At 45.3% G+C, this 56,179-nt stretch overlaps 1 long non-coding RNA gene and 2 pseudogenes across 2 annotated transcripts; 2 read left to right on the top strand and 1 right to left on the bottom strand.

Moving 5' to 3' along the window:
- Window positions 1-7,313: 7,313 nt before the first annotated feature.
- LOC149332855 (uncharacterized) lies at window positions 7,314-20,564 on the bottom strand. 2 transcript variants are annotated; one of them, XR_016284906.1, is made up of 4 exons: window positions 20,034-20,564; window positions 18,851-18,924; window positions 16,835-16,908; window positions 7,314-7,461 (listed from the first exon to the last, which is right to left on the bottom strand). It is a non-coding gene; the product is annotated as an uncharacterized LOC149332855 (long non-coding RNA). The 2 variants fall into 2 exon arrangements; XR_016284907.1 differs by lacking the exons at window positions 18,851-18,924; window positions 20,034-20,564 and adding an exon at window positions 17,665-18,243.
- Window positions 20,565-23,175: 2,611 nt separating this feature from the next.
- On the top strand, window positions 23,176-42,324 carry LOC149332854 (solute carrier family 2, facilitated glucose transporter member 8-like; annotated as a pseudogene).
- Window positions 42,325-42,841: 517 nt separating this feature from the next.
- Window positions 42,842-55,552, top strand: LOC149332853 (endothelin-converting enzyme 2-like; annotated as a pseudogene).
- Window positions 55,553-56,179: the final 627 nt, after the last annotated feature.

Here is a 56,179-nt window from a genome sequence, read left to right as displayed (position 1 = left end):
ACACGATAGACCATTCCGCGTGCTCCATCATACGACTAAGACCTTCACACTGGACATTAATGGTCGTGAAGACGTTGTCTCTGTTGACAGACGCATCATCATCAACCTGAACAGGCCCACTGCAGGGCTAAGGCCTCTCTCATGTCTCAAAATTTAACCCTGCCCTTTCCCAGCTGCGGCCACCACATCCCCGCAAACATCTTAATCTCATTCGCCCATCTAACTTTCTGCCTGCCGCCCCCTGCTACGCTTCCCTTCTCTTTGAATCCACTCCGTTACCTTTAACGACCAGCGGTTATGTTGTTGTCGCATTACATTCTACATATCATTAAATCACCAAGTTCTACAATCACAGTCTCATTACATTGCCATAAGCTCACAGTACCTTGTCGCCATTATCCACCGCCACATGGCGACGATTACAGAAGGGCTGCTTCATTTCGCCCTGCCGTCTCTCATGCTTTCATCTCAGCTCCACCCCCCTCCCCTCATTGTAACATCTGTGGTGCGCCCAAATCCACACTTTTCAGGTACCTCTCGGAATGGGCTTCCCCACAGGCAGTACCTCCAACCCCCAACCCCACTCATTCTTGCTGGGAGGCTGCTGGATTCTGGAAGGCACCAGAAACGGCTGGTAGATCCGGCTTTATGTGATGCTCAAGCCCGTGAACGCCTGGACCAGTATTGGACCACTCTGGAAAATTTCTCATTTTTTATTGTCCAATAAAGTGGTTTCCACTCATCCATGCTCTGCCCAAGCCTATTTCTTCTTCTCGATTTCGACTAGGATGTCATTAACCCGCATTTGTTCCCTCATCCACTCTGATCATTTCTGGGCAGTACCTCCCACCCCCAACCCCACTCATTCTTGCTGGGAGGCAGCTGGATCCTGTAAGGCACCAGAAATGGCTGGTAGATCCGGCTTTATGTGATGCTCAAGCCCGTGAACGCCTGGACCAGTATTGGACCACTCTGGAAAATTGCTCATTTTTTATTCTCCAATAACGTTGTTTCCACTCATCCATGCTCTACTCAAGCTTATTTCTTCCCCTTGACTTCGACTAGGATGTCATTAACCCGCGCTGGTTCCGTCACCCACCCTGCTAACTTCTGGTTTCTTTACGTTACACCCATCATTTTTTTCCATACGCGCTGCGTTGTCCTTAAGCTGAGCGCTTTTCGTTAGCCTCCCCGCTTCGACCCCATAGGTGAGTAACGGTAAGATACAGCAGTTGTGTACTGATCTCCTGAGGGACATTGCTAAACTGAGAGACTCAAACTCGCCTATATTACAGCTCCTCCCACCGTGGTCCCTTCAGTCACTCTAGCTTCGATTCTTTCACCCAATATTCTGTACGGCCTTATCCAGAAATATCCGCTGGGCAGATCCTGTGGCTTCCACTCTACGGGGGGGGGGGGGGGGGGGGGGGGGGCGTGTAGCATCCCTCGCACCACGCTCTGTTTGCTGGCCATAAATCGCGCCGTACAAGGAGAAAGCACTTGGCTGCAGGAGCGCAATTAAAACCACTTCAAAGCCCAGCTGAACATCACCTCCTGATGCTTCCCAGGTCCCACCTAAGATCACTGTTCCTAGCGTTGCAGATGAGGAAATGTCGTCCCTTACGCAGAAGCGTCGTGCATCCTCGTCACCACCTAAATCTAGTTCTTCCCAGATGATAGCTACAAAAGGACCACCCAAACGTCTTCCCCACGTTGATATCCTCAAAGAGGCGGTTTCTGCCTCTTCAATTGGTCAATAATCATGGCAGGTATCAAAGTTTTACAATGGAACAGCCGCTCCGTGCTGTCTTCTCTTCTAGATCTAGAACTTCGTATTCACAAGCATAAACGTGATTTCATGCTTTTACAAGAAACATAGTTATCACGTTATAAATCATTTCTAACGAGAAACTTTCGCGCTTGCGGATCAGATCGAAATGCTGGTAGGGTTGGTGGATTGGTAACTATGTCATCTAAACATATATGTCATGAGACATCTACTGTATATCTAGAAATATTCTTCACCCTGACTGTGAGCTTTTTGTGATCAAAAATTTATTTACGCAGTGTGCTAATGCTTATTTTCCTTTAGGAGTACACAGGACAGACTGTTTAGACAGCATGGTGGCTGGCGCAAGCAGTGAGGAGATTTTAATTCCCACCATAGTGTTTGGGAAAGTCGTACCAATTCCTGCGGCCAGGTTGTCTGGTCGTGGCTGTCTGCAAATGTCGTACGCTGCTGCAATTGCAGAGAAATAACATTTGTGCAATGGTTGCTTGCTCAGCCATTCACTCAAAATAATCAGCAGGAAGGCTAGAGGTGACTGATTGGTCGACAGAGCATTCCGGAACATCTAGTGAACACTTTCTCATAACTTGCACTATCCGGTTATCTCCGAAAAAAAATTGTGTAACACATCCATTATTCAACCACAATATTTATAGAAATTTGATGTCCACCTCACTTGCCTCTATAGTTAGTACAAGCCGCGATGACAGAGCTCAGCAGACGGTTTCATTTTTGCAAAATGCAGTAGACCACTCAATGTTCACTCTACCCATAGCAGCCTCTGATACACAGGCGTCTCCCTGGTGGACAGAAGAATGTGAGAAAACATATCGTCGCAGAAAAGCGGCCTGGAAGAGGCTATCCTGCAACCACAGTCCAGCAAATTGGTGAAATTCGAAAATTTTCTCTGCATCTTTCAAAAGAACAACTACAAAAGCAAAGCAGGAGTACAACCAAAATTTAAACACTTATCTTTAATATCCTCGCAATCGGAAGGCCCTGCATATATTCGTGGAACGTAACAAGAGTTGTCCAGTCCCTCACCTCACTTCTTCAACAGTGTTATCACCACAAAAAGGCTCGGGAAACCCTGGAGATTGTTGCTCTTGCTCAGGGACAGGCGTTAGGTTTCCAAGCGCAGAGAAACATCCCTTTGCGCACAATCTCACCCTCTAATAATATTTGGTCAATTGAGCTAACACAAATTTAGTCACATTAATAGAAAGAATAGTACATAGTTGTACCACAAGACATATTCAAGATGTTAACGGCCTTAGCTCAGCACTGATTGCGTTTCGTCGCGGATGCTCTATACGGTCCGCGCATGTGGATCTAGAGAGTAGAATCCGGCTCTCGATACGAAGAAGGGAATTTTCAACTTTGTTGGCTCTTGATGTAGCAAAGGCTTATGATAGTGCAGAACATACTGTTTTACTTTAACAGACTTGCGCAGTTACATACTCCGGCGAACATTTATTAGTGTGGACCTGAATTTCTGAAGGGCAGATAGGTTTGCTGCACAGAGAGAACTGTATGTTCTTATACTTATCAATCAAGACGGGCGCCGCAAGGAACGGTGCTATCACCGCAGATTTTTAATATTTTGGTCAATGACATCCGCATTCGTCCTGATATCACAGTTTGTGTGTATGCAGATGATATCGCCTTTTTTTCTTCGGCCAGGGATATCCATTGCCTCTATCAGAATCTGCAAGGATATTTCGATGCTCTTAAAGTTTGGTTGCACCGCATTAATTTATCCCTGAGTGTTAACAAATGCGGCATACTGGTATTCCTCCAGACACGCCTTCGAAAATTTCATCAGTTCATCGCTCTAACCAGATTCCACAAGTGGAATACGTTAAATACCTAGCTGTTACTGATCGCACAGCATTATATTGGAGCCTTCATGTAAAGAACAATGCTTTTGAAGGAGAACACGCTCTAGGCTCGCTGACACGAATCGCCAATGAAACGTTTCGGATGCGCCCCGACACATTATTTTTAATGTACAAAGCCCATAGAAGACCTATGCTTGGATTTGGTTGCATTCTGTTCTCTGGTAGCACAAAGTACATGATTCAGCCCTTAATCTTACTGTCAAGGCGTGCTCTACGTCTCTACCTTGGTCTTCCATAATCAATTTCAAACGCCCTGCTTGATCTCCAAGCCCGTATCCCTGACCTAATTTTCCATTTCAAACACTCACGGTGCGAACTTTCCTCAGGTCGCTGGACCCGATGACGGATGTCAGCACTCCTATTTTTGTGTCTCAGCAGGCCTTAATCTTTTCTCATGATTAACCACGGTATCAAATGCGACAAATTACGTTAACGCAGAACCTTTTAACACCGATTGTAGTTGATCTCAGTTCTTCGCGCTGGGTTGACGACACGCCGGCAGCAGTGGAATTCCATTTTGACCACATCTTCTCATCTCATGACCAACACATTCCCACAAACATTTTAAACGGTATTCTTTCTGATCGCATAGCGGAATACCCCCATCATGTGGTGCTTTCTACCGATGCCTTAGTCAGCTAGCAAAAAGCGGCAGTTTCCATATTTTCGCAGGGTTTGGAAAGGAGCTATTCTGTCCGCATCCCACATTATATTCCTATATTCTTTACGAAATTTTGGCTTTTCGAAGGGCCCTGCACAAAATTCCATCTGATGTATCGCACATAATCATCATGGCTAATTGTTTATAACTTTAAGTCTCCCTTAAAACTTCACAAAAGGATTTTTTGGTCCGTTTCCTGCGATTTTTTGTTCCATCCACTTTAAAGGAGGTCCGCTTTGCCTGCGTTCTTGGCCATACAGGCATTCATTCAAACGAGGTGGCTGATTAGAGCCAGTTTGGGTGATCCGTTGCATAATACCGTGAATTTTCAACCTTTAAAGTTCCCATGGAATGTCCGATCGTGTAAGTCAAGGCTGTTTGAAGTGTCCATGACGCTTTTACGATGCAGAATCCCCCCCCCCCCCCTCCCCCCTCATCTTGTACTTATGCAGATGCGGGTTCGCTACGGCAAACCTTTGTACCTCATGCGGCGAAGTTGAAGCAGTAGACCATTTTCTCCTCTCTTGCCGGCGGTTCGCATTTCAAAGAAACCACTATTTGGAGGTCCCTCTGTCGAGGTTAGGACTCCCTTTGTCTCTACCAGTTCTGCTCTCGTTCTGTGCGAGCGCCACGGTATTCTCGTTAAGCACTATTTCGGCTACCTTCATGATTATATTCTTGCAACTGGTGGCTTACCCTGTTAACTCCATATAAATTTCACCGCATGTCCAAAAAGCATATTTTATTTTATTTCTGGTATATCTCATTTGTTTAATTTACTTAAAAATTCCAACAATTAATATATTTTCTATTTTTAGTCATTCTACTATTCTACATTGTTTTTTGATTGTTTGTTTTCTCCGCACATATCCCTCTTTTGAATTCACCATCGTACATCGGCCAACCCCCCCCCCCCCCCCCCCCCCCCCGCGTGGGTATGTGCCATGTTTACTGTGGAGAAGAAGAAGAAGACAGGTAGCCATGGAATCGCCTTCTCCTCGTAAGATTCAGATCGCGGCACCCTCACTGAAGCGCTCCGTCGGCCAGTCGCCCTCCGGGAGGCGCAGCACAAGCCGTCCAACGTCGCCCCCAAGTTCGGTCTCGCCTAGATGATCCGTGGCGTCGCCCTCGGCTGGGTACTTCGACATCCCGTCCCCGGATCGGCGCCCGCACGTAGAGACAAAGAGCAGGCTGTTCAGCTCGCTCGCAGCCGGGTGGGCGGGATCGCTGAGCATGGGCGTCGCCATCGGGTACTCGCTGCCCGCCAGTCGCAGCCTCGGTCGAGCTACAAACACTTTTCCAACGGAGAAGGCAGCGGACAGGCAGTGTTTTGGAACGATACTAGAAGACTCTGTTTTACTTTATCTCATTCAATTCCCTTGTTAGCGGAGCATTCTGGCCCGTTGTTTCATGTCTAGCGTTTAACCCAAGGAGCAAAAGTACGGAAAAACAGCTAGCGCTCTAATTATTGGCATTATATTATCTAAATTCTATTTCATTAAACACGTCTATCTAGGGGGTGTACCTAACGTCTTTAGTTATGGACAAGAAAATGCTGTACCAGGCAGCACCAATCAATAGATCTTAAACCGCTCATGCATGCAAAAATGATGGTTGGTAGCAGGCGTATGTAGACTAACGAAGTGCATTCTATTCAGATATTTGTTCAATAATGGACGACGCTGAGAAGGTTGAAGGAAAAGGTAGCTATCTTCGAAATTTGAAGCAATACTTTCACCGTCAGGAGGGAGCAGTAATGCTAGCGCATACTGTCTCGCATGAATCCCACTTATAAACTGTAACTTTTTTTAGGCTTCTGATCTGCAATTTTTTCTTTTTAAAAATTTTGTCCCCATTTTGCCACCCTGCATGCGTACCTGCAGAAGGAATAAAAAAGGCGGTTCTCGTTTTGGTTCCTATGTGGTGGCCGCATCCCCATGAAGGCGAAATATAGCAACGCCTATCTCCTGTTCAATGTCAGTGCACTTTACAGAACCCAAGAACTAAAACCACTCTAAGCCCTCCAGAACAGCCCTCTTCTCCCCTTTCTCCGTACACTTCATCGTCGAGAAAGCGCGGTTCAGGTGTCCACCTCCAGTGAGACAGATTCCTGTGCAATTAGTTTCCTATGCGTCACGAACAAACACTGAGCCGACAAAAGCAGGAAAGATATGCTTCCGCAGGTTCGACTCTGTGCTTCCATTCGGGGCTCTGATTGGAGCACTCAGCAGTTCCCTTGTGGCGTTCATACTGGGTCGCCGTTGTACGCTTGCGCTGGGCTCCGTGGGTTCGCTTGCTGCGTGGCTGGCCATCTCCTGGGCCTCCGCCGTCTCATGGTACCTTCTGACTGCAAGAGGTGCGCTAGGAGTCTGCACAGGCGTCGTCTCACTGGTGGCTCCTGCGTACATCAGCGAAATCGCCATGGCCAAGGACAGGGGCAAGCAGGTGAGCTGTGGGGATCGCCTCTCTCCCCGTGTCAATTTGTTTCCCATGCATTCCGGTTAAAAACTAAGAATAAATCTGAACCATTTTAGGTGCGGTGGTGAACCAGCTCTCAGGAAAAGCGTTGAGAGTGGACCTTGGGTGCCCCAGTGTCACCTTAGTGTGGTGAAGTCGCAAATCATCGGCCATATGAGCAGGACCCTATTGGAAAAAAAGGCAATGATGTAAATATTGGAAACCAACACTGGAAACCTTGGTGGATTATGGTAATGGAAAATGCGTTGGAATGACTGGGCATGTTGGAATGCTGGGCATGTTGGAATGACTGGGCATGTTGGAATGACTGGGCATGTTGGAATGACTGGGCATGTTGGAATGCTGGGCAGGTTGGAATGACTGGGCATGTTGGAATGACTGGTAATGTTGGAATGACTGGGCATGTTGGAATGACTGGGAGATGTTGGGGCAGGGGCCATGCAGCAATGTTATGTCTGTCGCAATGAGACAGCAAATTTCAAAATAGATGAAGCTCCTACAGCCAGTTTTATTTTGTGTTCATGCTCCTCTTGCTCTTCTTTAGCCACTTGTCAATGCAGCTGGGCCCCATGAAACAGCCTTGTTGATGTACCACCGGTGCATGAGGGCTTGGGAAAACTGGGCGATGCACTCTGCAGAAAAGATTGAAATGAAAGAATTAGGATCCACAAGTTTTTATTCTTGCCAGTATTAGAGAGCTAAAAAAGTAAACTCCGTATTGTGGCCACAGGAATAAAGTGAGCCTAAATCAAGAACCACTGAAGCTATTCGCACTCAAAAAGAAAAATAATTTGAGGTTCTTATTCAATATATCATATGCTCGTCATTAAGTACCATCATCAGCAGCATAACTAGCACCACTGCAAGACAAAGGCCTCTCCTATATCCCTAAACATAAGCCTGACGTGTGCCATAATGAGCAAAATAAAAAAGCCATCGTTTTTTGTCCTCTGAAGGCTTTTAGTGGGGTATTAATAAGAGGGACAATATAAAGGTAACATCAGAAGGGTGACTGCAGTAGCACAGCTGAGATGTCGCAGACGATACACTACGAAAAGAGGCATACAATCCATTGATACATCAGTTGCAAAAAATAAAAACAGCAGCAAAGAAAAGGTAAAACAAACCAGTGTCAATGCTCCAAGCGATATCACTTATTTCCATAATTTTGAGGGACCACATGCAATTAAAATGTGGTGAGGTAGAGTCACAAGCGAAGGCCATTCTATTCTCGATTTAATTATTACTAACTCTATGCAGCTGAATGCTTTTTCTGGTGTTTTATCTTGTTGTGTTAGTGACCATCTTCCTGTGTTTGCTTGCATTGAGAACGCTAGTACAATAGGAAGTAAGTCCACATCAATCACATACCAAGCTATTACAGAATCATCATTGAAATCCTTTAGGGATGCGCTCATGAAAGTATATTGGAGTAAGATAGCTGAACTTCATGATGCAAATGTTGCCTATAATACGTTTGTCGATTGCTTTAAACAGATATATCACGACTGCTTTTCTCTTGTAACACGCGTGAAAAGTCGCAGAATCCGCAAGCCATGGGTAACGCCAGAGCTTCGCGGAGAAATACAAATGAAAGACAAGCTGTACAGAAAATTTTTGAGCAGCCGGAAGGTTGAGGACCTTGCGGTATTTAAGAAATATAGGAACAAATTGACTAAAAAACTGCGGTCTACACGAACAGCCTATCACATGTCACTTCTAGATGTTAAGAATGTTCGAAATGGTGTACTATGGTCGAGATTAAATACACTTCTGCAGCGGGACAGTTCACGCACTGCATTAACAAAATTAAATATTGATGGAAAGGAAGTTTCTGGCGTCGAACTGGCTAATGTATTCAATACTTTTTTAACGAGCTTGGCTACCCGTGCTATAACACGTGCTGCCGAATCTGACGCTTGCAAATATGTTCGAATTCAGAATGATGAAACAATTTTTCTGCAACCAGTCACGGTAGACGAAGTAGTGTCGGTGATAACAAATCTTAACAATAGCAGTAGCTGTGACATTGATGATATCCAAATACGGCCAGTCAAGCATGTAGTTGACATAATTGCTCCCATACTTGCTCACATCTTTAACATCTGTTTAGAAACTGCAGTTTTTACGGAAAAAATGCAATTAGCAAAAGTTGTTGTTCTTTACAAAAAAGGAGATCGCAACGCCCTCACCAACTACAGACCAATCTCTATTTTGCCAGTGTTTTCGAAAGCATTTGAGAAAATGCTGCATCTAAGAATGTCAAATTTCATCCATAAATTTAACTTGCTAACACCATTTCCGTTTGGCTTCTGCAAAAGCAAATCCACTGAACTTGCATTACTCCAACAAAAGGAATATATAATAAAGCAACTTGAAAACAAATCTATTGTCATTGGTGTATTTGTGGACTTCTCAAAGGCTTTTGACCTGGTAAATCATAAAATCTTACTAAATAAATTACACTACTATGGTATCCGAGAAAAAGCGCTCTCATTGTTAAGTTCTTATTTGTCGTTTAGACAGCAAGTGGTGTACATAAATGGTATACAGTCTGAACCGAAGCCGCTCTTCTACGGTGTCCCCCAAGGCAGTACGCTAGGGCCTCTACTCTTCAATATTTACCGAAACGATATTGTCAACATTAGCGATAATACAAAGTTTTCCATCTATGCAGACGATACGAGCGTATTTTTTTCGGGTGAAAATGTTCATGAACTTATCAAACAATGTAATGCCACAATGCCTCTTGAGGTCTGGTCTGCAGTTAACCTGATGCAAATAAATGAGAGTAAGACCAAAGCTGTCATATTTAGGCCGAAAAATAAAGTTATCCCACTGCACGAGAATATTATATTAAACTCGCGGGCTGTAGAAATTGTTGAGCAGTTTAAATGCCTTGGGGTCATATTTTCTGCCAGTATGTCATGGGATTATCATGTCAATTATATCTTGAACAAAATAGCTCAAATCACTGGTGTTATAGGCCGTCTAAAATACATACTTCCCACAAAAACTAAGATGCTGGTATACAATTCAATATTCAACTCGCATTTAAACTATTGCCAGTTGGTGTGGGGCACTACAACATTCACTAACCTTGAACGTATTCATTTAATGCAAAAAAGATATCTCCGAAATGCATATAATTTACCGTTCCGACATCCCAGTGCAGCTTTCTTTTGTCATTCCAGAGTTATTAAAGCACATAATCTTTATAAATATCGCCTCAGTGTTACTTTTAAAACAGAAATCAAGAAGAATGTAACAAATCTTAAAAATTTTGCAGAACTAAGGAAAAAAGAATCAGTCTATCCAACAAGACGTGGCGAAGAATGGACAGTGCCAACACCTCGACTAAATCTTGGTAGGGAATGCCTTCAGTACACACTTCCATCTCTTCTAAATAGGTATATCCACATTAACCTCGATTTGTTTTCTTTTTCACGTCATGAACTACATAATTTGTTTTTGCATAACATTGTTTAAGTTTCATTATGTATACATATTGCTGTTTCGTGTATTCTCCGGTGCTTCCTTGATGTGCTTGTTTTTTAAAATTGTATAAACTCTTGTGTTGCCTCCCTGTCAATAATAAGGATTGTAGACTCGTCAAGCTGCCCAAGGGCAGCTTTTTTCTACGATTCCTCCATCTGTAGTGCTAGATGGGAAATAAACTTTGATTTGATTTATTCTTCAATGGGAACAGGAAAAATTTCTTGATCTAGTTGTGATGGCATCCTGGTCTGAAGCGGGGCAGCAACATTTAACATTAAGTTGTGGAAAAGTATTGTAGAGTATATGGAACACACCTAAACGAGCGTTTCCCCTTTTATGCAGTGATGTCTGGTGGTCAAATGAGATGACTGATTACACATATGCTGTACCAAGTGTCGCTGTTGGATTAAAGGGAGTTGGTGGCGTAGCATCAAACAGTTTGGTGCAAAATTGAAAGAGCTAGGGAATACTTCAGTTTGGAATCAATAAAATTTTTATGCATAAACTGCGCAGCATGGCAAGAGCACACAGATCATGACATCTCCTGATAAACCCGAGTGCCCTTGTGGTGCCAGCAGCATGTATCGTGACATGCTCCAAGTATGTGGGGCTGCATTTGGTTAAGGTTTCTCCATACCATTAACCCTAGAGGTGGGAAAGGAGGTCAATACGTTGTGACAAAACAATGCAGACAAGACAAGGACAACGAAGGAATAAATATGATGGCATGAGTGCTGACTATCACCAATGTGTATTGGAAACCACGTCAAAATATATACACTGTGGCCTAAAAAAAACAACGAACAAAGGGCACCTTGTGTCAACCACATTGCATGAGTGTAAAACAAAACAAAAACTGACAAAGAAGCATTTAAGAGCATGAACTCTTCCTTAGGAAGCGTAAAGAAGGTGTGCTAACACAGTGATTACGGTTTTTTTTTTAAATTTCAGTGGCCTCGATTATCTCACGCACAAACTTTTCTGTGTCTGTCAGGCAAAATGCAGAACATGAATTCCGGTTCACAGCGTTTAGGATCTGGCAAACAATTGCAATTGCGACAGTGAATCATCAAAGTTCTCCCGCAAGCTTTGTTCACATCGTCGTGGTGGTCTTTTAAACCTCTCAGTGACACACTTGCCTGTTTTCCCACTGTAAACATAGCCGCATTTCAAGGCGTTCGAACACACTATGTCTTCTGTGCAGTGCACGAAGAGACTCTGATGGATAATCTCGGTTGACTACAGGTACTGAAACTTCATAGGGTTAGAAAAACAATATCGACGCCAACTCGACTGCCTATTTAACCGGTGCGACCAATTGTGGATGTAGAGAAAGGTACGTACAAACTTCCTTTTGGGAGTTACAGTCTCGACGGGGGCACAAAAAGAATGTTTCAACTTCTGCTTAAAGCAATCGGCTAAATACACTGACAAAGGTTCTAAATATCCAGTAAAGGACAAACGGCATATGAGCTGGGCAAAACTGGATGTCATGGCAATCAAACAGGATTTCATTAAGGAATTTTTGAAGCAAAGGTTAGTGACACCTCTTGACCAGCTTAGACTGAACCGAAGAAAATGGTAAAAGTAGCTTGTTTTCCCTTGGCTCGTAAGCCCAACAAGTGTAACCACCCAAGATTGAGATCCAATAAATGTGATGACATATTATCCTCTATAATTTCAGTGGTGATTCAAAGTGGACTGAGGCTTTGACTGAACTCCTCTCTCACCTTAGACAATGCTTCGTCAGGATTGGAGATCCTGCAATAAGCCACGTAACAGCGGCGCTAATAGTTTTTTTTGCAAAAACAAGCTATTCTGAAATGTAATAAAGGTGGACTGAAGGTATGAGCTTAAAAGTGCGACAAAATTATTCACCAAAACGCCTGAGACGTTTGGAATGCCACTGCTCCATTTAGGTTAATGAATTCTTCAACACATTATTGATCCTGATTGAGGGATGGCGTAATATAAATCCTTGATGTCAACATAGCACCCCATGAAACTGGTGCGAGAGTTATTGTGTAGAAACTGCGTTACTTTCTCTGCAGATCTTACACGAGAGGAGTCATCAATGCTCAGCAACTTAATTTTATGTCGCAAAGAGAAGGCGATTTGTTTCTGACAGGTTCCATTCTCTTAAACTACAACCCTCAAGGAGCAGTCACCTTTATGGGTCTTTGCGGTAAAGAAGATAGCTGGACAATTTTTCTTACTGAAGTTGATGGCATTAGCCTGATGGTTAAACTCTAGATTGTTAATGTTTCTTGGCACTGGACTTTGCTTTTAACAAATCAGATAGTAAGTGGCACTCAAATTCAGAATACACTGCATCTGTGGCCTTGGACTGACAGGCGCCTTTCGATACGACCACAAAACCACCGTTTATCAGCAGTTGAAAGCAAGAGGGCCCACCCTCTTAAATACGACACAGTTCGGCCTGTGGGCAAGTTCCTAAAGAGGGTTCAAACCGTGACACTGCATCAAAACATCCCGAAGCACACCTGTCACACTCAGGTCTGTGCGTGGAAAAGGCAACTCGTCAAACCATGGCAAGCATCTCCACAATAGTTCTCTTCGGAGGAACGGAAAATTTTGGTCCATAAGCACTTCAAGGACCAGACGAGGCAGCGACTCCAAGCTGAAGGTGTGCACCTTGTTGTCAAACTCTTGTGCCTGAAAACAAGCCAGGGAGTGGCTGGTTGACGGTGTCACGCACCGTTGACCAGGTGAAAGCCATCTGGAATGCCACTTTGCAGCCACTTTGCGCTCACTAGCCCGGAGCAGAGAAGCCAAGGCACGAGTGTCTGAAAACAAGGTACACAATGTCGACACTGAGTTGCTGCCTCGTCTGCTGCTTGAAGCATATACGGGCCAAAATTTGCCATTGTTCCTTCGAAGAGGACTATTCTGGAGCTGTTTGCCATACTTTGACGTCTTGCCTTCCTGTGCCTGGACCTGAGCGTGACAGGTGTGTTTCAGGGGGCGTTGGTTGATGGGGTGTCGTGGTTTGAACCATGCCAGAAACTTGCCCGCAGGCTGAACTGTAACGGGTTTAAGACGGTGGGCCCTATCGCATTCAACTGCTGATAAAGAAGGTGGTTTTGTGGTCATGTCTAAAGGCGTCTTTCTGTCCAAGGCAACGGAGGCAGTTAATTCTGAGTTCAAGTGTCACACAACAGCTGATTTGTTAATAGCAATGTCCAGAGCCAAGAAACTATGTAATAATCTAAAGTTGAACCATCTGGCTAATGTATCAACTTCAGCAAGAAACTAGCAGAGGTGCCAATGAGAGGTCAAAAGACCACCGTTACGATGTGAACAAAGCTAGCAGGGGGAATCTGATGTTTCATTGTCGCGACTGCGATCGTTTGCCACATCCTTTATGCTGTGAGGCGTAATTTCTTGTGCTGCATTGTGATAGACAGACACAGAAAAGTTTGTGCATGAGATGATCGAGGCCACTGAAATTGTAGAAAAAACGCAATCAATGTGTTAACACACCTTCTTTATCGCTCCCTAAGAAAGAGTTCATGCTCTTAAATGCTTCATATTCAACTTTCGTTTTGTTTTTGACAGATCCAAAGTGAATGTTACAAGGCACCCTTTCTTCATTCTTTTTTTAGGCCACAGTGTATATATTTTGATGTGCTTTCCAATAAACCTTCTTGAAAGTCAGCACTCGCACCGTCGCATTCCTTCCTCATCTTTCTCTTCTTTGCGCTGTTTTGACATAATGAATTACAAACAAGCCCATTCATCCATCTTGCAAAAGTCAATACAGTCAGAGTAGCTGAGATAGTTGGGGCATCCTTCAGAATAATGCAGTCATAAAGACAAGGTTGGGACATAAAGACAAAGACTGTTATTGAATGGCTAATATTAATGTACTTTAGTAATGTGCTTGGTTTCGTTTATGGGGGTTTAACATCCCAAAGTGACTCAGGATGAGGGACGCCTTATGATTTTGCATATTGATATGCTGGGCTTCATAAGAGAAGAAGTACAAGTTTTTTAAGGCCAGCCGTAGAACAGGAAGCAATGAATCTACACTAATATCAAAGAATGAAGGCTCAAGCATGAGAGTGTAGCTAAAAGGTTATAATGACAAACATGAAAAGCTTTGGAGAAATTCAAGTCGATGACACTTGCCTAAAATAAAGAATCTAAATTTGGGTGAAAATCTGTTGTGAATTCAAAAAGTTGGATTGCACATTAGTAAAGAGAATGGGAGCCGTGATGAGTGGTATAGAAATATTAGTTTGAATTATGGTGGCAAGTAATATGCGGACTCATTTCGTGCTCTAACAGTTCATGCAAAATGCACATCAATAAAATAGGAGAACAGTTTGGGGATCAGAACGGTTTCCAGCCTTAATTATTGACAGGTCAGCTTCAGGTTGTCAGGGATAGAACCAAGAGGTTTGGATTGGCTAACAATTATTGGTAAAATCTGTCTTCAGATATCCTCAGTAGTTTAAAGTATGTCAGAAGGCTTCTCACACAGCCCTCAGGTACTCGAAAGCTTGTGCTTATCAATGACTTTTGAGACATGATGAGAAGCAATGGTTAATGCAGTGAAATGGGTAACAAATAACTGATTTTTCTGAAGAAAGTGCCCATGGAATATGCTGTCAAACAAATTCCCAAGGATCCTTCAATTAAGCCCAAAATGACAGTTTATGGGTAGCCACTTTGTTATAACCATCACATACAAAAAAAGAGACACCAGAAGCCCTCCTTATTCACTGAAAACAAGGGAGAATTATGAGACATCATTCCGGCACACAAAATCACACGGATGAAGAGAGTAGACTCCATGGACACCATATTTCAACTGAGGTTTATTCCACAACACAGGCTTTTTATGTGCAAAGGGGTACTAGTGATCCCTGGGGCTGAAAAGTATTTCCGCCACCAGATAACAATTATTCAGGACGGCAAAAACCAAAACACAAAAAAACATAGGGGTAAAGGTATCTTGCCACTCACATTAAACACATCGGCACGCCTATGCATCACCTACCTGGCTGACCCAACAAACATATTTGCCTCCAGATAATCTATTTCTTTTTCTGGAGCGCTGCAGAAGGGCTGCTGACGTAATTCTCTTTTTCAACAGAGATACAAAAGGCTTAAAAAATTTCCCAGCCCTTTCAAGTGCTAAACTTGCACAAGGCATGTGTTTCTTTCAAAAACGCCTTGCATGCTCGCTTGTGCAAGCAAAGGCGAATGTGCTCAGCTAAATGACCTCTGCCACTTAATGAATCAGCTGTCCTGCAATGTTCAAGCAAGCGTTCATTGATGCAAGCCTCGTCTGTCTAATGTAATGTTTGCCACAGGCAAGGAGGATGCTGTACACCATGTCAACCTCATGTTTAACGAGGGGTTTGGTGTGCTTAGTTTTGTAGGCAGGCTTTTTCGTAACGTCATTTATCAGGTGGCACATGCATCCCAGCTTTCCCAAGCTGAAAATACGACATGTACATCGTGTTTGTCACTGGCCTTCTTGAGGCGGTGTGACACCTGATGGCAATAGGGCACAATGACAGGTCACTGTTGCGAATGTGCGTTGTCTTCCGGCTTGCGCTGCCCAGCACACTTCATCTCTCGAACCTGGCTTTCTACCACTAAGGCTACAATTTCTCCTGTGAAAACTGCCTGCTCCAGTCTCCTTACTTGCGCATTGATGCTGTCACAGAGTCGTGACAGCATCAATGCCGAAGTAAGGCAACTGGAGCAGGCAGGCAGAAAAAGAAATAGATTATCTCAACGCAAATGTGTGTTGGGTCAGCCAGGTAGGCAATGTTTAGTCACGCCAATGCATTCAACTTGAGTGACAAGCTAACCTTACGCCTATGTTTTTGTTTTTGCAACATTGAATAATTGTTACCTGGTCGAGGAAACACTTTTCAGCCACAGGGGTCACTAGTACCACCACTTTGCATGTAAAAAGCTCATGTTGTGGAATCAACCTCAGTTGAAGTATGGGGTCTATGGAGTCTACTCTCTTCGTTCATGTGTTTTTGTACACTGGAATGATGTCTCATAATTCTACCCAGAACCAATTAGCTCAGCTCTCCATGCTTAGCAAAAACAAGGCAGCAGTAATGAAACCAGTTCTCATGTGTGCACTTTTTCTTTTACATCTGTGACCTGCGATGAGTGGCATAAAAACACATATTTAGGTTAACACACATGCATCATAATGTTAATATTCGTAGTCAAATAGTATCACATAATGCAGCCAAGAACATGCAGACATTTCGCACTTCATGCATAGAATGCAACGGTTAAAAGACGAGCAATATTGAATGTAAAACTTCAAATGGCCTGCAACCGGCCCATTCTGACAGCCAACTAATATTACTCATATAAACATGTAAACATATCAGGCCAGAGCAATCCAAACTGCTCCAAGCAGTAGCATTAAGGAAAAGAGTAATGAAAGTAAGAGAACATTTCATGGCAACCACAAGAACAAAGCACAATGCAGTAACAACTTACAACACAGCTTTTGACTTCATCTGGTGGCCACAAAATCCATGCCATTGACTCGGACTGGAAGACAGATGTGCCACCTGCAGATACCAATTTTCCATTATCACTATGACAGGAGTACAAAAACAAGCATGCGAACTCGGTCCAACAGTGAATATCACATGAATGTAAAAAGATCACGAAAAATATACTTGCCCAAGTATACGCAAATATACTTGCCCAAGTATACGCCTCAATACAAAGGAAAACTACCCTGTTTAAAATGCATCAGTTCCCCTAGCACTAGTAAAGGAATCTTGCTATGAGCAAAACAAATCTGCGTTCGAAAGCGTAGATAAACATCGTAATAACTGAGACAATTATTGCGTCACTTGTTTTCCTCAGAAACCAATTTTCAAACAGCAGAGTGATCGAAATGCAAGATCCTATACTCTGGGTAGCCAGAAACGCTATCGGTATCATAAAAAAAAAATCTTCACATACTCATTTAAAAATTAGATCCTGACGGCCGGAAATTAACTTTCGTTGGTAACTGCAACCTGAGACAGTGCTTTCTTTATAGTGGGGTTTGAATTCAGATGCGGAAAATGGGCACTGATCGTATTGGAGGGTTCCGGATTAATTTAGACCACCTAGAATTTCTTAACGTGAGCTGACATCGCACAGCACAGGGGCATTCTTTTTTCATTTCACCTAAATCGAAATGCGGCTACTGCCATCAGGATCGACCCCACGACCTAAGGTTCAACAGTCTAGGGCCAAGCAAAAACCGCGGCGAATAAAAAGTGTTTCAATCCCCCTCAAAGTGCTAACGCTATCTTGAAAGACAATCATACATTTTACGCACAGCCAAAGTGCCGGTCCTTGAAACGTGCGCGGTGGTGTGAACAAGCATGGGCTCTGCAGAGCAATCCAAACTGCTCCAAGCAGTAGCATTAAGGAAAAGAGCAATGAAAGTAAGAGAACATTTCATGGCAACCACAAGAACAAAGCACAATGCAGTAACAACTTACAACACAGCTTTTGACTTCATCTGGTGGCCACAAAATCCATGCAATTGACTCGGACTGGAAGACAGATGTGCCACCTGCAGATACCAATTTTCCATTATCACTATGACAGGAGTACAAAAACAAGCATGCGAACTCGGTCCAACAGTGAATATCACATGAATGTAAAAAGATCACGAAAAATATACTTGCCCAAGTATACGCAAATATACTTGCCCAAGTATACGCCTCAATACAAAGGAAAACTACCCTGTTTAAAATGCATCAGTTCCCCTAGCACTAGTAAAGGAATCTTGCTATGAGCAAAACAAATCTGCGTTCGAAAGCGTAGATAAACATCGTAATAACTGAGACAATTATTGCGTCACTTGTTTTCCTCAGAAACCAATTTTCAAACAGCAGAGTGATCGAAATGCAAGATCCTATACTCTGGGTAGCCAGAAAAGCTATCGGTATCATAAAAAAAAAAATCTTCACATACTCATTTAAAAATTAGATCCTGACGGCCGGAAATTAACTTTCGTTGGTAACTGCAACCTGAGACAGTGCTTTCTTTATAGTGGGGTTTGAATTCAGATGCGGAAAATGGGCACTGATCGTATTGGAGGGTTCCGGATTAATTTAGACCACCTAGAATTTCTTAACGTGAGCTGACATCGCACAGCACAGGGGCATTCTTTTTTTCATTTCACCTAAATCGAAATGCGGCTACTGCCATCAGGATCGACCCCACGACCTAAGGTTCAACAGTCTAGGGCCAAGCAAAAACCGCGGCGAATAAAAAGTGTTTCAATCCCCCTCAAAGTGCTAACGCTATCTTGAAAGACAATCATACATTTTACGCACAGCCAAAGTGCCGGTCCTTGAAACGTGCGCGGTGGTGTGAACAAGCATGGGCTCTGCAGAGCAATCCAAACTGCTCCAAGCAGTAGCATTAAGGAAAAGAGCAATGAAAGTAAGAGAACATTTCATGGCAACCACAAGAACAAAGCACAATGCAATAACAACTTACAACACAGCTTTTGACTTCATCTGGTGGCCACAAAATCCATGCCATTGACTCGGACTGGAAGACAGATGTGCCACCTGCAGATACCAATTTTCCATTATCACTATGACAGGAGTACAAAAACAAGCATGCGAACTCGGTCCAACAGTGAATATCACATGAATGTAAAAAGATCACGAAAAATATACTTGCCCAAGTATACGCAAATATACTTGCCCAAGTATACGCCTCAATACAAAGGAAAACTACCCTGTTTAAAATGCATCAGTTCCCCTAGCACTAGTAAAGGAATCTTGCTATGAGCAAAACAAATCTGCGTTCGAAAGCGTAGATAAACATCGTAATAACTGAGACAATTATTGCGTCACTTGTTTTCCTCAGAAACCAATTTTCAAACAGCAGAGTGATCGAAATGCAAGATCCTATACTCTGGGTAGCCAGAAACGCTATCGGTATCATAAAAAAAAAAAAATCTTCACATACTCATTTAAAAATTAGATCCTGACGGCCGGAAATTAACTTTCGTTGGTAACTGCAACCTGAGACAGTGCTTTCTTTATAGTGGGGTTTGAATTCAGATGCGGAAAATGGGCACTGATCGTATTGGAGGGTTCCGGATTAATTTAGACCACCTAGAATTTCTTAACGTGAGCTGACATCGCACAGCACAGGGGCATTCTTTTTTTCATTTCACCTAAATCGAAATGCGGCTACTGACATCAGGATCGACCCCACGACCTAAGGTTCAACAGTCTAGGGCCAAGCAAAAACCGCGGCGAATAAAAAGTGTTTCAATCCCCCTCAAAGTGCTAACGCTATCTTGAAAGACAATCATACATTTTACGCACAGCCAAAGTGCCGGTCCTTGAAACGTGCGCGGTGGTGTGAACAAGCATGGGCAGAAACGCGTAGAACGAGGCATATACGAGGACAAATCTGTGCTCAACAAGAAACAAAACGCGCAAACATGCGCATACCAAAATCATGCAAAGCTAGCGCACGCACGGTCGCATCCCCTTCGCCAAAACAAGTACCGACAGCGACAATTCTTGGCAGAGCAACTCACCGCGGCGACAACAAAAGCGCCTTAAACGCTTTTTATAGCATTGAACACGAATACTGCAGCAGTACGACAGGTCACCGTTCCAGCATTATATGCTTCGGATAATGCACGAGTACTGCTTACCTTTTCAGATGATTGCGTAGTCGTGCAGAACGCTGTTTGCCTTCGTGTCACGGGCACTACACCAACCAGTGAGATTTCAGCACGAGTGCTACGTAGCCGGCACTCTCTACCACGTAGTCACACAGAAGAAAATATTCCGGGCCTTATTTGGAACATTTCCACCGCGACACTGCCCGCGCGTCTTTGTGCCTGGACACCCATCCTGGACTACACAAAGAAGCGCACAGACTGAAAAGTTAGAGAGACCAGAAAAATGACACTTTGCCTCGAATAGGCTACGTCGACAGCACTGCGCGATTGTGCACCCTTGAGCAAGAAGAAACACACGCAAACCACAACACAGTTCACGACGGCTCACAATCCAAGTAGCGAATTGTAGCAAGCGCCGAAGCGCGATGCACGCGACGCAGCACCCGAACCGCCATGAGGGTTATACAGAAAAACAGCTACCGGCAGCCACCTGGCGGTGACAACCAGTTTTTGTTTCGGTTTCGTTGTGAAAAAGCTTGTATCCTACTTTTTATTTTATTTTTGGTATTTTTATTGGGTATTCAGCCGTATCGGCATCCAGAGAAATTGCAGCGATTGCGAGCAATTACCACTGGTAGAAACGCGCGAATTAACGACCTGTTGCTTGCGCTGCGGTTGAAAAATGCCTGAGTTCTCACGGCAGTATGGCTTGCTGCTTTGCTCATTCACGAAATTACATGCCGATTTCTGTTTGTATGGGGAAGTTTTTTTTTATATTGATGGGAGATCAGCAAGGCTAACAAAATACCCAACGTAGCAGTCGTAGAGAGTAGGTTGTCGTAAAAACATGGTGACGCTGTTTGATCGGCAGCACGACGTGAGAGGCGGCAGCGTTGAAACGCGCGTCGAGAGAACAACCTCCACGGTATATGCTTTCTTGAGACTACAGTGAAGGTGTGCATTTTTTATAGTGGAGTTCTCTCATCCAACGTGAAAACCAAATCAATTCTTAGTATGAAATATGCTGTGTAATTTATATCCTCATATTGTATTTATATATATCTGCATTTCTATTTTGAAAAACAGTGTTGTACTGGTAATTGTGTACCGAGGTGCATGTATAAGAGTGCAGCCTTGTCGAAATATTCTGTGTATATATTTGTATTCGTAACCCTTCTACAAAGAAGCTGTGTGGCCAGCTATGTGGTTAACAATTTGTTAATTGAATTAGTATATGTCTTGAAATGCACGCTCAATAAAATTTTCTGAATGAAATTGAGTGTTCAGATTCAGGCATGCAGGGCTCTGCAAACCTGCAATTTATTATTTTGTGAACAATGAAGTTAAACTTTTTCTCAAATATTTTGCTAATGATAATCTAAGCCCAAGTATATAAGTCGTTACTTTTTAAAAAATTTTTCTGAAACTGTCAAGTCAACAAATGCACGTGTAAAAAAAGAGAAATTTGTCTTGCAGTTTTTATTCTAACAGCATAAAGTGCCAAGTGTACGTTTGATGGATTTGACCCACTGAGATTGTTAGTGCATTGATGAGTTTCATTTTGTCAACCATATAGGCACATGCATATGCTGTATCTGCTGCCCAGCATCGGCCATTCAAATACAGACATGGTTTGTGCCATGCCAAACAAGTAGGTACAGTCGTGGGTAAAAAAGATTAGCACACATGACGGAACACCAGAGCGCCGGAATGACAACGCCTGGCACTGCGGGTGGCGGAGAGGCTGATAACGGGAGTGCCGGGCCGTTCCCATTCTACAGTATTAAGGGGGTCTGCCACGGACAGTAAAATTACTGCGGACTGCCACGGACAGCAAATTAGCGGACTGCCACGGACAGCAAAACTGCTGACTAAAAGCAGCGCTATCATCTATTGTTCCCGCGAGTTCCTTTTGACAAACCATCGCGGACATAAAAAAACAGTAATAAAAAGAAGCCATCTGTGCTCATGATAACCGAGCCAAAATAAATTCCGCAAGCACAGTCACGTAGGGTTGGCACTTCAACGCTCGGGCGGTGCACGCTTGATAAAGCTTACTTCCTGCCGCCCCCCCCCCCCCCCCCCCCCTAGGCTGCAAACATGGAAACGGCCCGTTAGGCAGTTCTGCCTACCGCAGCGCCGCGTGGTGAGATATACGAATTCTGATCGCCAGTGATCTGTGCTAATATTTTTTGCTCGCGACTGTACACATCCATAGGCTCCCACCGTGGTTTCCACATAGTCCAGTGTTGCCTGCCAGGCCCACCGAGATAATCACGATGGATACCACCAAGCCCATCCCGTCCCACCGTGTTCACTGAAGTGTCCAGCGTGGTTTCCATTCAGCCCAATATTGTTTACTGAAAGTGCAGGTGCAGCCACCACAATTTCCACTCAATCCAGGGTGGCCCAAAGTCGCCATTAGTGCATCCAACATCTCTCCCATTCGCTCCAACAGCACCCAGCGTGGAAACCAACACTTCCAATCAGCCCACCGTTTTCTCCAACATGGAAACCAACACTTCCATTCGGCCCACCGTTTTCTCCAACATGACTTTTGCTGGAATTTTCAACAGGGGAGGTACTGGTCAAACCCTGGTAGAATTGGAAACTTAGACATTTAATAGCGCACACCGCAATGCGTGTTTGTGGGCGGAGTGACGAGCGATGGCGACCCTGTAAATGCAAGTTTGAGTTGGAAGTGTGAACAGCAGGGGGATGTGAAAGACCAGGCGAGTGGTAGTGCTAGGGGGAGCGGCTGCGATTGAGGTAAGAACAACTCTGGGTCCGAATGTAACATACTGCGATAGCTTCTATGTACTCTTATAATGGCGGCCCTACGGCACCCACCTCCCTGAATCTAGGCGATGAGTCCTCCCACGCAAGCAGCCTGACATCTTCCGCGAATGAGATAGGCGGCACAATACACAGGGTGTGCAGGATATATGGATCAAATATACAACCGGAAGTGGCTGTAAACTGATTATTGGCTAAGTGACTTTATGACAGATCTCGGTCACAAGTGCTGTGCGGCAAACACCATGAGAACTTGTTATGGAGAAACGTGGCGTCTCCGCAACAGAGACGTCACAGAGTTTATCACTATTGCCGAAAGAAGCCGCAAGCGCTGACCTCTTCACCCTTGGCGCAGTGTGGCGCTCACCTGACGGGCATCGCTGCGGGCATAATGTACACGTACGTTCTGGGCCAGTTCATCGAATGGTCGCAGCTGGCCCTGTGCTACATGGTGCCGTCCATCCTGACGGCCGTCCTGCTGCTACGGGCCGTCGAGTCTCCAAGCTGGTTTATGGAGCGGGGGAGGCGTGGCGACGCCCAGGCGGCGCTGAGGCGTCTACGCAGGTTTCCCTCTCTGGCGGACAGCGAGTTCGAGGTAAGCAGCAGCGCAAGTCGGGCAACGGCGATGATGCTGACAAGCATGCGCGGAAGGACCAACAGCTGATATTGGCTTTTGAAACGGAAGCGCTAGAGAAAGGACGGTGAAGATAACGTTTGTACGGTACCCTGAAGACACGTAACAAAGACAGACGGGACAATGCGCACATATTGGTCGTCCGTATTTGTATCGGGCCTTACTGGCGCTGCAACCTCATTATGGGAAAATGAATGACCAGCCGAACAGCCCATTATATATACACAATCACAGGAGTACAGACGACAAGTCATAGCCCACGTCCTCTCTTCTCTAGCGCATGAACCGCTCGACGAGAATATAACTGCGTTTGCAACTGACGTCGAAGGCGCCATGACTTTTTGAAACACGTCCAAGAGTGCGGCCACGTTAGGCTTCAAGGATTAGGAATTCGGGTTTGCATATTGGATGCAAACACAAAATATTTGCAAACACACGCAAATTTTTTTGTGTTTTCATTAAATATCCAAACCCGGCTCCTTAATCCTGATGTCTAACGCGACCGTACTCTTGAACGTGTTTCACAAAGGTATGGCACCTTCGACGTCAGTTTAGGGTAAAGTCACCGCTTGTAGAGAGACGATAGAAAGAAATGCGTACAGCGCGCCTCCTGCGTGCTGCGATTTTCGCTTTTATTTTTATTGCGCTTGTACCTTGGAGTTAACTAAAAGATGCTGGCGTCATCCATGATGCTATCATTTTATTTTCTTACTGTCCAAATACAAGAGCGATGACGAACAGCGGTAGGTGTATGCGCCGCGGTGTTCGCATTTCTATCCATCGCGACTGTACAGCTACCTTCACTGCTCTCCTCCTTGTTTGGACAGTCTGCGATGCAGCAACACGCCCATTACAACTAATTGTTTTAATGACTTTCGACTTCCCTTGGTACTGGCATATGCGCTCTAAAGGTATGCTTGTGCTTTCCTACCGTTTTGCTTTTTGCCCATGTATCCCGGAAAGTGTACAGTTTCTGCTGTCTGCTGTCATCGTCGGTATCGCAGAATTTTGATCTTATGGTGTTTCCATCTGCTTTCGTTCGTCAACTCTATTTTGTGGACTGCAAAGTGTTTTAAAATAATAAAATAAATTGGGTGCGTTTACCTCCAAACGAAAAACATTTCTGTTAAATTTAAGTTTTAGCACTTCTTTATGGTACCTGCAGTGCCAAGAGAAAAGAAACGGGTTCGAGGTGGGAATGAACCCTGACAAGTATTGTTGGCGGTCAAGTATAGAAATTAAGAAAGTTGACCTATTTATAATTCCTAGGCTTCGCATTTAAATCCATTACGGGGCATCGAAATATTTCCTGTTATATTATTATCCCGAAATTGTCGATTATTCTATCTCTCGACAGCAAACTAGTCTCTCATTATCAGGCCATCATGATGAACCTATCTACTCATATTGCAGAAAAAAAAAGTATCCCCAATATGCCTCCAATTAACATTAGGGAAAACTTTATGCCCGTAGACTTCCTAATATCATCTGCCCCTGCTACGCTTGCCAGCCTTTCTTTGAATTTACATCGTTGCTTTAACTAAGGATCTTCATGCATCTTTCTTCATATATGTGTTGATAAGATAACAAGCTTTGTATGATGCTTTAAAAAAAACGACCAAAACTTCACCGTCAGCCTGACTAGTAAACGCCTTTTACGGGTAGGCTAGGTCACTGGGAGGGTCTGAGACAATACGTACTGAGCTCAAACTGGAATGTACAACATTTTAATGGAGAACAAAGTTGGCTCCCATTCACCTGTACCTATTGTAATCACTGGGCAGCCAACGATCAAATTAGAAGTGTGGAGTTGGAGGGTACAGCTGCGACGGTAGTTGTACATAATTTTCAGTGTATTCTGTACTCACGACGTGGAAAGTGCTATCCGCTGCACATCCCCCTGCTTCCTTTCGCTTTTGCTACGAACGAAAGAAATCTTTGCATGCCCAGAGGATTCTAAACACACTCACCGCAGGTGATTGAGGTGATCTACCCGAAGACACCGATGCCTATCATGCATTACATGCTCGCCGTGGTGGGGATCGTGTCGCAACAGTTCTCCGGCGTCAACGTCATCATCCAGTACGCTACGGGGCCATTGCAGGTTCAGTTCGTGGCGACCCCGAACGAGGATTTCATCTTCGTCGCCTTCATACAGGTACAGACGCACTCTCAGTCACGCACGGCGCGAAGATACAACCACCGTCTTGAACAAAGGAAAATTACAACGAACAAACCAAGTAGATATCTGCCATGTCGTACACTGGACTCTTATTTGCACTATCGTCGCGGCTCCAAAATCAAGCAAAAACACATCACCTGCAGCTAAAGCTAAAAGCGTTCTCTCGTAATCCGGGTCATCTTTTTCTGTAGTGGTATTTGCACAATTTTAATTGCTCGCAACCTTAGCTTCAAACTCTTGTTTGCGGAGCCTTAGAATGTTTCATCCCTAGTCTTTTTTTCAGTTCTTTTTTTCAGTTATTGTTTAGCTTAGTTTGTAGGTTAGCACAGTGCCGACGTACGGTTTATATCAAGTTATGCTCCGGACTGGCAGCAATTCTTTACATTGAGCAAGAAAACCGGCAATTTGCAAGACTTTACCGAGGGATATCATTAATCCGAACAATCTCTGCAGCAAATTAACTTTTTCCAACGATGACCGGTAGATAAGCGGCTCACTTGTCCCGCAGATAAGGATGAACCGTGGAGCAGTAACCACGACGTCCGATTACCTGACTCTCTTGTGGCACTCGTTTGTCACTTTTATGCTGGCGCCATTTAGTATTCTTGAACATTTGCCATCAGCGCACCCTTCTTCTCCTCCTGTTTGCGCCCCTGTAGCATGCCAAGTTGTAGCAGCACCATCGCCGACGGCAACGCGATGGAAGACGAGACAGAGCCGCTTCCCGGCGCCGTCCGTTTCAGACCGGGTGCGCGCAGTGACCTTGACAGTTTTGTCCCCTTGTAGCATCGCAATCAGTCGCGGCCTGTGTTCGGCGAACAGTCTTTGTGTTCGGCTCGCACTCTTCTCAGTAATGTATCACGCTCTATATCTGTGTCTTAATCGTGTTCTTAAATACGCAAAGTAATCGGGACGCCTGCAACATCTACAAAGTTACCACGTCATACCTTTTAGGCGGAGCCGTTAAGTGTCCTTGGAATTTTATTTCCTTCAAATCGGACTTTTAAAGCCAAAAGGTAAAAAAATGAGAGATCACTGCAGCGACCCACATTGGGAGAATGCGAAAGCATCGACGCTTATTCGGCACTCACCGCCTCTGTTTGTCATTTTCTTTTTGTTTTAATTAATTTAACTACTGGATTAGCACAATTATTTTATGCTTTCATTAAAGATCCATTTATTTACTCTGATTGAATTTTCTTTTATCTCAGTCAACCATTTTGCTTTTTCAAATTTGGCGCCTTGGTTGCTTTCCGGTCCACTCACTATACCCCCGTCCAGCCTATTCCACCTTCCAATGGTTTTTAGCGATAATTAACTAATTATTCTATGTCAATTAAACTGTTTGCTTGAGTAATTATCGCTCATTGAATAAATTTCATTTCAAAATCTATTTTCACTCGTTGCCACTTTTTTTTCCACTATTTTGCCGTCCACGGCAGTATTCACGTCCACTCACTCTATCGACTTCCACGCTATTTGGACTTTTTTCGGCAATTTTGGCTCAGATTAATTAACTAATCATCCTACCAACATATTTTTTTTTCTTTTTGCGCAGCGGGCTGACATGATCCTCTTTCGATTAGAACCACTCGTTTGATGCTACCTCGTCTGAGAACGTCACAACTCCTGCGGACACGTTTTGCGGACTCGTTTTGGTGACACGAGCCCACCGACAAAGCCTAGAAATGCTCTCGCAGTAATAAGTACGTATGATCAACACCGGCGGTACGAGAAGGCAGACACGGCAGAGCAATACTGGTTCGCTGCGAGGTCGTCGGTCTCAGCAAAATAAAGAACGGGAGTTGGCCAGGGAGGACACTGGGTGCTGTCGCAGCTGGCACTTTTGTTGTCTGCAAGAAATTAGACATTGTTCAAAGTGCATTAAATATTACGATGCGCTTTAGGCTGTACTCTCAAAGAACAATAGTTTTCAAAAGAACTGACCAATAATATTGGAATCACCATTGATCGATAGGAGTGCCAATTGATTGTCAGCCCATCTCACTAAACATCTTCGCAGATTTAGCAGTTTTTTTGCGTGATCTGCTGACACCACTTGGTGCAGACACAGCCTATACGAAGGCAGGGTTTGAAGTGGCGCACCTGGAAGGATTTTGCCTAATTAAGAGAATTCCAGAGACCATCAAAGGTGTACATTGTAGCCCTATAGCCGCACTCAGATGCACTTTATCTATTATAATTGCAAACATCATTGTAACAACTTTGATGAAAAGAACTATCATGTGTCCAATGCGGTGATGAATTTTTATTGCTCTTTAGTTGTCTTCGGCACTGGATCATAACTATCCCGATGGTATTTTCTCCGCAGTTGGTGACGACAGCGATGTGCGCTCACCTTCTGGACCTGGCGGGGCGCGTGAGGCAGCTAGCGGCGTCGGCGACTTTGTGCACGGGCAGCATGATGGCATCTACTATGGGGCATCAAACCCCGCCTGTGTCCTGGACAGCACAATTGCATCTAACCTCAGCTTCGGATCCAAGGTACTAAATGGAGATGCGACATTTCCTTGAACATTCAAAATGTGACTGCAAATATACATGTAGTTCCAAACGTAGGAAACTCGCTGCCGCTGCAAACCAGAAAAGTTAGTAACAACGTGGTGTCTTTGCTATCAGCTGCGTTATCTCTTTACGAGGGAAAGCAAGAGGCAACACACTTTATTAAAGAGGCTTCTATTTTTATGGAAGGTTTTGATTGGCCATGCGGCAGTTATATATATTTTATTTGCTTTGACAAGGTTTTTCGTGAGTTGATTAGTTGCTAATACTGAATGAAACCTTTTCTGTGCAATGGAAAGCGCGACTTGAGAAGCACAGGACACAGGGCTAACTTGCAGCTGAATTTCATTGATGACACAGTGGCATATATATGCCCAAACGAGCAGAAAAACAGCGCGCATGCGCCAGCCGCTTTCCTCGTTACTTCTTTTGTTACTAACAGGTAAGGCAGATGCCGCATGGTCGATCATACTACAAAAAAGCAATTAAAATAACCAACAGTTCTTTTCGGCAAGTGGTTTCATTGTGGACAACAAGCCAGTCATTTTAGGGCTCTCAGTCAAGGAAGGGAAGAAGCGGCAAGGGACCAATTCAGCTCAAGAATTTGGAACGGCAGACAATTTAGAGGTTGGAATTGTTTCTCTACCACCCTCCTCGCTCTAAACCCTGGAATATTTCGAAATAGCGCTGTTATTTTCTGCTCTCCAGATTTTTTTTTTTTCTGGCAAGGGCTAGTGCGTCCTACAGTAAGCGCGGCTGGGCTGTTTATCAAAGTAAACGAGCCGACATGTGTTAACTTGGTCGTGCTTCTTAACAACGAGGTTAAATTGATTGTAAAACATATTATTCGCCGGAAAGAGCTTGGTGCAGAGAGGTCGCGTTAAGTGGTCGAGAGTACATAGCCTTCGCCCAATTTGTCAGCCCACTCTGCCGCCAAAACTTGCCTTCTGAGGTCAAAGCAAATCCCACAGGATGGGATCATAGTTGGCTCGTTGCCCACAGTGTTTACAGTTTGGATTGTATAAATCCGGATAAATGTGCGCAAGGAGTGATGGGGTGCGTATCGACCTCGTGTGTAGACAACGCCACGTAACCTCTTGTTCTTTAGTAAGGCTTTTGTCCGGAGGGGGGGAAGTTGTCCTCTCTAGTTTAAAATGATTGGTGTGATCCTCATATGTGGCCATGGAGTCCTTCGTGAAATTCAGGGAGCCAGACTCATTACCTTCCCGGTCGACGAAACCTCGGGCTGTATTGTGGGCTGGGACCCATATCAGTTCGAAATAATTTGGTGAGAATTTTGTGGTGTTAAGGATTCTAAGGGAGGTGTTTGTAGTTCGCCCTTTTGCAAAATTATTGGTAGCCATTTTGGAGCCGCTGAGAATAATGCTCTCATGATTATGCGCAAGGGCGAGGGCTATAGCCGCCTTTTTGCCCTTTCAGAGGAATTCGTTTTGCTTGTTATCGAGAGAGCTACATAAAGTGTTCCAGTGCACTGTCCGTATTTATTATGTAAGGCTTTGCGTCGTGCTTGTCTTCTAGCCTCATCGTGTATGGGGAGCGTGCTTTTGAGAAGTTGTTTGAATAGTAGGGCCGTCCTATAGTCGCGAGGCAAGCCTACTTTAGCGTCTTTATTCGCAGGTTGAAAGTTAATTCCAAGCCTGGTGAAAATACTGCTGCCATTTCTGGAATTGGCTAATGTCGCTGTATGCCCCGTCAAATGGCCTTCTTTCAGCTTATTGTATGTGTTGTATATTCCTAACCGCATAAGTCTTTCGGTTGAGTCATTTAGTGGCACTCCGACGTAGCTTTGTAGGCCTGCTGTATCATGCTCTTCAATTTGTCCTTTTCTGCTTTCGCAAATTTCAGATAAAGGGTGGCATAGAGTATCCTGCTTAGCGCAAAGCCCGGCACTAGTCGGCATAAATCTGTTGCCTTTACCCCTTGTCTTCGATTAGCTATGGGGCGGATTAATCGCGCCGTCGCTTCTACCGTCCGTTTTAGCTTAGTGAATGTATCACTGTTCGTTCCATTTGTTGGTAGATACAACCCCAGTATTCTCATGGTTTGTGCCTCTTTGACGGATCGTCCATTGACATATACGTTCATTTGCAGAAAGGGAGGGGGGTGAGTCGAAGTTCTCCCAGCTTTTTGTTTATGTCCTATCACGAAGAGTTCGGATTTTTGGTCTGAACAAGTGAGGCCAGATTCCCATGCGCATGCCTCAGTGATGTCCACAGCTTCTTGGAGTGTGTCTTCTATGTAGCCTTCGCATCCTTTGGTTACCCGAAATGGTCATCTGCCCAGAACGTGTGATGTAGGTCTGGAATTTGTGTCAATTTGGGGGGAATTTTTATCAGGGAGAGCTTAAAAAGGAAGGGGGACCGGTCAGAGCCCTGTGGTGTTCCTTTGGTTTCTAGTCTGATTGGGGTAGACCCTATTGTTCCGACCGTTATCACTGCTGTTCTGTTAGTGAAGCATTGGATGCAGTTGTACGTCCTTTTTCCAGGATTTATTTCTGACGAGTTTGTCAAAATAGCATTGTGGGGGACGTTGTCGAAAGCTTTAATATGATCTAACCACAATATTGCTTTCGTTCCTGTTCCTTTGTCAGCTTCAATTACGTCCTTGTTAAAGTGCAAGATTATGTCCTGGGCGCATAGTTGGGCCCTGAATCCTAACATTGTTTCAGGTAGGAGGTTCATGTCCTCCATATAGTTTTGGAGCCTGTTGAGGATGGCATGCTCTAATAGTTTGTCTACGTATGATGTTAATGAAATCGCGCGTAGATTCTCAGTGCTGAGTTTGTAACCCGCTTTAGGATTAAAGTGATTTTCGCAACAGTATGGAGTGCGAATCGAAGCGGCCTGCATTCTGAGACTCTTAATTTGGTGCGTCAAGCGTCAAAAACTTCCGGTTCGGCCAGAAGAAAGCGTAGGGTGTCTCCAATGAGTATGCATGGAGGGAGACAGTTTTGGGGTTGCACCTCATTGCTGAGAAGGGCTAGTGAGCTTCTGTGCCCTTAAAGAACACGCTAGCAAGGAATGCTAAAAGGCTTAGAAATTGTGCAAAATTTGGTGATTAACGCTGAATTGAATGTGACTACAGCAGGCATTGCTACCATTGCTGTTTGACCCAAAAACAAGACGAAAAAAATTCTTCTGATGTGTCGTAGCGTAAACAATCTATCCTCTTCAACTGCACTTTTTGGCACCAATGGTGCCCGAAAATAAAAACAAAGCGCGAGCCAACGCTTTTTTAGGCCAGCATTGGGCCGTCATCAGTACTTCTGCAAATTATGTACCCTAGTTTATGCAGCTGGAAAGAGAACTCTATTTTTCTTTTTTGTTGTTTACAATATACGGCTATGCTGAGAATACAGGTATGCTTCGTTTTCTTATCAAGGCACCGTGAAGGGAACGAAATTTTGCGGATACGAGTATTTGGCACAGAATTATGTAAAACACCAATAATACAAAGGTGAATGAGCAGGGCTTGCTGAAAGCAAGACTGCAAGGAAGACGACGCCAAACAGGACGTGCCTCATGTATTTTAAGACTCCTACCGCGCATCAAAACAGTCCATTTGTTGAAAACAATTTTCGTGATACAAACGTACGTTTTAACAAGGTAAGGTTAACATTAGCGTTCAACCCAGAAAGCGCTTTGTTGTTGGTGCTGGCGTGTAGAAAAAATTGGGATTGGTCGAAATAGTTGTGAGGTCAAACTACATGACCTGGCACGGGTAATTCCAACACCCCGCAACGATCACGCAGGAGAACAGTGCTGACGTCTCTACGCAATTTCTCATTTTTCTACGGGGCGTGACGTCATTAAACCACCATTATGTAGTATTTATTGTGTTGTGTTGTGTTGGGTTTTATGGCACATGGGCAACTGAGGCCATCATGCGCCAAACACAAGGTATTGTAAAAGTTTTTCGTTGAATATTACAGACGTAAAAAGTCATCCCTGGTGTAAAGGCCTTCAGACATTAATATTTCCTTTTGAACTGTACACAAATTTTACAAATGGCTACTAGTAAAGCTTTAAAGGGGGCTGGTAAACCTCAGTAGCTATCCTTGGCTGGACAAGGACACTGAGACTCCCAACCAACCAAAATTAAAACCTCAGCCTTCTTCTCAGGCGTGAGAAAATGGCTGAGGTGTATTAGAATTAAAACAGACCTGTGGGTAAAAAATTTAGAGGCACTTAAGAAATCTAAAAACACATGATATATCAACAGTTGCATCATCTCCTTAAAGCAGTGTAGGATGAAAAGGGATGTATTCGTTATAAAATTGAGTAATGTACTTTTTCCTTAGCTTTTCCAATTTCATACAAGAGAATAAAATATGGTTAATTGTAACTTCAACTCCGCATTCTTCGCAAAAAGGTTTCTCTTTTTTCGTCAGTAGAAAATTGTGTGTCAGGTTCGTGTGTCCTATACGAAGACGACAAATAATGACTTCCTTGAAGCGTTCTTGGTAAATACAGTATTTCTATTCGCCTAAAACTGGTTTTACAAAGTGTAGTTTGTTGTTTGATTCATTGTCCCAAGCGGACTGCCATTTCTTCCTTATTTCACAATGTACCGAGTTCATGCAACCTTTACAAGGAATATCTACTTTCATTATTTGCTTGCTACGAGCCTGCGCAGCGCAGAGGTCTGCTCTCTCGTTGCCTATAATTCCGACGTGACTTGGCACCCAACTAAGTTTTATGTTTTTTCCTTGAGCTATGGCTTTTGTTATGTTGTGTATTATGTCACCGAGCATCGGGGTAATTGCATTTCTAGAGGGGAGAGCTGTAAGTAAACTAAGGGAGTCTATGTAAATAATACTGTTTCTGAGGTTTTCATTTACTATTTTTTTTTTACGGCTAAGCATACAGCGTAACAGTCGGCTGTGAAAATCGATGCACACTGTGGAAGTCTGATTATTTCATTCTTATGCCCTCGTACTACTGCACTTCCTACGTAGGTGGCTGTTTTTGAACTGTCCCTATAAAGTCTGTAAAACCATTGTAATTTTTCTCGAGTGCAAGAAATTCTTGTACTATATGTTGTTGTGGGGTTTGCTTTTTGTGAAACTGTGTGAGAGTGAAATCGCATATTGCAGGGAAGTTGTACCATGGAGGTAGTGGCTCTCGTCTGAGCGCAATGTTAGGTAATGTGTTCAGTACACCCAGACTCTCGCACATCTCTTCAAAACGCAGGAGGAGTGGTCTGGTAGTTTGTGGTTTATCATTAAAAATTTTCTGGATGGTCACTTTGTAACTATTTCGTAACAGATATGTTTCGGTAGGCAACGGATTTTCAGAACGTATGAGCATGTAAGTATGCTTCTTCTATCTGTAAGAGATGGTTCATTTGTTTCAACGTAAAGACCATTTATGGGTGACGTTCTGTAAGCGCCAGTTGCAAGACGTAAGCCTAAATTGTGAACTGGGTCCAGTCGTTTCAGGTACGATGGCCTTGCTGAACCATATACTATACTACCACAGTCTAACGAGGATCGTACCACAGAGCGATAAATTTTTAGAAAGTCTGCCCTGTCAGAACCCTTGCGTTTATTTGAAAGGACCTTGAGTATGTTCAGTGATCGGGAAGTTTTCTTTTTTAACGTGTTAATATGAGGCAGTAAAATGAGTTTTCTGTCAAATGTTATGCCTAGAAATTTATTTTAATTTTCTACAGGTAAATCTATTTCGTTAAGGTGTAGGGTGGGGTCTGCCTGTAAGCCTCGTTTGAGTGCAAACGGAATGGCCACTGTTTTCTGTGGGGAAAATCGGAAACCACTTCTGTCTGCCCATGTTGTCAGTTTATTTATTGTTAGCTGTATTTGTCTTTCACATGTTGATATGTTGGAGGATGTGTAAGCTATCTGGAGGTCGTCTACATAAAGTCAATACATAACGGACCTTCGTATTATTTTGTTAAGAAAATTGATTTTTACAACAAAGAGTTGTGCTTAAAATGCACCCTTGAGGCACTCCATTTTCCTGAATAAAATCCCTCGAAAGGGTTCAGCCTATACGGACGTTAAATGAGCGGTTGGATAAAAAGTCTTTAATGGAGTTCAGCATTCTGCCATGGATGCCAAGTTCAGCTAAGTCCTGAAGAATCCCGAACCTCCATGTAGTATCATATGCTTTTTCTAAATAAAAAAAGACTGGAAGGCAGTGTTGTTTGTGTATAAAAGCCTGTCTGACTGTATTTTCGAGACGGACTAGGTGATCTGTAGTGGAGCATCCCTTTTTAAAACCACAGTGGTGGATATCAAGAAGTTCACGGGATGGAAGAACAAAGGTTAGTCTTATATTTAGGACACTTTAGAAGGATTTGGCGAGGCAACTGGTTAAAGCTATGGGTCTGTAACTGCTAGGGGAGGTTGGGGTTTTACTAGGTTTAAGAAACGGTACAATAATGGCTTTTTTCCAGGCCTCGGGTATTTTACCTGATATCCAAACTATGATGAAGAACTTTAAAAGTGCCTCTACGGCAGGTTGAGATACATGGGCCAGCATTTCGTAGTGGATTTGGTCGGGTCCTGGAGCAGTTTTTTTACCAGCAGACAGTACTGTATTTATTTCTTGGAGGGTAATAACACTGTTATATTTTTGGTGCGCACCTCCACTAGTTGGAAGTCTGTTTTTCGGCTGTGTTTTTGTATTAAAAAAAAAGACTGTGTATAGTGTGATGAACTTGAAACTGCAGCGAAATGTTCCCCCAATATGTCTGCCTGTTCCCCTATGCTTGTTTGTGTGCCAGGTGTCGTCAATACAGGAATTGTGAATGGTGAAAAGTTGCCATTTAATTTTCGCACATGTTCCCACATTTTTTTAGAAGTGATGTGACTGTTTATAGAAGAGACGTAAGTCTTCCATGATATTTTCTCGGTCCTACGAAGGACGTACCGAGCTTTAGCTCTTGCTTTTTTAAAATTTATGAGATTCTCATTATTCGGATACCTGCGAAATTTACCCCAAGCTCTATTTTGTAGTTTTTTTGCTTCCTTACAGTCTTTTGTCCACCGTATTTTATGATTTTGTCGCACCACTCCTGGCGACTGAGGAATAGCTGTGAGTGCGGCAGTTATGATACAATCAGTGAAATTTTCATTTATCTGGTCTATGGAGAGATCTTCTAAAACTATATTTTCTAAAGTTGCCTTCGCTCTAAAAAGTGACCAGTCGCCGAGGTGAAGCTTCCAGCGCCGCGGTTTTGTTGGGATTATTTCTGGTAAGGAAGTTAAAGTGATTAGTATAAGGAGGTGGTCACTGCCATATGGGTAGTCAATGACATCCCATTTAAAATCATTAAAGACAGAAGGTGAACTAAACGACAAATCTAAACAGGTCATTTTCCCTGAGGCAGGGTAGCAGTATGTGGCTTTTTCTGTATTTAAAAGGCATACAATATTTGTGAGGATAAAATCTTCGATTATTTGACCCCTACAGTCACAGCGCTCACTTCCCCAAAAAAGGGAGTCAGCGTTAAAATCCCCGACTACTAGATATGGTTCTGGAAGTTCATCAATGAGGGCTTGTAGATCGTGGACTGTTAGTGTAAGATGTGGAGGAATACATACAGAACAGATAGAAATTGTTTTATAGCTGACGACACTGACCGCAACGGCTTCAAGTTTTGTTCTGAGTTTGATTTCTCGAGCAGGAACCTGCTCGAGCAGGATCCTCCGGACATCAATTACATTTTGATCAGAGAGCCCTTGAAGCACTTCAGTTTCTGTGAGATGGATAAAGTCAGCCTCTGAGATAACGCCTTTGACTGTGTTGAGAGATCGGTGGGGGTCACGGAAAGAGAGATGTCCCCTAAAGAAGCAATGTTTGAAAGTTTCGAGCACTGGATGCTCTCGCGCAGTTCATGGAGTAGGTCGCCGCTGGCCATTTTTTATACCTTGTAGCCAGGCCCTAAGGTATCTGTTAAGCATCTTGTTACAAGAAATCGGGATATTGGACTGGCTCGCTTTTCATCACAGTTACTGCGTATTACGTGAAACTTGGTGAATGTTGGTTTCTTTTTTGCAAAGAAGTCTCCTGCATCGTTCCGCCCTGTCTTGAGAGAGCGATCAGGTTTGGAAAGAGGGGGAGCCATAAAAAATCCAAGCTTTTCTGTCATGATGCCAGCCACCCACCATGGAGCCCAACAAGGGGACGGGACAGGAACTTGAAAGCAAGTCCTGCCCACGCCAGCTGTGCACCTCAACTATAACCAAATATGACACAACTCAGGGTAGTTGGCCACACAAGGTTAACCCTAGCCACCTCTGAAAAGTGAAAAAAAAAAACTATGAAGAGAGGAGGAGACAGGAGAGTTGTAAGAGAGAGATAGGAAAGTGAAAGGTACAGGGGAGGATAGGAAAAGGCGACTGCCGATTTCCCCCGGTCGGGTCAGGCTGGAGGTGCTGTCTACAGGAAGCTGGGGCCAAAGTGGTGTGTTGCCTCCGCCGAAGGGCCTTAAAGGTCCAAACGGTCGGCATTGGCTCAACCACCAGGATCCCCTTTTCCCCGGACACGGCGATGCCACGCACGGGTAAGCGCGGGTGCTCGGATCCGTGGTGGCGCATTGCTCACCACCATCCCCCTGCGGGGATGTCCCTGCGGATGCTCAGGTACCCGTGGTGTCGCAACTCACTACGTAGTATTTGTGCTGAAAAGAAAAATGGTAGAGCCGAGACTGGTAACGCTGCACCTTGGGTTGCGCGTGAGCCGGACGCGCTGCCAATCGCCACTAAGGAACGTTGCTTACGCTCGGTTAAATTGATGCGTTCTGTCCATTGTGATTAATAAAAAAGCTAATAAAATGATAAAGAACAGTGTCCGTATCTGCAAAGTATGTGAAAGAGGACTGCAGGCCGCTGAAGCGGACGATTAGCGCCATCGCGTCATACCCTTAATGCGGAGCTCAAGTGTCCCCCTAATTTGCATTCGTGCCAAATAGAGCTAGAAAGGTCTCTTTGCCTAGTATGAAATCCACCGCAACTTTTTTCCAGGGGTTCTGAAGCACCTTTTAATTTGCTTCCCAAACTTTGTTGAGAAAAATGAAATGTTTCATGGGATATACAAAAACTAAAAAAAAACAGATTAAAACAAACAGACGGGTATGCTTCAGTTGTTTCCACGAACTTTCCTGTGCAAGCTGTAAAACGCAATACAAGCGACCTGAGAGTCACTTATTTGGTTTTTTGAACGAAAGCCGGGATAATGAGGAGACAAGCTTAGCCGTATGTCAGTCCGCCATCAACCGTTATGCTAGCGACTATAAGCGCCCGGGCTGGCTCCTGCAGTCGCAGAGCGACGTCTTTTCATCTCCTTTACTTCCTCGGTTTACACTTCCCCATCGCCCTTAACATCTCTCTTCCCCCGCCTCCTCGCCGTCTTCCCTACTCAATTCTGCTTCACCGCCTTGCTTCACTCAATACATCTTATCATTTATATGAACGGTGACTATGTTACTTGCACTGCTTTTTTCATGTTGTGATCACATATAGTGATTTGTTGCTCTGTTACCGTCTATCGGCTTCATCTTCTTACCCGCCCTTCCATTTTAGACTGTTCCCAGGCAAAGCATTGTTAACTCCTGTCTCTTTCGTCTCTTCTCATCTTTCTGTCGCTTGAAAGCCCCGTAGCTGTTCCCCATGTTTTCCCGCCCACTTTTCCTATATATATTGCGTCGCTCTGCAACAAAGAACGAGTTGAAGTCAGCTCTGTGTCATCCTATCTTGTCTCAGTCGTGTCTTAAAGGGACACTGAGGAGAGCACTATTAATATATTTTTTATACCAAAATCCGATAGTTCGGCATGTCATGGCTTTGTTGCCACTTGGCCGGCAGCGAAAAATGCATTTATTTCTAAGAAATTTGGATTCGAAGTTGAAAAGGTTTTTCCCGCCGCTGTGATTCAAACTTGGGATTCGGCTATGACGACAGAGGACTAAGTGACGTGAAACATGACGTGACATGACGTGATGCAGACTCCGTGATTTCTGGCGGCCAGCAGTGCGGCCTAGCAGCAGCCGAAAAGAAAGCTACCGCCGGCCGCACGTTGAAGGCATCTATCGGCTATTGCGGCCGTCGCTACAGTCGCTTCGCTTACGTTTGCACCGGCGTTTTGCGAGCGTTACGATGGATCTCGTTCTCGAAGTCGTCAACGAAGTTCTCGCAAATAGACACCTTTAGCATACCGTGTACCTTGATACCGCTAGCGGAATATAGGGAGCCCGCCTAACGCCGGCGAACAGGCGCTGATTGGTCCCGATGCTTCAGGCGAGCGTGTAGCTGCCCGGCACGTGGCGCCATCTGGCGACGTCAAGGAGATTTGCGCATGCATTGGCTGCGCCTCAGTGATTTGTGCTTCTCGTGTCCTAGCGTTGCTAGAACCAATGGTTCTAGCAACACTGTTTTGTTATATGACGTCATGACGCTTGTACTTGCGAGTTTGGCCTGTGGCGGCGATACCTGTATTTTGGTTCTTGCTCTTTTCTACGTTACAAGAGCTTTGTTGTCAGTATGAGTGGCGTTTTTGTAATCAGGAGCTGGTATTCTGTCGATACAAGCCAACTTCAATTTCTCCTCAGTGTCCCTTTAAGGCTGCGCTTTTTTTTTCCAAATATGAACAACCAACGAGCCCGTTCGACCATCCTTGCAAGTTCTCCATTGTTTTTCTATGGCACTCTTAACTGATGCGATCGATGGAAACACTTCAAAAGAAAGATTTTGCTAGATATCTGAAAAATGCACCATTACCTTCAGTATTTCCATAACAGTTTATTATTTTCCAATTTTCAAAATTTTTCCCGCGAATGTTGGCCATGCTTATCGCACACGCATGGCCGCAGGTCATCTTCAGCGCCGCGTTTTCCGCTGGCTTGGGTCACGCATCGTGGGTGCTGGCCGTCGAGCTGGCGCCGCTGCGCGGAAGCGGCTTCGACTTCGGCAGCGTGTGCGCCTTCTACTGGGCCTCGGCGCTGGCCGTCGTCAGCCTGTTCGCCACGCTGGGCACCGATCCGCTCTCATTGGCGGTGCTCAGCTGGCTCTGCGGCGCCGTCACCTTCGCGGGAGGCGTTGTAGCGCCCGGCGACGCTATAAAGCGCAGGCGCTGCGATCGGCGTTCCCGCGACAGAAGAAAATAAAGAACGACAGCGCGTGCTCGGAGCGCACGCCCGGCACGCGCAGTTCGGAACTAGAAGCCTGCCACGCTGGTCGTCTCTCTCTGGTGCTCCGCTGCGACCCCGCTAATACCTCAACAGTGGTGACCTGGCGAGCCGTGCCTTCTATCGCAGCGGCGTTCCAGCATGGCGTACTGGCAGCACCCAAGTTTCGACCCGCCGCTCCCGGCGTTCCGGCCTGCAGGCGTCGGCGGGTGGTTCGCCCAACTGGAGGCTGCGATGTACCTGAACGGCATCACCATCCAGCCGTTCAAACACGAAGTCCTTTGTGACATCCTCCCGGCCGACCTCCTGCGTCGGCTCACCTACTCTGCTTTCGGCGGCCGGCCATACGATGAGCTGCGTGCGGCTGTCTTGGCGTACTTCGGCGCCTACTACGTTCCGCCGCCGCTCTACGACGCAGCGGACCCGTTTTCGCCGCCGCCAGCCTCTGGCCCTGCACCGGCCTCGCTCGCGCCCACGCAGCCTTCATCAGAACCCGGCCCGCCTCAGCAGCCCCTCGCCGCATCGCCGCCACTCCCGTCCAGCGTCTCCAGCCCGGTTGTCTCTCTCGACGCCACACCAGGTGGGATCCGCACGAGCTCCGCCTCGCGTCCTGCTCCCACTACTATCCGACCCGCGTCTCTGGCGCTGCCTCCTGGCGCTTCAGTGGCGTTGTCGCCAGAGCCTCCTGCAGCCAAGGACGACTCTGCGGCAGCAGCCGTGCCGAGGCTTCCGGAATCTCCATCTACCTCGTCACTACCGCCAACAGCTCTGCAGGCCTCTGCTGTGCGGTTGAAGCCACCGCCCGCTGATGCTAAAGAGCCCTCGACCACGACCAAGCCTGCTTGTCACACTCCCAGCCCCTCAGAAGGTCCGCAGAGCACTACTCGTCATCAGGAGCAGGATGAGAAAGCCCACCCGATGACAGCAGTAACAGGCATGGCGGTTGCCACCAGCCCCACTTTGCCTGAAAAGGTTCCTGACCCGGTGTCAGCGCTTTCTCTCCAGCCCGACCAGTCCACTGATGTGGGCCCTTCTTGCTCCCCGCCGGTGTTTGCATCTTCAAAGCAGCTTGACACCGCTAGCTGGGCCGCCACCTCATGCCCATTCCCGGTGAGCCCATCTGTCCTTCCTATAGCGAGACGCGCCTGCAAGCCCCATCAGAGCCCTGTCGCTCACAATGCGCAACCCGCACCGCTTACCATGGCTCTCTGGCCATCTGCCAGCTTCGCAAGTGACTGTGCCTCCGCGACAGACGACACAGCCACCGAAGGTGGTGGCCTGCTTGCGGCATGGACGCGTTTGGGCGGGCCCCATCCAGCACTGCCTGTAGTCGGAGCACCAGCGCATCCCGTTCCTTTCGATGCTCATGTGCCGGACTTCTGCCCTACTTCTCCAGCTAGTGCTACCAGTATCGAGTCGGCCATGGCTTTCCCGCCAGATGGCAGCCGCCCGTTGCTCACTCCGCCTACGCCTGCCTTGAAGTTGCTTCGCCGCCTCGAGCACCATCTGCCACACCCTCTGGGGCAACGCACTGCAAACGCTCGCAAGACTGGCCGCCGGTGTATCTTCAGGCTATCCTCGAGCGCACTGTCAGCCCTACCAGTTGCCGTCAATACTTGTTTCCGGCCATCCCGTCGACGTTTCCTGGGTGACTTTTCATGTCGGCTGCCGCTGTCATCACCATCCCCTTTCTGCATCCCTCGCCCGTTGCGCAGCAGCCAGGCTCGTCCACCTGAGCCCGTGCACTCCACCCGACAGCTCTTCCCGGCCCCCGACATGAACTTACCGGACCTTGTAGCGACCCCGTGGGGACACTGTTACTCCAGCTGCCTGCTTGCCTGCCGTGGCTACTCCATCTCTGCCCCGTCGGCGCGTATATTTCGACGTTCCGTCTAGGCGGGGGGCCCTGTAGCGCCCGGCGACGCTATAAAGCGCAGGCGCTGCGATCGGCGTTCCCGCGACAGAAGAAAATAAAGAACGACAGCGCGTGCTCGGAGCGCACGCCCGGCACGCGCAGTTCGGAACTAGAAGCCTGCCACGCTGGTCGTCTCTCTCTGGTGCTCCGCTGCGACCCCGCTAATACCTCAACAGCGTCACCACCTTCGCCTTGGCCCCGGACACCGTCGGCATTAGCATCGAGAGCATCCTGATGGCGGGCCAGGACTACAAGCCGCAAACGAAGAAATCGGACTCGGTTGAAGCTGCCACCTCGTCCATCACGCCGCGCCCTGGCGAAGCGAAGGCTCTCAGCCAGCACAAAGAAATCAGTGCACAGGCCGGGCTTGGTGTTGCATCAGGTGAAAGAGTGCCTTCGGCTGGGGTTGAGAGTGCGCCTGAAGCTTTGGCCGAGGATGACGATAGGCCTCAGGAACAGGCTTGGGCACTCCCTGGTGGGATGTTTCGTAGCGGAGCCAATTCATCGTCCCGTAGCGCGGTCACCTCGACGCCCTCTATCCATATGTCTGGTACTGGCCGCCAAAAGTAGGAGGAACCGTGATAACAAAGCGCTGGTGCCCCATATGGAGGACATATGCTGCGTAAGATGTACACATGCGCTTCTTCAGCATGCGTTCCGCTAATACCACTCACTGCGTTTTCCCTATTTCTAGACTACCATTTTATTTTATGTATTTTGCGCTCCGCCATTTCAATGTAATTATCGCACCTGGTTTTTCTGGTAATTTGAACTGTAGCGCCACATTTGCTCTTGCATGTTCGAGAATCTTCGACTGTATGCCGATATATATTTTCTTGATATCATTCTGCAAAATATTAAATTTCACCTGGCGACCTTCGTGGCCAAGTTAATCTTTGCCATTTCAGTTATACCTGCTGTTTATGAAATCAGTTTCGCACGGTCACTTGCGAGTCCGAGCTCTGTTTTCTTAGTGCCATTTCGCTACCGCCGGAATTCACCTAGCTTAATCCACGGTAACACTGAATGCATAGTTACAGCTATACTTTCAATGTGCTGTAAAGTGTCTCTGACATTCCTAATAAAGTTTCGCTAGCCTACAGTTTTTTATGATTGTGCCCCAGCGCTGCTGTTCATGGCCACCGCCAATGGTGATGGTGATGCACCTCCGGCACGCCGCTTGCACTACGCCGGCACGCGGCTTGCACTACATTTACCGTCGTCGGCTAGCGTGCGCCCTCACTCCTGAACACGTGACCATGCGTAGCTCTTCCCAGAAACTAGGTGACCACCCCGTCCACACGGGCCATGCTTCGCGCATCGCGAAACGTTTGTCAACGGGTCTAACTTGCGGTCGTAAGACGCGCCAAACGCTTCGAAAAGCATGCCGGAAACACTGTGAGCTTTTTTTATTGTGGCCATAAATAGAAGTCGCGGGTAGCCAAACAGTGAGTTAACACGTGGACACCATCTTGATGGAAAGAATAGAGAGACCGAATCAGAGGCACACGGAAGTGTAAATTCCCCCTAATATTTCAATTTACATCCTGAACAGCTTTCTGAACGTGGAAACTATAGCGTAATTTCTTGGCTGCCAGCATCGAACATGACCTAACTCGATGGGGGTATTTTTAATTGGTAATTTCGTGGGAAGTGGAGAGTGCAGTGAGATTCAACATGAATGTCGGGATTGTCATGGCCGACTGCGTGTAAAATCTCGCGTGTTAAATTCTTCCTGCGCTCAGACCGACTCATTTCGGCCAGCTTAGAAAAGCAATGGGATGTACCGAACATACCAGATATCCTCGTCGATTTTGACCGTTCAGCGCCACTTTGTTCGTGGTGGCAGCCATGCAAATTAAAAGCGTATGGCTGCAAAACAATACATAGTTGCAAAAACAAGAAGAAAACTTGTCATTCAAATGGAATAAACGCTCTAAAAGATTGTGCTCTAGACTGGAATAACCAACTATCATAATCATGCTGTGGGCGTGTTATGGTCTAACACTTTCTGATTTTAGTAACGGTGGAAAGCCAAACACCGAACGCAAGAACCTTAACTGTGAGCCCTGCTTTAATGACACCAAAGCGCAGAACACTTGCTTATTTTAACAACGATAGTTCTTAAGCGCCTTTCCCTTGGTCTTGCATCATAGTTGTGCGCAACCGGAGAATGGTTGCCATGGGAAGCAATTTTAGGATGGTTACCGTTGAACTAGGCAGAGTATGACCAGATTCGAGGAATGCGTGACCGGAGTCATTTTTGAAACAGCGCAACAATGATGGGACGCGGAAACTGAGGGGTAAAGACAAACAGGCGCTGACTAACAACTGGGTTTATTGAAAAAAAAAAACACAAATATATAGACAGAGTTAGGAAAGATTAATCGCCACTATAGTCAACTCATGCCGCATGGGACGCCAGATACCCAATCTGCCCTTCGGAAAGGGCGACCGATGGGCAACTAATGCACGTTGCGCCCTTCTCACGCATAAGAAAAGCTTCAATAAGTTCTCGCGTCATCTTATCACTATGGCGGAACACGATGTTGGTGTTCTTATAGTCGGGGGTACCTTTGCATTTCTTGCAACGAAATGCACATTTAGCGAGAGTGCTTCTGGCATAGCGGGCAGCGGCTGTGGAGATCACGGCTGGTCAACCGCAGCAGCCGGAGCGGCTCGGTGAACCGGTCATTCTTGGTGCGACGTCATCTCGAGCGGCGGATCAGGACGATTCAACAACGACTGCATCTGTACGTACACGGGAGAAATGCCGCTGGCAGTCTTAAGGTATGACGCCACTTTTTTCAAAATTTTTTAAAATTTTGAGCATTAAATTTTTATTTCACATTTACCTTATAAAGCACCATTTTATATGGTATTCAAAAGCACAAAAGAGTGAAAAAAGCCATGCTGGCATTTATTATTCACAAAAAATTGCCCAAACATGGCTGTTATGCAAACATTCATAACTGGTGAATGAAGAGAAGGAATTGCAAACTTTTCGGCACAGCGTTAGCCAACTAACCATACTGTGCAACCAACTAGTATCTTTGCCATCCGATAATTAAGAAAAAAGTTATAGCAAAAATGCTAAAGAAAACAAAAAAATGTGTCATTTTTGCCTACATTCCTCGACATAAAACGTGATTATATCAAAACTCACGATTCGATTTCATTTATCCTAGTTCATTGCACAGAATAGTAACAAAGGAACGAGCCTGCAAAGTTTCATTGAAAAATATTTATGAATTTGGAAGTTATCACTGTTTGCGCAACACGAAATTGCGAAAAATAAAGTTTTGAGAAAAACAAGATTAAAGTTTTTCAATCCTTGTAGAAACAAGATCATCATGCCCTAGGAAGTTAAAATCCTCCAGGTTCATAGTTAGGGCCCTCCTTAGCTGACACGAGCTCTCTTTTGGCATTTGTTTCTGCCCGTCTTTTCTTGCGGAGATGTTTTGCCTCGCCCGTTCATTGACGCTGGGCCTTCGTCACACGGTAATGGTCACTGGTGCAACATGCTACGAGAGTGTGGTGGCCAGATTCGATGCCTGCTTCCCTCAAAATATCTGCTGTACTTCTGCTGCCATCATTGAAGGACGAATCCGGTGGCATTCAAAGCGATAGCGTGAAGTGCGCGCAAAGTAAACAACTGAGACGCTTGTAGCGTCTTGCATCCCTCTTGTGGAAATTGAAAGCAATGTTTTAAAAAAAGGAAGCCTTACAAATTGCCTTTGAATAATCTTTTACATATCAGACTAAAACAAAACATGAAAATTTTCAATACACGCCGCTGATTATCGCTGAGTTATCATTTTCTGTTACCAAACCATATCAGTTTCGGTTTCAGAACTGTACACCACCTGTTCGAAAGTTGGCTATAACTTTTGAACAAATTAAGATACGAACATTATTCATGCTGCAAAACATTTTCGAATGTTTTGGGATTCCCGAAATATAAAAAAAGAAAAAATGTCATTTTTACAAAAAAAACGATTTTTCAAAGGTGGCGTCATACCTTAAGTGGGCGTCACGGCAGCGACGGCTGTGCAGTCAATCTAATTGCTATTGATTCACTGACTGAAACGTGGTTACTAGCGCTAAAAAAACCACAAGGAACAACGAAAAGATACCGACGGGACACACCCTCGCGCTGTTTGGCGCTAGTAACCGTATTTCAGTCAATGAATCAAAAGCACGAGAGCTCCTCTTTCTTCGTTGATTAATTCCTATTGCGTTAACTGCATGGCACTCCAATGTCGCAACTCACAAGGTCTTCCACATTCATCCGCTTGTTATAAATTGCGTGGTCTCTCGCTGAGTCTTCAGCTGGGCAGTAAGCTAGGAATCGTTTTAATAATAGTCACACACTCAAATACAGAAAAGCGTCCGATAGCCGCATAGAACACACACGACAAGCATCCTTCCAACATATGCGCGTTAAAGGGGCTGGGAAACACTGCTTGGGGGATACCGGCTATACTTCAGGTGGATTAACCTCCATCAGAGCTAACCCTGAGTCTAATATCGTCGCCAGATGTGCTGACGACTTAGCGATGAGCAAAACCATGTGCCAGCTAGGCTTAACACATGCTTCCGTACGTCCACTCGGTTTGACTACCTTAAAACCCTTCCCATTTCTTACACAGTGCAGCACAAAAATAGGCACTACTTAAATGCAGGCAAGCGTATACATGTACTGTCGTGGAAAATATGAGAAGGAACAAAATTTGGGCATTCGTTTACTGTTTACTCCATAAATATTTCTGACAAGCGCAGTTTACTGTGTTTTCTATTTTTATCCTTGCCTCATAGTATCAAAAATCGTTAAGAAATTTAGTGGAGCACTGACAACAAAACTAACAATTTTATGTAGACAGTTTGTTCCCTGTCATATTGCTCACGCCTGTACATGTGCGCTCTGTCAAGCGCATGCGGAGATGTGGATAGCAATCGTGCTCTATACGAAGCCTGTACAGGAACTTCCCCGCCGCAGTGTCTCAGTGTTTACGGCGCTCGGCTGCTGACCCGAAAGACTCACGTTCGATCCCTGCCGCGGCGGCCGAATTTCGATGGGGGCGAAATTCTAGAAGCCCGTGTGCTGTGCGATGTCAGTGCACTAGAACCACAGGTGGTCGAAATTTCCGGAGCCCTCCACTATTGCCTCCCTCGTAGTCTGAGTTGCTTTGGGACATTAAACCCCAATAAACAAAACCTGTACAGGGACTAAGAAATCAATATCGCCATAAAACAGCCGCAGTTGTTATCAGGGACCTGGGACAGCTGCAAGCTAGGGCCGCAGGATGCCGTATCAGCATGTACCTTCTCAACTGCTCTTGTGACAGGTGACGTCGTCCAAACGAAGCGGCAAGCGCCGCAAGGGACAGAAGCGGCGCGAACGAATGCAACGTGGCTCCAAGGCCGACGTGAGCGGGAAGGTGCAGCTGACCACCGCTGGCACCGAAGCCCAGGACGGTCTTGCGACCACTAAGGACGCCGCCTGCAGCGCCCTGAAAGAGAGCAGCGAAGGGGGCGCCACCAACAGCCAGCAGGACGACCGACCGGAAGGCGCTTTTCCGAAGCCCGCTTCCGCAGGTACCACGGGCGAAGGACAAGAGCAGGTGCAGCAGGTGTCCAGCGAACCTGCTCCTCTGGGGGAGGCACCCGAAGACTTATCAGCGATGCGTGCGGACTTGCCGCTGACCGTCACCACTGTTCGCTGCCAAGCCAGCATTCTCGCGGTCACTTGGCAGCCGGGCCAGCGAACGGGACAGCTGGAAGCTCATAGTTCTGCATTGATTCACAGGTTAGAATATTTTAGCTTTTCCTTTTTTTTTCTACTGCCCCTGCTGCCAATTGTCGCTTGAAGTTTTGCATGAAGTTTCGAAGTTTTGGGTGAACAATACTGCTACGATAAAACCTTTGCTATGGGAGGACCCGACATCGCTGACCTGAAACGCGAATTTCGCAGAGAAATTCGGGAGTTGAAAATCTCAATGGAATTTGTTATCAAGCAATATGAAGACCTCAAGAACGAATGCGCCGAGGTTAAGAAGGAAAATGCCGCGCTAAAGGCAAACCAAGAAAAACTGACTGAGGAACTTGAAAGAGTAACGAAATCGGTGCATGAAAATTCCAAAAAGATCGTGGCTCAGGATCAGTATTCCCGGATTAAAAACATTAAACTTAAAGGAATTCCACACGCAAAGGGAGAAAAGCTATTCAATGTTCTAGACAAGGTTGGCGACGTGATTGGTGAGCCGATAAGCAGTGAGAATATCGACATATGCCACCGTGTTCGAACACGCAACGTTTCCGCCGAGCCGAACATTGTGGTGGTGTTCACGGTCGAGCAAAGCGTGACGCAGTACTCGAAAAAGAACGCAAAAAACGTTTCACGGCGGATAAGCTAGGATTCGAAGATGAAGACCCAGTGTACATAAATGAACACCTGTGCCCACAACTAAAGAAATTGCTCGGAATGACCAGCAAAAGGAAAGACGAAAAGCGCTGGCGGTTTGCATCGGCGCGAGGTGGAAAGGTGTTCGCACGGCAGACGGAAACGTCTAACGCAGTGCATATCACTTGTGATGTAGATCTGGAAAAGATAGTCTAGTTAATATTTCTGGAAAAACTTGAATTTTCCCTTTTCTTTTGCGATGATTGCACCGAATGCTATCGAGCAACCAAAAAATGACTATCGTTTCTGCACTTCAATGCACAGACACTCCGGAACAAATACGACGAATTGACGGATTCCGTTCTTGAATTCCGTTTTCCATTTCATGTCATTATGATAACCGAAACTTGGTACACATCTGCTGATGCATTTTCCTTAGCTGGTTACCAAACGTTTTTCTTAAATAGATCTTGTCGCCGTGGCCGAGGTGTGATGCAGCTTATATCACAACGCCTTTCATGCAGCGTTTTGAAAGATTTTTTTCTAATCACACCAGATTATGAAGTTTTGACTGTGCAGTGCCAGAAATCCATGTTCGTTGTTTTGTACCGTCCGCCTGATGGTGAAATCGATGCGCTGTTGGGATTTTTAGACAGACTGCTAAATTTTGCTTGCACTAATAAGTTGTGTGTCACTCTAGGGGATGACTTTAACATTAACCCATTGCACCATACATCCGTTGCTCGTCAATTAGAACTTCTTCTTGATTTATTTGTGTACAAAAATGTCATAACAGAACCCACACGAATAACTTCTATGTCTGAAAGTTTGCTTGACCTTTTCATAACAAACAGTACGGAAGACTGTGTATCATCGGGTGTTATTGAGACACATATCAGCGATCACTTACCAATTTATATGTTTAGCAAGCACACTGAAATATTGAAAACATCGAATCACTGTGAGTCATACGTTGCACAAGAAGTAAACCTTAAAACGCTAAATGTTTTTCGAAATCGAATTCAAAACGAAGACTGGAGCCGGATTTTTCAGAGTAGCAATCCTGATAGCACTTATAACATGTTCATGGCAATACTCATATGTATATACAAGGAGTGCTTTAAGTTCAAAAAGGTTACGAAGAATCGTAAGATACGTAAGCCATGGATCACCAAGGAGTGCCTGGGGATGATCGAGAAGAAAAATTTCTTGTTTTCAGAATTTTTGCGAACCAGAAATCCAGCAGATTTCTCCTCATTCAAAAAATACCGCAATTTTGTAAGAAATTCAACAGGAAAATGGCGCAAAATACGTGGACAAAAGAGACAAACACGACAGGACCAGCGCCAACTTACAACTGAATTTTATTTCGCACCAAACCCGCCTTTATGTAGGCCAACACGCCCTAACATAAAGGCGGGTTTGGTGCGAAATAAAATTCAGTTGTAATTTGGCGCTGGTCCTGTCGTGTTTGTCTCTTTTGTCCACGTCTTTTGCGCCATTTTCCTGTTGAATCATGAACCAACTAGCCCTGACTAGAGTTCTTCTTTGTAAGAAAATTTTTACGTAACACTAAAAATAATTATTTTGAGAATATATTGAGTGCAAACAAATCTCGCAGCGACGTATTATGGCGTAAACTTAACCAACTTCTGAACCGTGGTGTTCACCAAAGGGAAGAGTTAGAAATAACGGTAAATAGCCACAAATTAAAGGCAAGGAGTTGGCAGACTTATTCAATGACTACATTGTACATCTAGGCAAGAGCGTTTGTTCTAACCCTTCAACAGGACATTTGGGCGATCCGAGTTTGAATAGCGCTGTTTTTCTCCCAACAACTCCAGAAGAGGTTCATTCGGTTTTCATTGCGCTTAGGAATAGCAAGGCACTTGAAATAGACGGCCTCCAGATCAGGCCGATAAAATTTGTTCTAGATCTCTTGGTCCCAGCCCTTACGCATATAATTAATGTTTGCCTCTCTACAGGAATCTTTCCTGAAGCTATGCAGCGTGCCAAAGTCACAGTTCTTTTCAAGTCAGGGAATAAAAATGAGCTCTCGAACTATCGCCCCCTCTCAGTTCTGCCTATCATATCAAAAGGACTCGAAAAAATTATTTCTAAATGCGTAAATGCATTCTGCGAAAAATATTCCATTATATCACCACAGCAGTTCGGATTCTGTAAAGGAATGTCAACTGAGTTGGCTCTGCTCACTCAAAAGGAATTAATATTGAATCGGTTCGAAGAGAAGAAATTAACCCTGGGCTTATTCGTAGACTTTCCGAAAGCTTTCGATAGTATTGACCACTCCATATTGTTCACTAAATTGCAGCACTATGGATTTCGCGGCGTTCCACTGACACTTTTCAAATCATACTTACAGCATCGGAAACAGAGTGTTGCCATTGGTGAACAAGTTTCATCTCTGCAAGGCTTACCAGCGGGGGTCGCGCAAGGCAGTATTTTAGGGCCTGTATTGTTTAACTTATATGTAAACGATATAATTAGCATCAGTGACAACGCACATTTTATAGTTTACGCAGACGATACCAGTATGTTTTTACAGTCAGATAACGTCACAGAACTTGGACGTTTAGCCAATACTACGCCCGCTTTGTTGTCTGATTGGAGTGCGACTAACTCGTTAAAATTTAATGCATCAAAAACAAAGGCCGTTTTATTTGCACCATCACAAAAGCCTGTGAACTTTGACATAAACTTATACCTTGGAAATGATAGGCTAGAACTGGTGAAAGAGGTAAAAACCTTGGGAGTAATCTTTAATGAACACTTAATATGGCATACTCATGTAGACCGGATAAGTAAAAGCCTCGCGAAGACTTGCGGTATACTATCTCGACTTCGCTGCACTATTCCTCCAAGGATTAAGGTTTTATTGTATAACACCCTGTTTTCACCCCATCTAAATTATTGCAGCCTTGTATGGGGCACAACATCCCAAAAGAACTTTCATAAACTATTTCTTATACAAAAAAGAGCTATTCGTCACATCGCAAACGTTTCGTACGATGCTCGCACAAGCGAATTATTTCCACTTGATATTCTTCCCGTCAAGCATATATACGAATTCAACCTTTTGCTAAAATACCAACACAGCTTGAAGAATCCTCTCAACAAACTTTCTCAAACTGTGCAACCTGACAAAAACTTCGCAACTTTCCTACGACATCAGACACAGAAAGAATTGGACACTGCCATTTTCTAGAACAAACCAAGGGTGCAAGAGGATAGCGAATTGTCTTCCAAAACTGTTAAATAATTTAGAAGATGTAAATCTGTATATAAAGAATATCTCAATAAAAGAATGGAAAAAATATCTCATTTCTAGCACAGATCTTGCAACTTAGCCTAGAAATGTAATTAACTTCTGGTCCTAAATTACAGTTCGTTCCGATTGCATCGATAATTTCTGTGTCCTTCATCTAATGGTGGCTTTATATCGTTTTCCTTACATTTCATTGTATCAAGTCTCAGGTAACTATTTTTTTTCTGCTGTGAGATTACAGCAAAATGAGCATGGTGCGTTTTTTAGTGTGTGTATTATGTATATTACGTGTTACATGGCATGCCAAATGCTTGGGTAGCGTTGCAGTGTGTAACATACGCACTAATGTATGTCCAGTAGTCTTATTAGTTGTGTCTTATTGCTTGTATTATTTCCCCATGTACGCCTATGAATAGTAAGCTTGATTGTGTCCAATGAGAATTTCTACAAGATATGTATAAGTGATCTGCTCTGCTTTTAATCCACACATTTTAATTGTTTCGATGAAAAGCTCTATGTTCACGCCCTTCAACCTGCCAAATATAGGGGCAGCAACCTTCGTCAAGCTGCTAATCAGCAGCTTTTTGTTGCTTGCCCTCGCATTTTTGTACTGTTGTAAAAAAATGCGAAATAAACTGAATTGAATTGAATTGAATTGATATCTTGACGGGATTCATTATATAAATTAAAAACAATAAACATGAACGGCACACGTATTCCGCAAAACTGAGCCCTACAGTCTCGATACCAGGAAAAAAAAAGCGTAATCAATGCCAGCCAAGAGGTAAATTGACTCTCAAGAATCCTGTGTAATGCTGCCACTGCGCAGTGAAAGCACAAATAATTGCAGGTCACGGGGGGAGGCGGGATATTTTCGCACTTCACTGTGCTTAACGCGGAAATGGCGACGACAACGTTCTAGCTTTGCGTTCCACCATGCCTGATGCTGTCTATTCTTGCTACGTGACGGACTTTTTTTCTCGACACCATTTTACATTTCGAATTTCTGAGCAAGTGCAAAACTCTAGGTTGTATACGAACCCACCTGCCCTCTGTATGAGTTCCTTTCGGTTACCCTAATAGTCAAGGCATGAAAACAAGCGACGCGCGGAAAATCATTAGTCGTTCTTCCAAGACTTCATAACCCTTTCAGGCGTCATTTATTATTTCGATTCACTGTAAAAAAAAATTTCTGCACCGATAGCATGCCCAGGCGTCAAGAAATTTACTCGATTAAGTTTACTAGCGAACAACAACAATGGTTGATTTTTTATTCACACATCAAAATTTCTCGTAAACTGTCAGTGCAGTCCGAAACTGTAATATTAAATATTTACGAGATCAGCGCCTTAGTGACTGTAGAATCATTTCATGCTTTCAATATGCGCATCACGAAAAAAATCCATGCATGGGATATGTTATTGATTTTATACCAGTGTTTGCTGTAACTATATTCAATATTTCTAGCTGCTGTTTTTTTTTGTACTTGCATGTATTCCCACTCCCCTCTGTAACGCCTAACGGCCCTGAGGGTAAATAAATAAATAAATAAATAAATAATTAAATAAATAAATAAATAAATAAATAAATAAATAAATAAATAAATTCGAATTAACTGATGGCACTTGTGTTCAAACGTGGTGATGAAAAACCCGAAGGCGAAGTCGCTTCTGTCGTAGCGCCCAGCGGAGACCGGAGTCGGAAAAGAGCCGCAAGCTGTCGACAGCGGAACTGCTCACCTCGATGGCCAACCTCGACACCTTGGTGCGTACACAACACACCTACCTTGAGGGCTAGGCGCACCTCCCAACTACCTTCTTTAACTCGGCTGCCATTCGAGTGCACTACGAGCCTTGTGGAGGGAGAACACGTATGTTGAAAACAAGTACAGGGTTTGTCAAAAGTTCCACGGCCAGAGAGTTTGGTTTTCAGCGGCACATTCTGTGACTTATGATAGCAAAAAAGGTATCAAGTTCCTCAGTGTTGAGAACGATACTTCTATCCTCTAAAGAGGTTTCGGGCTTTGGGGGTGTCGCAACTGCCCGACTATAGCGCTCAAACCCCTGCCCCAGTGGCCACCCGGTGGCCTGTTAACTTTTTACCGATCCTGTACCTCCCTTGACAAAAGTAAGCGAACAAAATGTTTTTGCTTCTCAACCGTATAACGGAGCCTTTCCACCGCTAAATACCGAAAGGTGTTGAAACGTGAGAACAAGGGTTCACTTTACTTTACCCCCATTCAGAGCTTAAAGGACTGCCATAAGTGATTCGCTGCGCGGCTAAGAAAAAAACCACCGTTGCTCGGTCACATCTGGCAAACATTTACGTACGTTGTTTGCACAGACTTCCTCATGATATGCTTACGTACAGTTAAAATTCCCGAAGCTACAGTTGGAAGCACACCAATCTACCGTACACGTTGATCGTGTCCTTATCATTGTTTTGTATCCTGTTTTCGAAATAGCAAAATCGGTATGTGTGAATTTTCTAGTTTCTTAGCAAAGGTGGCCGCAGTTTCCGCCGTCTCTCCGACACTTACTCATATAAGCTGATCGGATGCCCGCAGGCGCGGTCTCCAGATCCGTCAACCTGGCGGAAACCGAAGAGCGTCCGGATCAATAGCGACATCACGATCACCTCGGTGTGCGTTGCGACCGGCCTGCTTTTCGGTTCCCTGGTCATCTTCCTGGTGATGATCTCAAACCAGAAGGTGGTCATCCAGAATTTCTGCCACACCGCGGACTGCTACCGACATGCGGCCCTTCTCACCAAGAACCTCAATTGGAAACTCGATCCTTGCGAGGACTATGCGGCATTCGTTTGCTCGGCGTGGGAGCCCTCGAAGGCCCACGGCGACTTGGCCAGGTCGGCAATAGACGACCTGCGGTTCTCCTGGTACGGCCTATTCACCGACACACTACCAAAGGCTCGCACTCGGTGCCCACCGGAAAAAAGCCGCTGGCCATGTACGATATGTGCAGGAGGGACTACCGTAAGAACGCCTCCCAGATGACGTGGATCCGAGGCATGCTCGAAAAGTACGGTATGTACTGGCCGCAGAGGCCCGCGAAGCAAATGTCACCGCTGGCAATGTTCGTGACCCTCAGCTACAAGTGGCAGTGGTCATTTTGGATCACTGTTGATGTGCTGCGGTCATCGTCATCCGGCAAGCGCCGCGTATTCGTCAGACCAGGACTATATCTACCAATACTGCGCAATCACCAGCGCGCAGTCAAGCAGGCGTACATCAAGTACTGGGAGCAGTTCCGCTTGCTCTTCTACCCAGACGGCAGCCCTGATCAACCTCAGTGCAACGAAACGCTCATCAATGAAATTCGCATTATGGAAGAAAACATAATCGAAACCCTCTATGAACTATCACTGTCTCCCAAGAAAAGACCGGTCTTGTTCTTATTCGGAGATATTGCCTCCCACGTACCAACTGCTTCTGCGGCCGAGTGGGTTAAGGATTTCGAGATTGGCCTGTCACTCGAACCGAACCTGAGCGTCGACGATGAGATTATTGTCAGCGACATATCGCTCCTTGAAGCACTTGCCAATTTTATGACCAAATACGGCACAGTGCAACTGAACAAGCAGATATCGTGGCTAGTGGTGCAGTACTCGAGTATTCCGGCCGACTATTCCATGCTCGTAGGCTACTATGGAAGCCGGGAGAAAGCAGAGCTGCTGCTTCCAGTGTACTGCGCTCACCACGTGGAAGCATCGTTCCGGGTCCTCGTTCTTGAACTCGCTTACTTCGCGAGATTTACCGACCGAGACCACCAGACCATCAACACCGGCTTCAACGGCCTCATCTCGGCTGCCGTGGAAAAGGTCCAAAGTTCCCCCTGGATAGACGACCAGAGCAAAGCGGCGGGGACAGAGAAGCTCATGGCCATGAAAAATGCGCTTTGGCCGCCGGCCTCGCTCCTCAAGGACGGGGAACTGGAAAAAATATACGCCGGTTTCCCTGACAGTCAGCCATCCTTTGCTCATTATTGGGTCACAATACACCAGGCAGCGATTGCGGTACAGAGGACGCAGGAATACGACGAAGCCATGCTGCTTCTGGGAAACCACTTACCGGAATACGCCGACTACGACTACGTATCCAACACCGCGAAGATGTCACTCGGCGTGGCGGCGCCTCCCGCGTTCTACAGCAGCGGGACCAAATCCATGCTGTACGGCGGCCTACTCTTCCTGATGGCCATGCAGCTGGTCAAGGCTGTGGACAGCGAAGGAATCAGGTGGACGGCCAACGGGACCGCGGTCGACGGCACCATCCTGTCCAACTCTACGCTGTCAGCATACCTCGCCCGCGAACAGTGCCATCAGGGCGGGGAGAACTCGAGTGTATTTCCCGAGGTGCCTGCCCTGGAGGTGACCTACTCCGCACTCGCAGCTTCTCACCCACATTGGGACAGCGACAACCTGGCGCTGACCGAAAAGCTGCCCCCAGAGCACGTCTTCTTCATGACCTTGTGCTTCTTGACCTGTGCGAGCCCTGGCGCCCGGAATCCCAGCGGGGCAGACTGTAACAAGATCGTAAGAAGTTCGGAGCTCTTCGCCCACGTGTACAAATGCGCGAAAGGGACGAAGATGAACCCGGAAAGGAAATGTTCGTTTTTTTCGTGACTTCGCTACAGCAAGCCCTACTCCAAAGCTGCAGCATCCTTTCAATGTAAATGGTTTTAAGTTCAGTACCGAACTATACCTGATGTCGAGGGAACCCTTCTGGGATGCCCTTGTAGGAGCTTAAGCTGTTTGTGTTTTTTTTTTGTACAGAAACTGCGTAATTTAGACCGGGGAAGAGTGCCATTTTTGTTTTCTGGCTATGTAAAACCATCTTTAAACTCCAGCTCTAGTGATCTGCCCGGGAACTAAGAAACTCTACATCGCACATCTTGCTTCCCACTGTGGAGCATAGCTTGGACCAATATTGGGCCCATGTTGGCCTGAAGTCTGTTTTCGTGATGGTGGTGCTGTGATTGTTTAACCTCAAGCTGTGGGGCGGTACGTATAGTTTGTAAAATATCTTCAGTGACTGACGGCCATGGTAGTCGGTACCTGACGCAGGTCGGGCACATAATTACGGTAATTTCTTCTGCGACAGCAAATTTGCATTGCTTTTCAAGCTAGCATCTCACATAGATCGCTACCCTGTGCTCGCATACAGAAGCGCAACAGGTGCTGTTCACCTGTACGTTGTATTATATAGAATTTGTATATAGAAGTATGTTCCTATGTTTACAGGCATCTGCG

This window comes from Amblyomma mixtum, chromosome 8 (genome assembly GCF_055824585.1).
Source record: "Amblyomma mixtum isolate Tamu chromosome 8, ASM5582458v1, whole genome shotgun sequence".
Taxonomy (NCBI): Eukaryota; Metazoa; Arthropoda; class Arachnida; order Ixodida; family Ixodidae; genus Amblyomma; species Amblyomma mixtum.
The sequence above is the reverse complement of the archived record's forward strand: the minus strand, read 5'-3'. Positions and strand labels throughout refer to the sequence as shown.